This window comes from Pinus tabuliformis, chromosome 4_2 (genome assembly GCF_031772625.1).
Source record: "Pinus tabuliformis cultivar Carrire ecotype Pingquan chromosome 4_2, CPIR1, whole genome shotgun sequence".
NCBI classification, from domain to species: domain Eukaryota; kingdom Viridiplantae; phylum Streptophyta; class Pinopsida; order Pinales; family Pinaceae; genus Pinus; species Pinus tabuliformis.
In genome coordinates this window covers 1,000,626,977-1,000,699,065 of record NC_142304.1, presented here as the reverse complement: position 1 = coordinate 1,000,699,065, position 72,089 = coordinate 1,000,626,977, and positions in this window count along the sequence as shown.

The window sequence follows — 72,089 nt, the reverse complement described above, 5'->3', positions numbered from 1 at the left end:
CGTACCCCTTTAGGTATGTCATCTCTGATGGAGGGGGCAGCTTCCAGCACGGGTGAGACACCCGCAGTCACAGACATCGAGACACCCGCGGTCACAGACATTGAGACCCCGATCCCGTCTTCATCTCCCCTCCCTCCACGATATCAATCACTAAGGGATAGGTATGATGCTAGAACAACTTCTACCACTATATGGGATCCTACTCTCGCTGCCTCGATCGGCCCTTTTCTTTCGCAGCCTCTTTTCCCACCCCTCACGTCAGAACTCAACCCGCCCGTCACCTCAGTTCCCGCTCAACCTACTGTTTGTGTAGCACGTTCGACTCCGGTCGTCAGTGCTGTACCGATTCCCTCGTCTGAAGTTCCTCAAGCTAGTTCTTTTGTTGGAGGCATTCCAGGATCAGGACCATATGATGCTTATGGGGAACCTATAAAGGACCCAGAATACGATGGTCCTGTTTTCTTCTTCGATGCAAATGGTGAGTTCCTTGAGGAAATCTCAGGTCTCCCTCGTCGCCCTTTCAAAGAGAACGAGGAATCTTTGAATGTCATGTATGACCACACTACTAAGTACTTTGGAAACCGAGACCCTCCTCGGCAGCCCATAGGACCACCCAATCAGGACCCGTCATTCTACGTGCAGCCCCCTCAAGGGCAACCATTGTATGGCCCGCCTGACCCAGGACAATCTGGGCATCCACAAGGTCAACCTTACCAGGAACAACCTATGGACATGGGAGGTCCGCCATACCCATATCACAATCAACCTACTGGGCAGCCAGAGCAACCGTCTTTTCAAGACCAGCTTGGTTTCCAGCCAGGGTACCCCTCTGGACAAACTGGCTCAGTTTACCATCCTTCAAATCAACCAGCTGTCCAGCAAGGGTATCCCCATGGCCAGGGTGGACAACCCTATGTTCAACAGGGCCCACCTACCCCTCGAATCACAAATCCTTCTGGGCAAGGGGGGCAACCCTCTGCCCAGCCTATATACCAAAGAGGGCAGCCTGCCGTACAGCAAGCCCAACCCTCTTCCCAACCTGGTTACGGTGGGGGGCAAACGGGCCAACCGTCTATACAGCCGAATCAACCCGGGGTCTACCCTCATCGTCAACCTGGACAAGCTGGCCAGCCTCGGCGTCAACCAGCTATCCAACCAATTCGACCACCCGCTCCGCGAAGACAACCTTTGGTGGCACAAGGACAACCTGGTGTTCAGCAAGGCTATCCTGCTGGCCAACCAGGTCCATCTCGAATCCGACCAAGTCAACCTTCAGGACGTGTGGTCCAACCTCAACCGGTTCAAGGACAGTACTCTGGGCCTCAGACGCAAACAGGTTATCAACCTCCATATCAAACGCAGCCTGCCTACCAGGCCCCGTATGGGACCCAGCAGTCACATGGCTACCAACAACCCCAGGGGCAAAATCAGTATGCTCCTTACCAAAATTATCAGCAACCACAGGTCACTCCCTATCAAAATTATCAATATGGTCAACCTGGCGGGCAAGCTGCTAATTCATGGGGAGCTGGGGGGCAAACACAGGGATAGTCGTCCGCACACGGACAAAACTCCTACGGACAAAATTCCTATGCGGCCGGTCCTTTCGGGCCAGGTCCGTCTGGACAAAGTTCGTGGGGGCAACCCCAATCTGGGTGGAACCCTAATACTGCCTCGAATCCTCAGCCACAGATGTCCTTCAACCCGCAGCTACCATTTTTGGCTACGTTGGAACTACCCGATGTGTCCAAGTTAACAAACGATCCTATTTTGCATAACTCATATTGGCCACCGGTTCCGACCAAAATACCAGGTGACTGTCCCAAATTCGACGGCAAAGCCGGAGAGGATCCTCAAGCCCACGTAATGACATATCACCTTTGGTGTTCATCTAACTCATGGCTTGATGATTCTATCCGACTGCGCCTCTTCCAGAGGACCCTCACTGGTTCAGCCGCAAAATGGTACATCGAACTTAATCGCGGTATGTTTTCAGACTTTAACTCGTTGGCTATGGCTTTTCTTACTCATTTTCAGTTACCCATTCGGTACGAGACTGGGACCCATTTTCTCACGTCTCTGAAACAGGATACGGCAACGCACATCTCCGATCATATACATGAATGGAGAAGGCGCCGTCGTTTGATTAAATTTTGGATTCCCGATCAACTCCTGACCGACTGGTTTACCACGTCCTTTGTCCCTAAAATTGCCAAAGATATTGCAATGGGGGCGTGTGTAACTGAAGAGCAAGCGATTGCGCGAGCTCAATACCTCGACTTAGTATATTCTCAGTTGGGTACTTTGTATGACTATTTGCCAGATGCCCCGAGGCACGGACCAACCAAAGCTCCACCGAAACCGTCTGTTGATGGAGTTATTGGCTCCGTGAATTCATCAAGTAAGAAATCAACCGCAAACTCTGGGAAGCAGAAACAAAACGCCTCTAACGAGAATGCTTCTCAGAGCCCATCTATTCCTGGGAATACCTCCGAGGTGAATGCCGTTCAGTCCACCGCGGCAGACAAATCCTCGAAAGGCAAAAAGAAAGGAAAGGCCAAAGAAAAATCCGGACAACCTAAGCAGAATCCTCCTAAACCTCCCACCGAGGAAGGAGCCAAACGGAAGCCTAAGTATCCCTGCCTCATTTGTGAGGAGGATCACTACACCAAGGACTGCCCCAGGCGGTCCGAGGTTAGTCGGCTTTTAAAAGGTGCTTCAGGGTCCCCCGCCGTGCTTAAAGAGCCTTTCCCATCCCAGCAGACGCATCAGGTGGCAGACCCTTCTCAATCCTCTTCCTCGTTCGGTTCTCAAGTATTCATGGCAGGAACCATCCCTGTCCATATTACGACTCGAACGAAAGAATATCCATCTTCAGCCGGGAAGGAGCCGGAGGTCCCCTCCAGCGCTCCCTCGTCTAGTTCTGGCCCTCTTCACATTGAACGGCCCAGCACCGAGACAATCCCCCGACCCCCTCCCAAAGCTGTACTCAGGAAGTCATCTTATAACCCCAATGCTCATGCCGCTCAGCATTATAGCATTATCGAGGACTTAGCTCAGGCTCCGTCTGCTATGTCCGCATTAGAAGTCCTCCAGAGCTGCCCCTCCCAGAGGAAGTCCCTGCTATCAGCGATTGGTGGCATCGACCCGGCAGATTCGGATCTAATTTCTTTTGACCTCGAAGGTTTCACGCAGAGATTGCCTCATCAGGTGGCTTTCCTCATACAAGTTCTCATCAAAGGCAAGACGATTCACCGTACTGTCATTGATAAAGGAGCCTCAACCTGCATTATGTCGGTTGCTTGTTGGAAGGCTATTGGTTCGCCTGCTCTGAGCCAGTCCCCCACCACCCTAGAGGCGTTCGATGGAAGAGAATCTCGTCCACTTGGTATCCTCCCGCGTTTACCTATCTCTTTAGAAGGGAAAACTGTAGAAGTCGAGGTTGAAGTCGTTGACGCCAATCTCACTTACAACCTCCTTCTAGGACGAAGCTGGACTTATGCCATGCAAGCCGTGGCTTCCTCCTTATTCCGTGTCGTTCGTTTTCCCCATCAAGGAAAAATCGTCACGGTGGACCAGCTGTCCTTTTTTGCTTCCTCTTCTGAAGGGAATGTACCATTCGTGGAGCATACCTTCAAATCGCTCGAGAGTGTGGGTGCCGGATTATTTAAAGATCCCTCCCTGATGGGAGTCTTTCCCCTCCCACCTCCAAATCTCGCCTCCGTTAACATGATCACAACGCATTCTGATCCATGGGTTCTCCCTCCCGTGAATCAAGAAGACTCCTGGGGCGAGATGATGCCGTTGAGCCCAGCCGAGCTCAACTACATCGAAATAGTTGCCGCATCGGCTTCAACCTCCGAACCTGCTATTCCAGGCAGCGTTCCCGATTCACCTGAAACCTTCCCTTGGTTGGGAGAGAAGGCCACTTCGGACCCCCTAAAGGAATCATTCCCATCCGACGAGGCTATTATCGAGACTATGTCTCCCGAAGAGCTCCCTTGGTCAGATCACCACCATCGCTCTTCGTTTCTCCCTCCTCATTCGGAAATGGCCACGTGTCTCGGAAAGTTTGCTTCATGTCTCCCACATATCCCTCTCCAAACACCTATCCAGTTATATCAAGTGTCTTCGGAAGGGAACATGGGTAATATTACGCAGACTTTGGCTATCGACATCTCTGTCAAAACAGGGGTTGTCGAAAATATTCATATCGGAGTCACATGTACTCCTGAGGAAATTCAAATCTACAAAGATCTATTTCGTGAATTTCGTGATGTTTTCGCATGGTCTTACGAAGAAATGCCCGGCATTGACCCCAGTATTGTGGAGCACGAAATCCCTACCTATCCTGGGGCTAAGCCTGTTCGTCAGCGTTTACGCCCAGTGCACCCTCGAAAGGCTGCAGCCATCAAGGCCGAAGTTGAAAAGCTTTTTCGAGCTGGTTTCATTTATGCCATTCCCCTCACGGAATGGGTATCTAATATAGTCCCTGTCAATAAAAAACAGGGCACTATTCGGGTTTGTGTTGACTATCGCGATATCAATCGCGCCTGTCCAAAAGATAACTTTCCTACGCCTTTTATTGACCAGCTTATCGATGATTGCGCAGGAAGCGAAATTTATTCGTTTGTGGACGGCTTCTCTGGTTACAACCAGATCAACATAGCCCCCGCAGACCAGCACAAGACTGCTTTCATTTGTCCTTGGGGCACCTTCGCTTACAAGAAGCTACCTTTCGGTCTCAAAAATGCCGGCGCCACTTTCCAACGTGCGATGTCGTATGCTTTTCATGATATCCGACACATCGTACAACCTTACCTGGATGACCTACCCGCTCATTCAGCTAAACGTCAAGACCATCCATCTCATTTACGCGAAATCTTCCTTCGCTGTCGACACTACCGTATTCGACTCAATCCGCATAAGTGTGTCTTCTGCGTGGAATCTGGCCGACTACTCGGGTTTATCGTCTCCCGAGAGGGCATCCACTTGGATCCCCTTAAAGTCGAGGCCATTGTGAATCTTCCTCCCCCTGCCACTCTACAGCAATTACAAAGCTTGCAGGGAAAAGCCAATTTTCTCAGACGATTCATCCCAAATTATGCCGAGGTGGCCAAGGGTTTCACACGATTACTAAAGCGAGACACGCCCTTTCATTGGGACGCTATCGCTCAGCAATCTTTTGAGCGTCTTAAAGACCTTCTGGTCTCAGCTCCGCTCCTAAGACCTCCAAATTACCACCGTGACTACACCCTTTATCTGGCCGCTGCCGATACCACCATTGGCATGGTTTTAGTGCAAGACGACGACGATGGCTCGGAGCACGTTGTATACTATCTTAGTCGCAACCTCCTCGATACGGAGACTCGCTATGCATATGTCGAAAAGTTGGCATTGGCCGCTGTCTGTGCCGTCCAACGTTTCCGTCATTACATCCTGTTGCGCACAACGACCGTGATCTCTGACTGCAACCCCATGACCTATATTTTGTCACGTCAGTTGCTGGGGGGCAAATACTTGAAGTGGATCGTAATCCTCCAAGAGTTCGACTTGGAATTTACTGCCGCCAAGTCTAAGAAATCACTGGTCTTTGCTGAACTGCTCTGTTCCTTACCATCTCAGTCTGCACCATCTCATTCAGAGGAGCAAATTCCGGATGAAACGCTCTTTCTCATCAGCACCCTCGACCCATGGTACAGGGACATCATTGTATATTTACAAACGTCTTCGTTTCATCCCAATACATCAAAGGAAGCTCGACGACGGATACGTCATCAGGCTCAACCGTATCGCATTTTGGGCGACACCCTGTACCGCCTCGGCGTCGATTCTATTCTTCGCCGATGCTTAACTCTCGAGGAAGCTGAGCGAGTCATGAATGACTGCCACTCCGGCGCTTGTGGCGGCCACATGTCCGGATACGCTACCGCTCAAAAGATCCTCCGCGCTGGTTATTTCTGGCCTTCTATATTCAAGGATTGCATCCTTGCTGTACGCGCATGCCATGAATGCCAGGTTTACCACCGGAAGATGCGTGCACCTGTTGCACCACTGCACCCTGTCGTAACCGTAGGTCCATTTGCCAAATGGGGCATCGATTATACGTCCTGTAACCCTCGTTCGGCCGGGGGGCATGGGTACATTATCGTTGCCGTGGATTATTTCACCAAGTGGGTCGAAGCAATGCCTACATTAAACGAAGACGGTCACACAGCGGCGCAGTTTTTATTCAATCATATCATCACTTGCTTCGGAGTCCCTCAGGCTATTGTTACAGATCACGGAAAGCATTTCCGAAATCATATGATGACAGAGTTAACGACCCAGTTAGGCTTGCGTCAGGATAGTTCGTCACCGTACTATCCTCAATCTAACGGTCAAGTTGAAGCCGTGAACAAAGTTTTGATCACCATGCTTCAACGCACCGTCAATATACACAAGTCAAATTGGCATCTAATGCTTTTCCCAGCCTTGTGGGCCTACCGGACTTCTGTGAAGGATGCCACCGGTTTCACCCCGTTTCAACTGGTCTATGGACTGGAGGCTACCCTTCCCGTCGAATGTGAAATTCCTTCATTAAAATTAGCTGTCGAGTTGCTTCCCAACACCACTCCGGTGGAGGAACGGCTTCTTTACCTAGAACGGTTAGACGAGACTCGTCGTTTGGCCTCTCTGGCTATCGAAGCGCAGAAGAAGAGAGTCAAATCTCACTTCGATCAGAATATTCATCCTCGTTCCTTTGTTGAGGGAGATTTAGTACTGCTCTACGATCAAGCTAAGGATAAGCTGGGGGCAGGAAAACTCGAATCCATGTGGTTAGGTCCCTACATCGTGAAACGTGTTTTACAAAAGGGCGCATATGAGTTGATTGATTATGAAGGAAATCCTCTTGACAAGCCCCGAAATGGGCTGTTTTTGAAGAAGTACTATGCATAGCTGCTCACAATCACTTTGTATATACGTGTGTTTTTGAGTTTTTACTGCATGAGTTTCTTTTGCTTTGGTGTGAAGGCATGTTTTTGCCCCTTATTATGCTTTCTCTTTCCTGCGCAGATGTCTCGTACTCCTTATATTGGTTTCGCTGATGGCGCCTGCCGTAGTACTTGTAATTTGTCTTCGGCAGCGTGGGTGATCTACGATCCTCACGGGGAGTTGATAAACCTGCAGGGTGTATGCCTAGGTCGTACCACTAACAACGTTGCCGAGTACAGTGCTGTAATAGAATTACTTGCCGAAGCAGTTGACCTCGGCATCCGAGAGCTAGTGGTGAACCTGGACTCCCAGCTGGTCGTCCATCAACTCAACAGGCGATATTCCGTCAGAGACCAGCGCATATTAAGGTTGTACCTACGTGTAAGATTGTTAGAACGGAATTTCGATTACATTACTTATCAGCATTTTCCGAGACGATTAAATACGTTGACTGATGCATTGGCAAATCGTGTATTAGATAGACATTTGCGAAACGGATAAACATCATACAAGAAAGTATAGACAGCATAGTAAGACCATAAGCATATGTAAATAAGTCATCTCAAGCATAGTTTGCGCATGTGTGTTTTTAAGCTTGCATTAAACATATAAATCCATGAGTCGAGTGTCGTGCAAATTCATACATAAGATCACAAATTGTACTGAACAAACGCATAACACAAGATAACACATCATCACATGTAACAACGACTCATCCAAAAATCGGTATGTATATATATATATATCGTGTGGCGCACTGAGGCGCTCAAAAATAGAAGTACATGTCCCAAAGTCTCAATACATCTGAGTCATAATGTCTCAAAATAAACAGTGGAAATAAAACCTAAGTAACTAATCGGCTGGATGGTGCTCTCTGTAGTACACAGCCGCTCGTGCCACCCGCCTCAGAAGGCGGTGCACTCTGGGTTCCACACCCACTGTGTGGATCTGATGCTCCACAGGAACCTCCTCGACCCCCTGGAAGTCCGGCACCCCCTCCAGCAACCCCTCAAGGTTGCGAGCCACAATCTCTGGTGCGTTGGCCCCTGGAGGGGCTAAGGCCAAAGCTTCGGCTCCCGGGCCCTCTCTCCGTGCCGTGGCAGCCAGGCCGATCGGTCTAGTAGGCCCCACATCTGCATGACAAGACATTTATTAGGACATGTACATAAAAAATTAAAAACAATACAAAACTCAAAAGACAAAAAGTGTCATACCTGCATCATCCCACTGTTCACCCGGAGGCAGCACCAAGTCAGGATCATTGCGGAAATCCATCCCCGCATATGGCCAATCCTGTACGAAGATCTCCTGCTAGTCCAACCAGTCTCTGAAAAATGCCCCCCAGCTATGTGGTCGGCCGCCACCCCCACGTGGCATAATCCGAGCCCATCGTGAGGCCCTCGTCTCTCGAGGATCTCTGGGGGCATCCACAGCCATAGACTGCAGTCGCATGGCTGGTACTCGCTCCAGAATGAGCGGGACCAGGATCGATCCATACCCGAACTGCTTCGTCTCTCCGCGACGACAGTTGCTCAATTGCCTCTTCATGTTGTTGCACACTGCAGTGCACCAATCAAACACGGTAGGCTCGAGGCACTCGAGGGCTAGTAGGAGATGGGTCTTGGATGCCTCGTGGTTCGCCATGCTGCCCGCTGCCCGGGTCACCATGAACAGGATGGTGCGCAGCACTATGTCTCTCACTGTGGGGATCGAGCACTTCCCACTCCGCGTCTTCACCGCCCCTGGGCAAACCTGAGCCATCAAGTCATCCAGAGTGCCGCCGCTAGGGCGCTGCCCCTCCAGAATGGGCCTCGCGCCTCGGCGCGACAATCCAGTCAAGAAAAATATGTCCATGTGGTCAAACTCAATGTCATGACCACGGATGGTGAATTTTTGGTCCACCGGGTTCCATGCCCTGATCAGCAGCTCCAGCAGATCATGTTGGGCCCTCAGACGCGGCGTAAGGAAGAATTTCATGAATCCGCACGCCCGCATGGCGTTGCAGCAATTCACGTTTCCCCAAGCAGCCACATCCTCTACATCGTGAACTCTCTCTTGCCATTGAAAGGCCATGATGTCCTGCATGAACAATAAAAACCAATCAGAATCGTTTTCATGGAGAAATTTACGTTCATTTACAAAAAACAAAATTTTTCCGCGCCATCGCGGCTGTTTTAGAAACAGCCGCGATGACAATGGCGGCTCTGTGTAAAAAATGCGAGGTTAGCGCGGAAGAACACGCCTTTTCCGCGCTGAGCCGAAGTTGGTTACATTGGCTATTTTTCGGTCAGCGCGACCCCGTGGGCAATTTCCGCGCTGAACGAGGGCGCGCCCATGCAAATAAAAAATGCCCAATTGGGCCCATTCAACCGTTAAAAAACTCCTAAAATGAACCAGAATGCAGGGCAAAGGAATGAGAACCTACCTGGAAGAAGCGGATCTGAAATGGTCTCCGGATGGGCTGGAAATCGCTCCGTCAACTTTTTGGCTTCTCCACGTTCTTCGCACTCCAAATAGTAAAATGGTAAAAATGACTTATTACCCCCCCCTATTTATAGTAAAAACTCCTGAAATACCATATTTTTGGGTTTTTACCATTTTTAGCCATAAAACTAGCCTTGGTTCTGTTTTCAAGCATGTTTCAATGTGTTTTTTATGTGTATCGAATGGATTTATGCGGGTAGTGCCCTTGTGCAGGTACAGGTATCGCAGCTTGGTCATGACAGTCCACAATTCATGTGATTCCCAAAGTGTCGTCTCTAAGCTCTTTTCCAACGTTAAACAAGAGAAGATGGCCGAGCTCCCTTTCAGATCGTTAAAGGGAACGAAAGGCGGTCGTTTTTAAGCTCTTTTTCCGACCGTTGAACCAAAAAGATCGCCGGGTGTTTGTCGTTTCGCACTTGATATTGGCTCTAAAATGACGTGTCTTCGACCACTTTTTTACTTTTTCCGGTCGGGGACACTATTCATGAAAAGTACTCCTCGGTTGTAATGACCGGGCGGTTCTTTCGAGCACAGTTTTATACTTTTTCGGGCTCGAGAGACACAACTGTACGAAAAAGGACCCCCCTGGAGTCTCCTTTTCCGCATTCTTTTCAGACTCTCGAAACAAGAAAAGAAGCCGAGTTTTTCCTTTGTCAGGCTCGTTAAACACTCAATGACATCGGATATTGTCAACATGACGCCCATCAAGCATATGTTATCCCCATCAAGTTTGTCATCCAAAAATAATCGGGGTACCTGCCTGCAAAGGTGGGGAAAATGGAACTTTGATTACAGTCGTCTCGGCAGTACGTCACTCTTGAACATGGCACTCCGCTGTTTCGTGTCTGGGTGGGGTCATCTCATCTCGTTTTCACTAGCCTCCATGGGTTTGGGACATCCTATTTGACCTCTCATCTGTTCATTGCCGTCATCATCCTATCCGCTGCTCATTTGATGTCAAGTACTGCCAAATCCGTTACAGTGCCGTTATATGTTCAAGAGAAGTTGTCCTCTGCCCCAATGCAACCTCGTTCGCTATCTCGTCGCAAATCATTATATCTCTGTCTCGTGTCGATGATGTGGGAATCATCATGGCCCACCTTCGATCAAGGCCACTTCTCGTCGACTTCAACTCATTATCCGAGAAAGTGACTTAGAGACTCCTTCCAGGTACCTTGGAGCCTGCATGCCTCAATGGCAGGTTCCTCGTGTTCGACGCAAGGTTTGCATCATTGACCTACGATCGAATGATTCCGTGGGTGTTCGACACCAGCTCATTGATTCACACGCCACGGATTGTACCTATAGTACCTTGAGGGCCATTGTCATTATTGGTGGTACCTCTCGCGTCTGTTAACGGTTCTCATCATTGGCCGGTAATCAGACGATGTTCATGCATGTTCGACTCCAACCCCTGTATTCACATGTGTGGACTTGTACTCTGTTCGGGTCGAGATGGAGCGCGAGACCCTGGATCCTTGCTCACTGTGGTCCAGGTTGCGATTTTGTGGATGATCATCACATGACTCATTGATGGATGGCTGCGCCCATACCTGAGTCTTCATGGATGGCTGCGACCATACCTTGTCATTATTATGGTCTTTTTAGCTGGGTGGCTGCGTCCATACCATAGACCAGTCTCGCATGTCTGTTGGATGGCTGCGCCCATGCCTAGACTGCATGTATATGATTGTCGGAGATTTTCGGTACTTCCTGGTGGTGTTCCAGTTCGGCGTGTGTTGTAAAGCATTTCACCCCTCCCACTCTCTCGGTCTTCATGCTTTAGGGGGCATCTGTTACATAGTAATTTATCACTGCCTTCCTGTCAGTCACCCTGCTGTGTCCAGAAGTCACAATCACTAAGTGTTTGATCCCTGAACTGGCTTAAAAACCCATTTTTTCCAAAGTTTTGTGCATCAGCGCGTCTGTTCCTAAAATAACCGCGATGACCAGCGCCTCACAGTGTATTTCGTGCGCTGCCATTGCGGAAGAACATCACTTTTCCGCGATGACGCACAGCGCGGCTTTCCCGTGTTCTTCCGCGCTGACATGACTTGTTCAGTTATTGTTATGTGCTGACAGCGCGGCAGTCTCCATATAATCCGCGCTGATCCAGTTTGGGCGAATTTGTTCAAACAACCAGCCTTCCAGATCTCTCCAGGCTTGGTTGTTAGCTTTGTGAATATCGACTCCCTTCTATGGCATGTCTGTTCGACCCTTTGCAACTACTCCCCTTGAAGATAAGCTCATCCTTCCACCTTTTTAGAAGACTCCTTCTCCTATATAAACTTCCACCATTACCATGAGCAGCTAGTTAGAAACTAGTGGGAACTAGCTAGACTTAGCTTGGATCGTACAGAGCTTGTAGTGCTCAGATTGCTGCTATAGGTTTGGTGTGTTAGGAGTGGAAGTGATTGATTGCTTGGGGAAGTTTGTTTGTGACATTTGTGTGAGAGAGAGAGAGTTGTTTGTCTTGGGAGAACCATCCTCAAAGGTGAATGCTTGAGATACATGCTGACTGATCCCTCCTGAGAAGTTTATCGACGTCAGAACATTTGGTTGTACTCTTCTCTATTCCGATTAATAATAGATGACTGCTATTATTGTTCCATTCTCGTTTGTTTATGCAATGGATAAATGTGAATTATGTCTTTTCTGACTGACATAGAGTTACTTTTACTAGATTTCACGCTTGCGTTTGCCTTCTCTTCGTGTGTGCAGGTGTCCGTTCGCGGGAATCGCGGAGGACTGTGACCAGCTGAAGCGAAGGAGCGAAGGAGACATCTCTTCGTCCAACGACAGCGCAGGAATCCAAGTAGGTGCTCTTTACTTCTTGTTTAATTGTAACTAGGAACATGCGTGGCAGCATTGTGTGATTGTTGCTAGACCCCTATTGGGCTAGTAGGGATCGCCTCTATCCGTAGAGGGGATTTACCTCTCCAACAACTGCCATTGAAAGTAAACTAGGAAAATGGGCAGCAAACTATTGCAATTAATCAACAGAAATGAACAATAAAGTAAATGGGCAGCAAACTATAATTAAAGGAATCTAAACAACAAACTCTAATTAATGGAAATTAACAATAGCAAAGCCAAATTAATAGCAATCTTTACTTTAAGAATAAATCAAACAACACACGGAAATAGAACAACATTGATTAATGATGGAATATGAAACAACGCTAGAAAGTCAAATATAGATACACAATAACTTAACACACGACACACCTTAATAGTAATCTAATCTTGGTAATCCGATTATCAGTCTTAGTTATAAAGAATACGACTGTATTTTGGAATGGAACAACAATGTTCATAGATTTAGCAATCGCAAGGAAATATAGTCTCTAAGATGAATTCATTAATACCAATTAAAGAGTGTTACAACACGGATACACTGTAATTGAACAACAATACATTCTGTAAGGACCAGCAATGTTATATCAATGATTAAAAGAACATCAATGCGTTACCAAGTCAAGATGAATCAATATGGCATTCCTGTCATAGATAACGATATTACTCAATTGAACATAAATCAGATATCACAGAACCGTGATGTAAAATAATAGAACATACCAGATTACTAAATAAAGTTGATAATGAAAACCACGCATAAACCAAAGAGATAATATACAGTAGCAGCACAATCCACCAGAGGCTGGGCCCTTAGCCGCTAGCGGATGCTGCTGGGTTACTTCAGGATCAAAGATGGAATGGCAACCAGATTTATATTAAAATATCAAAGCAGAGTTACAGTGGATTACAACAAGAAATCTCTCCATCTCTCAACCATTATCCATTCTCTCTGCCATCCTCAATTCTGAATCTCTAATTCATCCTCAATTCCATCATTCGAATCCATCCCCTTCTCTGATCTTTGTTTTCATTTAAATAGAGAGAGATCAGAGAGAAGTTACAACAGAGATAATTACAACATGATTTCTATTACAAAATTAGATTGTTTCCAACCAATTGATCAACAAGAAGATATATTTCCATCCATCTTTCAACAAGAGCAAGGCGAATTTGGCTTTGTAGCTGAGATTTGGAAAATGGCCACACAACGAATCTGAGAAAATCGTGCTCAAAGAACCCTGCGTTTCTCTCAATACAAGCTGAATTTGGGCAAACCGTTCTTTTTTAAAGTTAATTTGGTCCGTTCTGGACAAAACTCATGTTCTAGATTTTCCAAATTCATCTTCATTTGCTCAGAATCTCAACTGCAAAACTGTCGCTTCTTATTCCAGCGCATTTCTGAGTTGGCACTTTTAATGATAAAATATTCAATCTGGAAATTATCTTGGAGGCTAAAAATGGTGAATAATGTTATAACCAATTTATTAAACTTTCATTGATAAAATCATGCATAATCATCAATTTATTAGAAATAAAGGAGAATAAATAATATTCATCTGTAAGAGCATAAATCATTATAAAATAGAATTATATGATAAATTATGATAAATGACGTGATGAAGAATGGTAGAAATGGGTGGAATAAGCATTCAAAAGTGACAATAATAATGGTATATTAACGACCCAACACATGGCGTGAATGCGAGCATGAAGAAGAGGACATGGTTTCCCTACATGATTTGGGTACGGTAACTGCATTGCATAACTGTGGCTTGCTTATGTTCTTCCACATTTCTAGCATGAGGCAACAAATGAATTTGTTGCAATATTTCCTTGATGCATGGGATCCTACCAACCAAGTGTTCCAGATAAGAGGCAAATCCATCCCCATGACTATTGAGGACATCTACTTTTTGACCAGTTTATTGAGGCATGGTGCCCCTGTCTCACTTTCAGGTTCTGCCCGTGGGGGTGAATCCATGAGGGATTATATTCGTCGATATTGTAGGGAAGGATTTCAGCCGAGCTGGGATGGTAAGATCAGCATCCGAGATGTCACCGACTGGCCTTTGAGGACTATTTTATTCACCTTTGCTAGATTTGCTGGCAACATGGCCCTTAACTTGGCCAACAAGTCTTACCCTTGGTATTCTAGATGTGAGGACCGATGAACTTCCTCTGAGATTACAGTGCCATACTACTAGCGTACCGAGCTGATGGACCAGGCTCTTACGCATGATTGCAAAGGCGGTGATTAGTTATCACGAGCACCATTAGATTAGAGTGCCCCCTTGCATTTTTAGTTTTTGGGTCATGTGACTGATTTTGTCCTGGACACAGAACACTATGTACAAACTCTAAACAGTTGTGTATATATTTTTTATTTTCAGAGCTTTATTTTGGTTAAGTTATACTATCCTAATGTAGTTTATTGATAAAATTATTTTCTTTTACAAATGTTGCAAATGTCTATCTAACACATAATTTGCTAATGAATCGGTTAATGTGTTTAAGTTTTTGGAAATATGTTGATATTGAATAGAATCAAACTGTCTTTCCAAAATCTTGACCCTTAGGAACATACGATAGATAGCTGGATTCCAAACGGAATAGATGCCTATAATATGTAGAATGACGGGCTGTGAGTCTAGCCTGACGACAAGTCGGCATATGTCATGTGCGATGGCATCAGAGAGGAGCTCTATCAACACGCTATATTCGGCGATGTTGTTCATCAATTAACCAATACACACCCCCCTGGAACTCACTAACTCACTGCTTGGATTAATGATGGCCCAAGTTGTAGAAGATAGGTTCCATGTACTACGACTTTCCCCGTTGGCATATCCAACAAATGATTCCAATGGGTTCGACATCTGCAACAAAATGCAAAAGTGGATTACCTAACCAAAATGATCACTCTTAAAGAAAACAAAAATGTAACAAAAGCATATGACAAGGTTACCATGCTGAGTCAAGCATAGTAACGCTTAAGGTACAACCCATTTCGGGGTTGCAACAGTGTAATCCCATCATAATCTACTAGTTGTAGGCTCCTTTTGCTAATACATGCTTAACAATATAGGGACCCATCCATAAAGGCTGGAACTTACCTGCTCCCAATTTTTTGGATTCCTAATCATAGAGCAAGACCAGGTCACCTTCTGAGAAAATGCGGGGTTTGACATTCTTGTCAAATTGCGCTTTGACTCATTTGTTATGTGCTTCGTTAGCCAAGGTGGTGCTACGACGAGTTTCATCCAATTGGATTAATTCTAAGAAACGAGCTTCTTCCTCTGAAGTTCCACGGGAGGAGGTCAACTGCGAGCTTGAGAGACGAAATCTCACACTGAACTGGTAAGATTGCTTCCAATCCATACACCAATTGAAAGGGTATAAACCTGATCATATTTCTCACCGATGTCCAGTATGCCCACAATGTTGAGGACGGGATTAGGTGCCAACTCCGTTTATGGACTCCAATCATCCTTTGCAGCATGCATTTTAGGACTTTGTTGATCGCTTCAACTTTTCATTCACTTGCGGATAATACGGAGTAGAGCTATCGTGGGACAGTCCTAATTTGGTGGCCAATTCAACCATCATGTGATTGCAGAAATGCGATCCATGATCTGTGACTATAGCTTGTGGAACGCCGAACTCGGTGACTACATGATTGAAAAATAAAAGAGCGGATGTTTCTCCGCTGTTGTTTAATGTAGGCAGCGCCTCGGCCCATTTCGTAAAATAGTCAACCGCGACTATGATACACCCATGCCCCTCGGCCGAGGTAGGGTTACATTACATGAAATCTATGCCCCATTTGGCGAATGGCCCAACAACAACTACTGGCTGCAGAGGTGCGGGTGGTATTCTGGTTTTGTGGTTGAAGATTTGACAAGCATGGCAATTTCTAACTACGGTTATGCAATCTTTGAACATTGTTGGCTAGAAGTATCTTGCTCGTAAAATATTTTGTGTCGTAGCATAACCATATTAGTGCCTCCCACATGCGCCTGAATGATAATCATTCAGGACATTTTTGGCCTCCTCATGGGTGAGCCACCTTCGCAGAACTGTATCGACACCACGAAAGTAAAGTGTATCACCGACGATCATGTAGTCTTTTGCTTAGTATCGAGTATGTCGTTGTTCCGAGTGAGAGGTATTAGACCTATATGTTTTGGTTTGGAGATAAATGATTATATCTCCATACCATGGATCGCTTGAAGATATCAGAAACAAAGATTCATCCACGATTGTTGCTTTGGATGTTGAATCGTTGGATGACGATGGGAAATCACATAGTAACTCTGCAAAAACTAGAGCTTTCTTTTATTTGGATTTTACAAATTCCAGATCAAACTCTTGCAAAATTTCTATCCATTTTGAATATTTTCCCCCAAGAAACTGTCACAACAAGATGTAAGTCATGGGGTTGCAATCTGACAAAATGGTATCTTTTCAAAAGAGGACATAGTGTCAGAATCTCTGTATTTCTTGAACAGCTGCGAGAGCTAGCTTTTCAACATATGAGTACTTGCTTTCTGTTTCGTTTAAGTTTCTACTTAAATAATAAATAGGATGTTCGATTCCATTGTCTTCTTGAACTAAATCCATTGCGATGGTCATATCCATTGTAGCCAGATACAGGTTAAGGTCTCTTTGATAATCAAGAGCATACATTAATGATGATTTTATTAGGGATTCCTTTAGAGCATGAAAGGAAGCTTGTGAGACCTGATCCCAGTTGAAGGTTACTTATTTTTTCAAGAGACACGTATAACGTTTAGCACGTTTGGCATAATTTTGAATGAACCTCCTCAGAAAGTTTGCTTTCCCTTGGAGTTTCTGAATCTGAAGAAAATTTGAAGGTGGAGGCAAATCGATGATTGCCTAAACCTTGCATGGGTCAAGACAAATTTCGTCCTTTGAAACTACAAAGCCAAGTAAATGACCAGAATCGATGCAAAACACACACTTGTGAGGATTGAGTCTTATTTTGTAGTGTCGGCAACGTAGAAATATTTATCTCAAATGCTACAGATGATCAATCCACTTTCGCGAGTGAGCCGAAAGATCGTCGAGGTATGGTTGAACAATGTTCTTGATGTCATGGAAGGCATAATTCATTGCCCTCTGAAAAGTTGCCCCTGCGTTCTTTAAACCAAAGGGTAGCTTACGGTACGTGAATGTGCCCCACAAACAGATAAATGCAGTATTTGACTGGTCCTATAGACGGATATTTATTTGATTATACTCGGAAAATCCATCCATAAACGAAAAGGTTTCGCATTCGGCGCATTCATCAATTATCTGGTCAATGAAGGGTGTAGGGTAGTTGTCCTTTCGACAAGATTGGTTTACATCCCTGTAATTGATGCACACTCTAATTGTTCCTTGCTTTTTCATGACAGGAACAATGTTTGATACCCCATCAGTTAGCGGAACTGGGTAAATGAAACCAGCATGGAGAATTTTTCAATTTCTGCTTTAATGGCAGCGGCTTTCTTTGGGGGCACCTGCCGAAGCCATTGTCTTATTGGTTTGACATCTGGATACATATTAATTTCGCGTTCAACTATGCTCGAGTCAATGCCTGGCATTTCTTGATATGACCATGCAAAGACATCTCTAAACTCGCGAAAGAGAGCATAATATATTTCCAGTCTTGAAGAAGAACAAGATTTGCCAACATGAATATTTTCTACAACATCTGGTTTTGTCGATATATTTATGGCGATAGTTTCTTCAATATTGGATAGATTTCACTCAGAATCCACCGTATTTATAGTACTTGATAGAAAATAAAAAATCGATGGATGATTAATGTCGTTGGAGTAATTTTCGTTGTAATCCGGAAGATGGGAACGGTGGTGGTAATCTTCCCATGGTGCACCCTGTATGTTCATTGACTGAACAATTCCTTCATCTATAGAATGTATATTCGACCAAGGATTTGAAGAGGTACCATGCTCCTTAGACCTATCTACCCAAATTCTTGACGAGCGTTCATTGGGATTTGCCTCCCATGACGAGAACATTGATTGCTACAATATTTCTATTGGGCTTGGAGGCAACACCTGATGACGATCCATGCTAATATCGTTTTTGGACATCTTCTGAGTGGAAGATACCATATTGTAGGTTCCCACTGTTTCCACTTCCGCCAGGTTGTTTGGAGGTGGTAGGGAAAAAGTACCCATCAATGTAGGGTCTTTTAGTAGGCCTACTCCGATATTTTGAAGCGACTGAGAGCTTCCGTGGATCATCAGAATGCTTCTCGTAACTTGCGAACTGTTGGGGAGGAATGTTTGTTGATCTACGATTGTAATTCCCCCTTTGAAGGGAAATACAATCTTTCTGAAGTATGTCGACACAACTGCAACCATAGCATAAATCCAGGGTCTTCCCAGTAGGATGTTGTAATCGAGGTTTCCATTGATAACTTCCACATCAATTTCTATTGTTTTGCTCCCTAGTTTGACTTGCAAGTTACTTAAAATCCCGTATGGAGTGTATCTTCGTCCCTCAAATGCTTTTAACGTCGTCGACGATCATGACAAGGGTTGTGAGCCTAAACTTTTCCAGCAGCTCATTGACATAATGCATGTAGATGCCCCCTCATCAATAATTTATCGATGAACAGTTTTGTTGAGGGCTTTCACTTGAATTAGGAAAGCGAGCTGAGCTGGTAACTGTGGGTCATATCCTTTATGATTAAGGGCCACAATATTGGAATCTACTGGGTCAATCCCACCTATTGCTAATAATAAAGCTTACTTTTGGGAGGGGCAATTTTGCAGTACCTCAAGTGTCGATGTAGAAGATGGCGATTGAGCTAGGTCCCCTACTATATTATAATTTTGTGTCGCTCTGGCATGAGGATCAAATGTGGATTTGTGTACAACTCCCTTTGGTGGCTTTATCATTAGCTCAGGAATGATGGGTGGCACAACTTCGGTCGAAGTTGTTGTCGAACTACTAGGTTGATCAGTAGCCTTGTTGTTTGACAGCTCTGGATTCCCGTAATCTTTATTCCTTGTCGATATCAAAGCATCATTTTGCTATTTTGAAATGGACGGAATAAGGACTTGGGATGGGGAAGCATTGTCACTAGCAACCAGATTGGTTCCTAGGTTTGGAAACAGATCAGTCAATACTGCTGAGGTTTTTGAATTCTTAAAGAATTTCTTAACTTCAGCTTTATAAGGACAATCTCTTGTCTAATGATCCTCATCGCATATGAGGCATGGCTAAGTGGGTTTCTTTTGCCCATAAGGGTTTGCAGAAGATTTTTCAGGAGACGATCATCCTATTTCTTCTTTTTGCTCTTCCCTTTCTTCTTACCCCCTGGTTACTTCGGTTCTTTTCCTTTGTTAGTCGACACGGCATTAACCTCCGAGGCTAGAATTTCTTCATTTGCATTTTGATCATAAATCTTATGGGATTTTTTAGATGTAGCCTTTGTCGATTTTGTACTCGTCGTACCTATCACGCCATCGCCAGTGTGAGAGTGTTTGTTTGATTTAGGAGGAGGAGGAACGAAAAACTCTGGTCTGGGAGCATCGAGGATTTTATCATAGAGCGTTCCAGACTGAGTATAGATCAAGTCTAGATATTGCGCACGAGCAATAACCTGCTCTTCAATGACAACCCCTCCCTTCGTCACATCTTCTGTAATAGAAGGTAATAATGACTTAATAAACTGTTCAGCTAGCAGCTGATCGGGAACATATGCTTTCACCATTCTACAATGACGTCGCCATTCATGAATATGATCGGATATGTGAGTGGCCGTCGTTTGCTTGAAATTGGTAAGAAGATCTGTTCCTGTTTCATACCTTATTGGTAATTGAAAATGGATTAAAAAGGTTGTGGCAAGGGCAATGAAGTTATCGAATGAAGCTCTAGGCAACTCGATATACCATTTTGTTGCCGGACGAGTTAACGTTTGCTAAAAAAGGTGAAGCTGAATCGAATCATCATTGAGAGTGTTGGACGAACACCGTAGATGAAAGGTCATCACATGATTCGACGGGTCTTCACTCGGATTTCCATTAAATTTAGGAATATCTGGTAGAAGTTTATGAGGAATCGTCGGCCACCAAGGGACATAAGCGATTGGATCATTCGTTAGCCTATTTAGATCTGGTAACTCTAGAGTTTCACGAAGGGCAACTGTTGATTCAGGTTCACTGAAGCGTACCGAGGATAAGATGCGATCACTTGTGTAGTGGGTCTTTGCATACCAACATAATGCATTTGATGCTGATAACTTTGATAAGGTGGTTGGGCATAACCAATTTGAGACCATTGGTTATAACCGTTTTGAATATATGGCTGCCCATTACCTACAAATTTTTGCTGCTCAGGTCCTTGGTAAGCTTCTTGGAATTGGGGTTGTTGATATTGCACCAGCCATGGTTGTGAAACCATTTTCTATTGTCAAATACTAGAAATTTGACCAAGATGAGGGGTAATAGTACCCGTTTGAGCTTGAGTCTCTCTAGTTAAGGAGCTACTAACTGTCGATTGCAGTTGTGTCACAGAGACAAGAGGCTGTTGTACAATGACCTGAGAAACTTGAGGTTGGCATATAATAGGCAATTCTTGTACTTGCGACACCGTCACAATAGCTGGTGTAGTGGAGATGTTCGACGCAGGGAGACTCGGTTGCATTGAGTATACATCTCTTGGTTGTTGAGGCAATACTGGCACCCAACCACTGGATGTGATTCCAATTTGACCTGAATTCGGTTGTGAACTCTCATATGGCGGCAATCCAGTGCTCAAGGGAATGATTGGCCTTTGGAGACTAGACTGCCAAAATTGATGTTGTGAAGGATCAATTTGTTGAGATTCAACATAAGAGATTCCAGATACTATTCTGGATGAACAAATTGGAACAGACCATACTATCGAAATAGTCCCTAGTTGGACTACTTCTAGCAGTTGAGAGCTAGTTGGGATAGATGGTATACCAACGAACATTGTCAAAGTGGTGGCAGGAGGTTCTGCTACCGTTGTATCAGACGAGACAGTCCTAGATGTTGATGGTTGTCCAGACATATCAAGTCTATCCAAAATACTTCCCAGTGCTTCTACAGGAACTCGCGATGAAGGGGTATTAACTTTTGGAGCAGAAGGATATTGGTGGATCTCAGTCCCAAAATGCGATGGAGTACTAGATGGAAGATCCTCCGTAATTGCTTCTATAGCAATCAATCCAGGTGGAAGAGGTAGACCGTTAGGTCCATAAAATATTTTTGGTGTCAAAGAAGGTATATATTCTGCAGCGACAGATGTTGGAGGGGTAACACCTTCTGAATCAACCCTAGATGGAGCTGGTTTAGGAATAGAAGTGTTTACTGTTACACTAGGATCAGTTCTAATGTCCTCTTGTAACTGTGGAACTTCTTCTGTAGAGGAAGGGATACCAAAAATGGTTGGAGTAACTAGAGTCTCAGAGGATGTTGAAACACAAGTTTCAAACAAACCAGGAGATTTTGACCCAGTTAAATGAGTTCGCTTGACCCGGAATGGTTTGGTTTCCGGAGTCAAAGATAGTTGACTCATAAAGTTCTGCGAACGACGAGGTTTTGATTGACTTTCTTCCACGATTGCGGATTTATTTGATCAAATAAAAATAAGAGGGGAAAATGTTATTCCATATTAAATGAATTTTATACGCTTTGACACAACTTGCTTTTTCAATTTTTAAGAGTCAAGAAAAAGCTAAATATGACTCTAGTCACCTTCGATTTTTAGTGAGCTTGAAGTGACAAGTGCTTAGATGGACCTTTTCCTTTAAGGAGTCTGAAAAGGAACGAAAGAGACTACTCTGGAAATCTAGATAGAGGGATTACCAAACCAATCGCAAAACTGTAGAATACTTTTTACGGTACGGCAATCAATCTTCCCGAATGTTGTGTACAGTGCATTGCGATCGATAGGGCGGCAGACACAACTTCCTAAGGATAAAGGATATAGCCTATTGTGGTCTCCCAATATATACTTGATGGTATGTGGGAGCACAAGTCCATACTGGCACTTATCGTCTCAAAGAGAAGGAATCACCCAACCTACGATGAAAGCAACAGTTACCAGGCTTTACGACGCCAGAATACGTGTCTAGCCTAGACTTCTAGATGTTGTGCGTTAGGTTCCAAAGCATTTTTATGTTCATTAAATTTATTTTATAGTTGATATTTCTTAAGAAATTTTCCTTTCAAGTTCACCACATGATGTAGATATACGATTCCTAAAATGCAATATAAGATGATAAACAGTCGTTTAATCTTATTTTTGCAATGAAAATCCTAGCTACTAAGGAAAGAGAAATGAAATTCTTTCAACATAGAGCAGAGAGCACACACTAGATGCACTGTCCTAAATCAAAATCAACAAGCAGTCTAAATGAAAATGCACGTGCATGTATTTGTTTTCCACTTTCTTAATGTGTGAATGACAAAACGAATGCTAACTACAAATCTGAATTATTTCTTCTTTCAAAGCGACAATACTAACGATTTTCTTTTCAAGAAAAAGACAGGAAGGCAAGACGACACTTTGTGATTTTGAATTGAAAATTGCTTTTGACACTTGAAATACTGCTAATTCGAATCAAATACAAGAGTAACAATGCAATCGACTATCAAGAATAGTAGGATTCTTTTCTTTGACTGAAAATGACACTTGCGACACTTCCAAATCAAAAGACGGCAATTTGATTAAGCTACTTCTTTGTAAAATAGAACTGTAAATGGTGCACAATACATAAAAAAATTCACAATTCTTTGTACAATAGAGGTTGGATGATGCAAAGAAGGGGCTTTCAATAGTGGTCTACTGATCACAGACAGCAAAACTCCTGAATAAAACTGAAGAGAGTGAAGAAAAAACCAAAATCTGGAGGCAGATCTAGTCTTGTCTAATCATCACACCTGTAACACAAGGAAACAAGGATGCATCCAACCTACTGCACACGGGAGGTGTGCTGCATCCAAATTTCCTAAAGGAGAGGGTGTGAAGGTCAAGGAACGAGACTTTAACTTGGTTTTTGGTCATAGTTTGTAGTTTAGTCTAGGGATTTAGGCCGAGAAAATGATAGTCAATAACTACAAAGTATAGGGCTGATCTAATGAGGATACTCAAGCTACCTCTAGGGCACTTAGGATGTTTGCAAGTCAATTGTTCAGTTCATAAACCAACCCAGAGATTGACTGAAGCAACATTGATCTACTTGGCACTTGCATAGAAAATGCAGTTCGAAGGCTAGCTGGCTTGACTTCAGGCTCTGTCTATGGTTTATGAATCAAACAAAAAGAGACAAGAAATAAAACTAATCACTCCCCAGTGGATTCGCCATTTTGTTATCGGGAAATCTAGTTTCTATTCAGAGCTGCTAGTCCTACTAAGACGGGTAGCTATCTTAGAAACAAATAGATTAAAGTCACTTGTTTTTCCTTTACGAGAGAGAGATGAGAAAGAAGCAGAGAGTACCAATCTCAGTCTTCCACTTGGTTCCTTGCTTGTTTCCTTTCCCCTTTGACAGAATCCCGCTACTGATTCCTTACTTGTCTAGCTACAAAGAGCACTTATAGATTCACAGCAGCATAATACCATCAAAGCATAGAGATCTTTCACTGTAAACAATATAGGGTCAGATATATATTGACCATACAAATGCATATAACAAACACAGTATTCAGCGATACATAAGAATATGGAGGAAAACTCAAATGGCTTTATTAGTAAAAGTCATAGAAGAGAGGATTACAACCACTTGGTCTGACCCAGTGCCATCCTCCCAGCTTGAAAGCCCTCTTCACCTTACACAAAGCAAGATCACCCAACAATGTCTTCAAAGAGAAACCAGCAACACCTCTTTGAAAATTACCCAATTCCAACCTTTGGATCTCTTGGATGAGGGATCCATTTATAGATATTTGTAGGGGGGTGAGTCAGCTTCTAGGATTTCTATTAGTGTCATCTCTCTGATAGTTCTTAGTTCCACATGGAGATTTTAGATCTCTTACTCATCCCTGGGCGAACTCAGAGAGGCAAGTGTCAAATGAGAAGTTTCTAGAAGATTCTCTGGGTTTCCACCTAGCAAACTTCTTGTTCCATTTGTTTGGTCTCACTCATCGTACCCTATAGAAGGTCTTTCCAGTATGCATTGCACCTTTTGCATGTGGCGGGTGAGATGCATCGCACCTTTTGCACTGGGCAGTCGGTATGGTCTTGCTTTGACCATTTCTGAGTAGCTTTTCATGGAGAACTTCTGGGAGATGATGTAATCAACTGACCTTGATTCTTTAGGGTATGAAACAACACTTTTAGGGACTTAGAAACCGTTGGATTATGGACATATGTGATTGGGGTTGCAGTGCCCAAATATGTCTATAACACTTTCTGATATAAAAAAATTTCATAGTAAATCTATCATTTTCTCCCACCATTCTGCCTCAGGAAATCACATTTTCAACATTCTTTTGTAAATCTTGTCTTCCTCTGTGTATTTTGCAAAATTGGGATTGGTGAGAAATAAATGTTTCACCTCATGTTCTAAGAAAAGTAGGTTTTCCAATGTATCATATAATACTTTGCCTGCTGGAAGCGATTTAATGCCTGAAGAGCTAGCTTGTTCCTTGGCCAATCTTCTGAGTCTATCACTATAGTCAAATTGGGTCATGATTTTGTGATTGATGACCATAGGATTGCGAAGACCTTTGTCCCTCAAAATTTGAAATTTAGCCATAAACCTGTTAATGGCTACCTACATGTATGGCACTTTTCCTCTAAGTTGAGCATGAGGTTTCTTTTGGAAAGAACCTTTCTAATCTCTAGGATGGCTTCAGTCATATCCTCTATGTTAAGCTCTTGGAGCTCATATCTGTTCTTGCTGTTCAGGAACTGGATGAGTTGATTTGCATCCTCAAGTTTATCTCCTAATTCTTCTCTTACTTTCTGGATAGCTTCAGTGGCTATCTTCACTAATTCTGTCTGCTCAAATATAACTTCGATTGTGTTGAAGCCCCGAAAATCAGGTCGAAAACAAGGGGGATACCCACCTGGTCCAGACCATGGTTGGCAGCTCCTTATTCGTTTGGTATAGTGGGTCCGACTGGGGATAATGGGACCAGTTTCCCAATCTATGAGTGTGTGTGTGTGTAGAATTCCTATTTAAGATGTTCTAATTCTAATTTTAATCTAATTCTATGCTATTGTAATCTAATAAACAACACATATAAATCTATACTAACCTGGGATGTAATTTTTCTATTATGCGATCTAAAGAGATTTCAAATAACAACTGGTAATAAAGATCATTCAGCGATTATAAGAAAGGAAATCAATAAATATGAACCACTTCGCATAAAAAGTTAGACGAAACAGTTGCGAAAAACATATCGCATAATGAGCTATTCATACATTAAGCATAAATAAATAGTTATCGCTTTACAAAAGTTCCAAATGATAACTCAGGCATTCATGCAATAATACATAAACAACTAAAAACTGTATATCACTTTAACATATAAGTATAAATGGTCAAGAGATAAAAGTACCATTTATGACTAGTCCTACTCATAAGCTTCAAGCAACAATGATTTATCTCTCCTTGCTCTAACATCCATTAAGAGTACAAAAGTGCACCATCAGTAGCAGATATCAAATGCAAACATCAACAAATCTTGATCCATTCATTCACCAAAACCTCCTCTGAGGGTGCAAAAGTGCATGTTCTGAGGACAACTTTTTGATAAATTTCTGGACCCTTCTCTAAATGCATGATAAGGGTTTAAATACTACTAACTAAATAACTTAATTACATAGATTCAGGATACGATTTAAATGACCACCCTTTTTCTAAGCAAAACTATTTCTAAAAATTAAATCTAATATCTAACTATTTCTGCACTTGCTCCTTAATATTGCAAGCATTCAGTATTTTGCCTGGGTAGATTCGGCTGACTGTCTTCCACTTTTGGTTGATCTAAGAAAACAAAAATGGTAAGAGCTGGCACCACCTTCTCGACAGGATCGATGATATACTCGAGAGTCATCCTCTGATTATGTGGATTTACTACGTATGCCCAGTAATAATCCAATTTCAACTTGGTTAACCCTTGAATTGATTCTGCCTTTTTCTCTAGCTTTCTGTTTCCATTTTGTTCTTTACCATTGCTTTCTTGCATTTTTCGGGCTTACAAATGACTAAGCAGTTAGAGGCTTTGCTTTTTGAGCAATTTTCTCAGCGATACGCGATTAGCGCTAGGTGCTAATTGCGCATCGGAAACTGCCTCTGTTCTTTGATTCGTGCTCTTCTGATGCGTTTTTCGCTTTTATCACCTTTTTCTTCACTGGGTATAAAGCTTCAAAATTTTCAAAAATAATGCTTTCGTGAGCTCTTGACCTTGAGTCATTAAACTGCCTGTTGATATCAGCATCATTCAATACTCATTCAACCATGGCTGTAAATGAAAGATCTGTAATGTATGGCTCAGCAGTGTTCTGTGAATCTATGGCTCTGTTGCATGTGGTATCTGTTTATGAGGGTGTCTTTTCTCTATCTTTGAACATTGGAGCGTTACCCTTTTTCCTCATAGCTTCCTGCACATCGCTTTGGGTAACTTCTATTTTTCGTTCCTGCAGTTCACAAGTGAGGAAAGAGTAATGACAATAAAAATCGATAAGAAAGCCTTAAACTCTACGGATGTACAAAAACATGCCACCTGATGTGAACTGACTCTTCGAAAAATGCAAAACCATCTTTTATTAACAACTGTCGTATAATTCATTAATTATCATTAAAGCGCGTATCTAGTTCTTGGTTTATGGAAAACTTTGCTTGAATATTGAGCCGGGAAAATTTGCGATGGAATGTTTTTGCGATCTCTATCACAGTATCGCATTTTGCTGTTATCGCATTTCGTTGTTTCATCGTGTTGTGCTATCACAAGATTTCTTGATCGCACTATCGCAAGGTCGTGGATCGCAGTATCGCAATATCGCGGGTTGTAGTATTGTTATAATCGTTATGTGTCTTTCCCGCAATTTTGTGATATGCGATATTGCATATCGCATATTGGAAATTTTTAAGGTTTTCCAATGTGAGTGTTTATTAATGCATGTAATGTGATTGGGTTCGCGTTGCAATCTCACAGTTTATCATTTTTACTCATAAGGAAATGTCCTATCCTTCTTTGCGCGATGCGATGTTTCTATAAGGAGTAAAATAGATGAGCCTTAATTGATTTTTTGAATTTTTACTAAGGGTCCCCACTTACCTAGTGTTATTGCTAATACTAAATAAGGAGGGAGGTTGTTGGTGGCCACAACAATTGGAGATTCACTTGGAAGAACCGGTTATCTCTTTTTTCTATTGAATTTTCTAAACTTCCAATACAGAAATTTTTTCAGAAAATTAAACTTTATTATGGAAAGATAAAGTACATTATGCTCTAACCTGTCAATGATATTTTGTTTCAAACATTTTCCACTTTAATTATTTGATTCCTCAGGCTAGTCCTTTTATTTACATCAGTCATTACTTGGTCTTGTAAAGATAAAACAAAGTCTCCTCTGTAAACCAATTTTAAATATGCTCATTTGTCATAGGTAGAGCCTCTGCTGGCAACAGGCGTTTATAGCCTCGACAGGGTTACATGTTACCCAGCAATGATCCTGTATCCTACTTAAGGCAGCCTACAACCTTCAGAGAAAAATCCATATCCACACTTATTGCTTTGATTTTCTTTTTTATTCTTAAAGAACAATGTCTTGGTTTGGTAGCCAAATTATGACACAGTCATTCACTTGATTTATAACTTTGCTGAACAAACTGGCTCGTGATGAGAGCCCTTTTCTTTTGATTGCAACAATATTGAGTCATTGCCCTGTTGTGGTGTACAGTATTGGCAAAGTCAGCAAGTTATAATATCTGTGATAATGATAAGCTGGCTCGTGATGAGACCTCTTATTCTTCAAGAGAAAGTGTATCCTTGGGTTGTTCCTCTGAAAGTTAAGATTTCCTTAGCAAGGAGGAAGTCATTGTTTCCTTAAGATAGCTCTAGACGACAATAATAAAGTTTTTGGAAACAGTTTTTCTACAGAGAATCTTTATTTTGTTATTGATACCTTTCATTGTACTGAGATAAAACAATTTCTTCACTAAAGGTTGTTTTCATCAAACTTTTTGAAGTTGAAACTAGTATCATATCTGAGCTAGAGTCTTTAACTGTATCTATCAATAACATAGATCAGTTTTCCAAAATATTTTCTATTTATACAAGCGAAAAGTTTAAAATCTAAAAGAGAATTGGTGTCTTTTTCGTAAATGCCTAATGTAACCACTCACAACTGGTTTTATTATGAAAAAGAAAGACAACTACTCTACAACAATAGAAGAATAATCTTCTATGAAAAATATTTCTTGAGAATTTGTCCATTAACAGGCAAAGGATCCCTCTTACCTACTAAATCTCGTAACACAAACGTTTATGGACCTATGACTTCTACAATTTGAAAAGGACCAAGCCACATTCTTTGAAATTTTGTATGTTTTCCCTTTTCTTCATGAACCTTGTCCCATTTTAAAACTAAATCTCCCATCTAAAAATCTTTTCTGGTCATTATGTTTGAATCAAAAGAGGATTTTACTAGTGCTTGATGATGAGCATGTGTTTTCCTAGCCTGTTCTCGTTGTTCTTCTAATTTAATTATTTCCATTCGTCTCAGCCATAAGGAGGAAGTGGGTACTTCATCAATGTATTGAACTAAAGACAAAGAGGGAATTGCTAAGTGAGTCGGAAGAACCACTTCTTTCCCATAAACTAAATTAAAGGGAGAAGTGTCGATAGAAGCCTTTTGCGTTATTCGGTCTGCCCATAAATCATATATCAAAGCCTTGTGCCAATTCTTATGATTTTGGTCAACTGTTCTTTTGATTATCCTGATTAAGTTTTTATTTGTGGACTCAGCTAACCCATTGCCTTGCGGGGAATAATTGGCTGAATATTTAAGTTTGAATCCTCTTTTAAGTGCGAATTCAATCATTGCATTTCCATAAAAGTATGATGCATTATCAAACATTAAAGTGGATGGAAATCCAAACCTGGTGATTATAAATTGATCTATGAACTCAATGATATTTTCAGAATTAGCCGTCTTGAGCGGAATTGCTTCTACCCACTTAGTAAAATAATCTGTTGCTATGAGGATGTATCTATGTTGCTTAGAAGAGTGAGGAACGATCTCACCTATTATGTCCAATCCCCACTGACTGAAAGGTTGCTCGATGTTTACCAGTTGTAGTGGCAAGGATGGCTTCTTTTGTCTTCCAACAATAGTTTGGCAGACTTGACATCTCCTCACGTAACTGTGCGAGTCTTTAAACGGTGTGGGCCAGTAATATCCTGCACGCAAGATTTTATGTGCAGTAGCATCTCCAACATAGTGTCCGCCTGCCGGCTGTTATAGCTCCAAATCTCACTCTTATGGTTTGTGATGCTGCACTCATGGCCTAGGGCAACCCCTCCTTCCAGACCTAGTCCAAAAATTAAAAAAAACAGTGTTTTATTCCCTATACGCGACATTGCCCTGAGTTAAACACGTGTACACGCGGGTCTGTCATACCCAACCCGCGTGTATCTATTAAAACACTTAAAAAAATAATAAATTCCTCTTTTTCAGACGGAGATCGCGGGTTTTACCTGTCGGATCACCTGTTAGTGCCCGTGGCCCAACTGTTCCCAACCAACTTCTAACTAAAAAACTACTTTGGAGAGAGTATAAAAAGACATCAAAGGGAAGGCCAAGGGGAGAGAGAGAAGAGAGCAAGATTATTATGCTGAGATTTTTCCCTTAGACCAGGTCTGAAGTCCTTGGTGCTTTCTGCACTTCCCCCATTTTGCATAGGAAACCCTTGTTTCCATGTGTATTGGTGATCATTCATCCTTGATATCATCATTGAGTAAGACTTGGAAGGAGCTCTTGTTGGAGGCTTGAGGCTGGAACGAATCCGGGAGGAAGCTTTGCTTGGAGCCTGCTGAAGGTGTTCAGGTGTTATCTTTTCGTTATATGTACTTTATTTGCCTTTATATATAAAGAAACACGTCTTTGTTCCCGAAACAATCTTTCTTTATGCTTATGAGATTCTTGTCTTGAATTCTTATGCAAGTGGTTAATTAAAGATTTTTATAACTAACTTTATATCATAAAGATGGTTTATACATAAGTATTTGTACATGTACTGTTGTGTTCTTTGATTTGTTTGTATTGCAGGTCAAAGGAAGAAGAAGGGAACTCCAAGAAGAGTTTGGACCCTAAAGGCCTTCTCGAACGTGTTAACACCCAGGTTGTTCCCTATGACTCCCAAGAGAATACGACCGGGGTAACCACTAACCAATCTTTGGATTACAGTGCCTAGCCACACTATAATCAGAGAGGGCTCTCTCTTTATAATTTGTCTCTGTTTTTTGGAGATTTTAGGCTAGCTATGAAATGATGGTGTTTAGTTTTGTGCTTTGGTTGAGGGATATCTTTTCTGTACTTGAAGTGTGCAATCTGCAGATAAGTTTATTCCATTGGGCAATGGAGTCTGTGGCTATAAGTGTTTAGAAACCTTGAGGTGATTTACTGAAATTACAGGGCCAATTAAATATTTCATATAACAAAGTTAGATTATGAAGGTGATATGTAACCAACCAGTGAAAAGATTTTAAGAATTTTCCACTAAAGCTGGGATGTGGGGAAGAGATAGATGCCTCAGGAGAAAACTTGAATTCCTGAAAATATTTATCACAGTGAGAGATATAGCTTGAAAGTGTAGCAATTAAGAATTACACCTTATTTACTCTATCTGGAAGAAAACATTTATAACAGCTTAGATTTAGTTCAGGGTAATCTGCGATTAAATCCTGGAATTATTCTTTTACTTTGCCATTAAGTGTAAAATTCAGAAACATGAAAGAACATGAAAGACTAGAAAATAGATAACAAAGAGGTTAAAAGAAGACTTATTGTGCTATGAAACATGCAGGAATCCTGTAACATTCAGCCAGCCACCACAGTGCATCAAGAAACACAGAGCTTTGGAAATTCCATCCACCTTTTGTATTATTTTTCTGAGAGTTGTACAGCAACAGAAGTATAGAAATGAAATCAAAAACAACCCCTCGCAAACTCATGCGAAGGGGACTTTTTAGAAATGTTTATACAAAATATCTCAGGCATTGAGTCATCTGAGAGAGAAATATCTTCAGTACTTCATACAGAAAAGTAGAAAAGAAGTTATTACAGCTTTGAATGCAACATAACTGCTTTTTAAGTCTGTCAGAGGATATTTTGACCTTTGGAGGTCACTGAGTCAGTTGGAATGCTTTGCTTTAATGCTGGAAAATGTGTCTTTATGTTTGCTGCGCTATATTTTCTCGGCCCTGCCACCTCTGACTGTGCTTGCTGCTGTGTTGACCGAATAGCGTTGCTGAGTTGGCTCAGCCATTCATTTTTCCTCTGTATGCTTATCTACCAAAATTTTCCCTGTGTATGATTACTTGTAAATTTGAAAAAACATAACATTACAGGTTCTGGCTTGATAATATTAGTTGTGTCAATCTATTCCAGACTTCCTGTGTGGGCAATTGGTGCTTCACAATTGCCTCTATGGTTTCATCTGCTTCTGTATATTTATAGAAATTTGGAGGCACATCAAACAGATGATTGATCTCGTTCATAATGAAAAACAGGTTTTCCACCCTATTATATAGAGTATGCCCTGATGCTGGCCCTGATTCTGCTGAAGTGCTGGGCTGTGCTGCAATTTGACTTGCAGCAAAGGCATTGACCATTTTAGCATAATTTTCATGGGTGAGCAGTCTTCCCACACTGCTTAGTATGCTGGGGAGGCCTCTGTTTTGTAATACCTGAAACCTGTCCATGAACTTGTTGATTTCGGTCTGCATGTCTTGGGTTCTCCTTTCTAATGTTCCAACCAGGTTTCTTAATGTCAGGACCCTTTTAACCATTGAGATTGTCTCAGTCCTGTGAGCAATTCCCATGGTGGTCAGTTGAGAGCTTGTCCTGTTATTTAATATGTTGATCATCCTATTGGCAGCATCAGGCATGTTACCAAGGCTTTCTCTTGCTCTGTGTATCTCCCTATTTTCCTTTGTAATGAGTGTTGATTGTTCATCAATGGTCTCAATGAACTGCCACTGATCAGTAATGGGCTGGCCAATATTGGCCCACAGGACTGTTTTGAGCTCTGCTGTCACCTTATCTAGTGTGAGCTCTTTCTCAAGCTCAGTTATTCTCTTTTTGAGAGCTCTTATATCTTTTTCCTTCTCAGCCACATTCTGTTTGCTCTTGTCATATCTTTCATTTACTTTAGCCAAAGATTTTTTGGCTTGATTAAGCTCTAACATTTGAGCTTCCAGGACTTGAATTTCATTTTGAAGCTTCTGCATATCCAGACTATGAGTCTGCTCTGTTGTTGGTGCAGCTGTCGATTTAGTTGGTGTTGTAGGTTCTATTTGCTGAGGAGGAGGAGCAGTAGTTGGAGCAGCTTCCTCAAGGTTGATTACTTCAGGAGGAGGCTTGGAGGTTTGCCCTTCTTCTCTTTGTTTCAAGGCTGCCTGTAGTGCTGCTTTTGCAGCCTCCGATTCTCCCAGCTTTTCTTGAGTTTGGATTAGCTGCTTGTACAGAGATATCAACAAGGTTGTGGCCTCTTGATCATGTCTTTGCTGGGCAACATCATCTGTTTGAGGGTGAATTGTGGCTGGGAGTTTGATCTTTCTCCTCAAGGCTGCCATGTCTGCATCCCTCAATTTTAATATCTCTTGTATGCCCTTGATATCTTTGGGATCATGCCCAATCTCTATGATGATGTCCTCTAAGGACCTTATTCTGTTGTCCTTTGCCTGGGATGATGCTCTCTGCAACTCTAGCTGAGAGGCTGTATTGTTAAGGCTATTTTGTAGCCTGTAGTTATCCAATGTTTGGTCTGCCAAGGAAGCATAGACCATCTCACCCGTTTGCTTATGCAGTTCTATCTTGTCCATTGGGTGGATATCCTTGGCAAGGACTTCCAGGTTAGTCCTCAAGTAGTCATAGGCAGATTGGGGCTGCACTGCTGTTGGCATAAAATGACTCATGATCATTTTGCCTTCCTGCACATCATATGCAGACATGAGTCTTTGTTGATTGGTGGGAGTCATGTTTAACAGATGGTTATACAGCTGTATCTTGATGGGATCATTTCTCCTCTTAATGTCGATGAACTGCTGTTTAATGTTGAGTCCACCTTCCCTTTGCTGATTTGAGGAACTCACTTCTCCTCCCATTGCTCTATTCTGTTCCTGTTGAAAGGAACTTGTTGATGCTTCCCTGCTGGGTGGGACCATACCAAAAGACTGTCCTATTGGCATTTCTTCCTCTGAGAAGGGATTGATTCTCTGTCTTTTCTCCCTATGAGTTGCTGATGTTGTAAGGGGAGTCTTGTTAGGACTCCACTATGTACCATTTTTGCTATATATTTTGACATCACTTTACTCTTAAAACCATGAACCTCAATGTCTTTATCATTCACTTTATCCCAAGGTATATAGAAACCTCTTCTTTATTATATGGTTAATCTGTCTTACATTTAATTCCATAATACTCTTATATTTCATCAATTATTGAAGTGCATTGTTGCTAACACAAGTCAAAGATCGCAGATAATTTATACGCCTTGTTGGGAACGAGCGGCCGTTGCTGAAACAGCTGACTTCGTTGCTGAAACAGCCGACTCCGTTGCTGAAACAGCTGGTCCTGTTGCTGAAACAGCTGGTCCCGATGCTGAAACAGCTAACTCAGTTGCTGAAACAGCCGTCAAGCACACAAATCCCGTTATGCGTAATTTGCGATTCTGGAAGAACTTTTTGTGGATAATAGCAGCAGCCCGAAGATACGGTTACCTGGATTATCTTGAAGATAGCACTTCTGTTGTCTCGGTTGTAACAGTATCTCTTTTTAAGAAAGAATAGAATAGTCTTATTTTGAACAGAATCGAGATATTCGCTCTTGTGTAAATTGTAAATGATGTCTCCTCTTTAAAAAGAGGAGACATCATCATTAGAGGGGATCGAACGGTAATTCATAGAACAACATTGTGTGAGACAGGAGCTAGTCTCCTTTTTGTAATGTATCAGTTTCTTGACAGATGAATAAAGACTTGTTTTGAGCGTTCCAGTTTAAATCTTTCTTTTGGGGAATCTTGTGAGAAGGAAAGGGCCCGCCTTCCTCACAAGATCCACCCATTTTGTTTCTGTAGTTGTTTATTTCTTTATGTATTTGTATTTTCTTTAATTATGTTGCTGAAACACTAGTTACATGGTTTGCGATACTCTGTTTCTTAGCGCTACATGTATTGAATGCACGAGTGGATGATGAGAGCATGTGCTGAAGATCCCTGCACGAAGGGATAGGGTCTTGCTCCCATTGATTGCTTTCTTTTACCTGCAGTGTGATTAGAAACAAGAGGACAAGTGCTGAAGGTTCCTGTTCCTGGGAATAGGGTCTTGACCTCTTGAGGCTACTTCTTTTACAGTGTGATTAGTGCCAGGCAGCAGGTGCTGAAGTTCCCATCAGGGAATAGGGTCCTGTTCCTGCTATGGCTGAATGATTTCTTTCCTTATAGATTTATTTTCCTTTGCTGTAACAGAGAAATCGTTTCTGCTATAATCTAATTGACTTCGGCTTTAATTAAGTAGAGTGTGAATTGACAGATTAATGAATTTAACAGAGGTGTGTCTTTCTTTTACTACAACATTGATCTTGCTTTTGAAATTGAGCATATCCAGTGCGCTATTACCTTTGGAATAAAAGACCTTCTCGGGTTGACAATTTATGTGGAGCTCGAATTGTGAAAACAATTAGAGCGGCCAACATTTTGGTGCCGTTGCCGGGGAAGGTAATTATAGATTTCAACAAGCATTCACTTGTTTTCTTTTAATGTGTAGATTGCATGAGAGGACGAGGAAACCAGAAGAAAAATAACCGCGCAGGTGGCAAAGGCTGGGGAGGACGAAAAATGTTTATTGACGAGATTGTATCAAAGGCTGAATCATCACAAAGGTTAAGTTTTTGGAAATCAAAATTTCAGCGTTCCCCTCAGTCAGATTATAGAACAGAGGAAGTTGTGGGTCCTAAAAATACAGAAGAACCAGCATTCAGCGCTGAAGAGTCAGAAGGAAGTATTAGCAGATCAGTAGAACACATTGAGGAAATAGTAGAAAGTGCTGGACGACCGGTAGAAAACATTGAAGAACCAATAGAGGATTCTGACGATCGAGAAAGCGCAGTAGGAGGGCCAACAATGGAAGATAATAATGATGCATTCCTCTTTGGAGGAGGACGTGCAGGTCCTGAAGAAGAAAGAAGGGATGAAAACTCCCTTTCTACCTTGGGATTTCCCATCAGTGATCTTCCTGCAGGAACAATGAAAAATATCCCATTGTTTGCCCTACCTAACTTTCATGGTTTATCTACTGAGGATCCTGACGAATTTCTTTTTGAATTTGATATTTTATGCAGAAGTTATGATTATGTTACTAATGCTCAAAAGTTGAAACTGTTTCCAGCCACCTTAAAAGGAAATGCCTTGAGATGGTTCATGAGCCTTGGAAGTCAGGTAATCACAACATGGGAGCAAATGAAACAAAAATTTCTGCTTAAATATCAGGACTACTGCCGGACGAGAGAGAAGAAGGATGAACTATTCAATATGGCACAAAAATCGGATGAAAGCCTGGAGGACTACATCGAAAGATTGCAATACAACATACAGAGATCCGATCATCCAGATATAAGTAAGGAAATTCGTAAAACAATATTACTTAGAGGTTTAAGGGATGATTGTTTAAATATGTTAAATATGCTTGCTAAGGGAGATATATCTAAGGAATCGTATGATGAGATTTGTGAACTTGCTAAAAGGTGTTCTAGGGGAGCTGCAAGAAACAGAATAAGAGATTCCACCTATTCAAGGGTACAGAAATCAGCCAATGGAGGAGCGACAAGAGCAGAAATAGGTAATTTACTTGAAGAATTTAAAACCGAAATGCTAAGTTCTTTTGCTTCGCAGATTGACACTTTGCAGGTTAAGAAGAAGCAGGCTGAAGCAGAAGCAACTCTGGCTGTCTATTGCCCGAAATGTAGAGACAAACATCCACTAAGGGAGTGTCCAAGAGATAAAGTACCAGTTTTCACCCTTTGTGAGAAAGATCATGAGACAGAACAATGTCCATCTCTACCAGGAATAAAAGCAGCGATGCAGCCAACGGAAGAAGAAGCTGAAGCAGTCTACCTGCTAACTCAAAGAAGAAAATGGCAACCTAAAGGACAAGGTACGAACTCTGGTATGCCATTTAATCGTTGGAACAATTATTCTGCTTTTGGCCAAACAAGCTACCCCCCCTTCAACCAAATGCAATATCCACTTTTCAATCAAATGAATTTCCCACCCATGCAAATGCAAAACCCTCCCTTTGTTGACCCTTCAATGTGGACTCCTTGGCCTCCACAGCAACCACCTCCTTTCAATCCTTGGAACCCAAGTTGGAATAGTCAATCACTCCCATACCCAAATCAAATGCCTCAATTCCAACAATCACTCTCTCTGCCATCAAATGCCCCACCAAACAACCAAATGAGACCCCAACTACCTGTGCAACCAAATCCTAACCCCAATAATAAAGCTGTGCAAGTCATTGATATTCAGAATCAGTCTATATTTTCTACTATGCAATGTAATGATATTCACTTGAGATCTGGAAGAGTAGTAGAGCCTATCATAGATGACATAACTGATTCAGATAAAAATGAAACCGAGAAACAAAAAGAAGCTCAACCACCTCCTAACAAAAATGTTGAATTAACAGAACCTCCATTTCCCGAGCGTTTGGTTTTAACCAAAGCAGCTGAAACACCTGCTTTCAATTTTATGGGGGAATTGCAAAATTTGTATATTAAAATTCCACTTTTACAAGCATTAAGAGATGTACCAATTTATGCCAAAACATTAAGGGATATTTGTGTTAAGAAACCTGGTAGGAAAACCAAGGATCCCCTTACAGTACATGTGATGGGAGACTTGTCTGCATTAATGTCCGGAAAAACCCCTCCTGTAAAATATGGTGATCCTGGCCATCCTACTGTCACAGTTCAGATTGGTAAAGCAGTGATTCCCCGAGTTTTGGTAGACTTAGGTGCAGCAATTAATATAATGACTCTGGAAACTTCACAACTGTTACAGCTGAATAACACAATCAGAGATACACCCACCATTTTAGAGTTAGCTGACCGTTCCACAATTAAGCCAGAAGGGGTTGTTGAAGACCTGCTCATTTCAGTTGAATCCTGGAAATATCCAGCTGATTTTGTTGTATTGCAAACTAAAACAAAGCTGGGGGGACATCCCTTAATTCTAGGAAGGCCATGGTTGGCCACAGCTGATGCATTTATTAGTTGCAGATCTGGTTCAATGACAATTTCTAATGGTTATGAAACAAAACAATTAACTCTTTATCCTCACGCTACGCCAGTAGTTAATAATGAAGATTCTATATGGATGGATTATGATGATGATGCTGTTCAGCCGATTCTAACTATAGGACAAGCTTTAACTCTTAAAGACAATACAGAGGATGAAATAATCAATAATTTTATTTGTGAACCTTCTTCTGTTATTGCTGAAACACACAATCAATTAACTGCAATTTTTGAAACTGATGTACAAGAAAAGATTGAACCTGAAGATTCATCTCAAACTTTAACCACGACCCCATCTAAGAGCATGGCAGTTGAAATTGAACCCGGTAAGACATTAAACATAAATCCTGATCTAACAGATGCTGAAACACAGCAACTAATGAAGTTATTACACGAATATAAGGAGGCATTTGCCTGGGATTACACGGACATGAAAGGTATTTCTTCTGAATTATGCACTCACAGAATTTACATTAAAGAAGGATGCCGACCTGTTTGTCAACCCCAAAGACGAATGAATCCTAATTTACGAGAAATTGTTAAAGAAGAACTTCAAAAGTTGCTTAACGCAGGATCTATATACCCCATATCTGACAGTGAATGGGTTTCCCCGTTAGTAATTGTTCCTAAGAAAAACGGGAAATGGAGGGTATGTGTTGACTATAGGGCTTTAAACAAAGCTACCCAAAAGGATCACTTTCCCTTACCTTTCATTGATCAGGTGTTGGACAGTCTTGCAGGGAAGAAATTCTTTTCTTTTCTAGATGGATTCAGTGGGTATAATCAGATAAAAATTGCACCCCAGGATCAAGACAAGACCACTTTCACCAGCCCTTGGGGAACTTTCGCCTATAGAGTTCTCCCATTTGGATTATGCAATGCACCAGCAACCTTTCAAAGAGCTGTTATAGGAATTTTTTCCGATATGCTGAATGATTGTATGGAAATATTTATGGATGATTTTACTCCCTATGGTGTGTCTTTTGAAGAGGCATTACAAAACCTTGAGAAAGTACTTAAAAGATGCATTCAAGCTCACCTTTCCTTAAGTACCGAAAAATGCCACATGATGATGAGTGAGGGAATAGTGCTTGGACATTTTATTTCATCTCTGGGTATTCAGGTAGATCCATCTAAAATATTAGTCATTCAGAATCTTTCTGTTCCTAAAACTCAAACAGATGTGAGAAGTTTTCTAGGACATGCTGGTTATTATAGGAGATTTATTAAAGATTTCTCTAAAATAGCTTCTCCATTGTTTGTATTGCTTATGAAAAATGCTGAATTCAAGTGGACTAATTCTTGTCAAAAAGCTTTTGAAGAACTGAAGCATCAGCTGTCTACTACTCCTATCTTGAAGGGGCCTGACTGGAATCTTCCGTTTCACATATCCTCTGATGCTTCAGACATTGCTATTGGAGCAGTCTTGGGACAAGAAGAAAATCATCTTCCTTATGCTATATACTTTATCAGTAAGAATATGACCTCTGCTGAGCTTAACTATACAGTTACCGAGAAAGAGTTCCTTGCAGTAATCTATGCCATTAATAAATTCAAACACTATATTACTGGTTATCCTACGTTTGTGCACACTGATCATTCAACTATTAAATACTTAATGAACAAATCTGTCACAAATGCTAGAGTTACCAGATGGCTATTACTATTGCAGGAATTTGATATTACAATTGTAGATCGGCCTGGTAAGGAAAATGTGGTGGCTGATTTTCTTTCACGGTTAAAAACTGACAATGACATTCCAGTAGATGATAGTTTTCCTGACGAATATTTGTTTGCAGTTTCTGCTCATTCTCCATGGTATGCAGATATTGCTAATTACTTGGTTGCAGGAAAGCTACCAGCACACCTGTCATATAGAGAAAAGAGAAGAATTGTTCAACAAAGTGCCAGGTACAGCTGGATAAGCGGATGTCTCTTCTATACTGGGCTTGATCAGGAGATCCGAAGATGCATTAGAGAAGATGAAGTGTATGACATATTGAAAGCTTGTCATGATGGCCCTTGTGGAGGCCATTTTGCTGATAAAAGAATAGCGCATAAAATTCTGAGGATGGGTTACTATTGGCCCTCATTATTCAGGGATGCAAAGAAGTATGTAAGGGCTTGTGACAGCTGCCAGAGAATGGGTCAACCCAATCATAGAGACCAAATGCCATTAAACCCCCAGGTAGTTTCTGAACCATTTGAAAGATGGGCCTTGGACGTCATAGGACCCATTAACCCTCCATCCAATCAAAGGACCTATATATTAGTCTGCACAGACTATATGACTAAGTGGGTGGAGGCCAAAGCACTTATTAGAGCCAATAAAGAGGTTGTTCTAGCCTTCTTGTTTGAAGACATTTTCACTAGATTTGGAATTCCCAGAGAGCTAGTTACTGATGGAGGACCTCCATTCAATTCTCACGGTTTTAAATCTACCCTTCACAAATATCATATTCAACATAGAATGACTACACCATACCACCCCCAGGCCAATGGGCAGGTGGAAAGCACAAACAAAGTTTCAGAGGCCATTCTAACTAAAAAAGTGAAGGACAACCGAAAGGACTGGTCCCAAAGGCTCCCTGAGGCATTATGGGCTTACAGGACTACTTGGAGAAACACTACAGGTTTTTCTCCCTATGAATTGGTTTATGGTAAAAATGCTATTTTTCCTGTGGAATTTGAAATTAAAACTTTAAAGACTGCCTTAGCTGTTAATCTTGATTTGAATGATGTGCAGACAGCTAGATTGTAGCAGCTTTTGGAGTTGGATGAAAAGAGATTGGATGCCATTCACCAAACAAACATGATTCAGCAACAAAGGATGAAGTGGCATGACAAAATTATCAAACACAAGCAGTTCCAAAAAGGTAATTGGGCCTTGCTGTATGACTCTCGGTTTGAAAATTTTCAGGGAAAGCTACGTACACGTTGGCTTGGACCATATGAAGTAGATGATGTCTTTCCAAACGGAACGGTAAGACTTGTAACAATTGATGATGCTAAAACACCTCTACTAGTCAATGGCCATAGGCTCCGTTTATATGAGCGCCCTGTTTCTAAAGAGGATTTCAAGACTGCTTGCATGACTGATATTCATTATCTTTTTCTAGGGGAGTCTTCTGCTCCTCACAGCACTTAATTTTCTGCACTATATTTTTAGTATTAGACTAGATTTAGCACTAATAATCCCTGTCAAGGATTGGCATATTACAATTGAATTTTGCAGATTCTGGAAAAGCAATAAGGAGGACAGATTCATCATGAGAAGATCTGAAGCTTTAAATCAAGAAGCTTCTTCCCATCATTTTACCCCCTTTTCCTAAAGCAATATTCCCCCATACCCACATTATTTCTATCACTCCTACCATTCCTGAAATATCCTCCTTCAGTCAGTATCTCCCACCCCTTACTGCTGAAATAATCCCTTACCATTCACAGACCTAAGTCAGTCATCCCAATTCTCTGATTTTTTTTCCCGTTGCTGAAACACCTGTTTCAGCAACGTAACACCAGCTTTTCCCGTTGTTGATCCACCCGTTGCTGAAACACCTGTTTCAGCAATGTATTATCGATTTCCCCCGATTGCTGAAACACCTGTTTCAGCAAGGTATCGTTCATTCTTCAGTTGCTTAAACAACAGTCTCAGCAATTGGGTATCATCAAAGCAGTATCCCTCCTTGCTCTTACAGAAGCTTTCTGGTTCTTCACGATACTTTTGATGAAAATTATTTGGCATATACCAGACTCAATCACACCTTCGTTCTAACAATCCACAGACCCTTCTATGATCATTAAAGCTATTGCAACCGACACTTCGAATTATTAATCAAAGGTAAAGTATAAGGTATATGGTTTTAATGTAATTCGGTTAAATCATATTAAAAGAGAGGATTTCATTTCATAATGATTGCATATCTTTCCACGTCCAATCATTATTACACCATACGTAGGGGGGGGGAATTCCGAAAATGGAATAATTATTTCGCATGAACCAACCTGCCGCCGGTTATCATATCCATTTTTGCCATCATTTAGACTACGCAGCCTTTGTTGCAACAACTAGTCCGATCAGGGTCTGAGAATACTGTATTGTGCCTCTGCGGAAAACTCAAAGCTTCAGCCATGGGAGGGACGGCCATTAGAAATGGGCCCGGCTCCATAAGTCTTCTTCAGTTCTTTCCTGAAGTGTATCAGATCTTCCAACAAGCGGGGTGGACAGCATATTTTGAAAGGTTGGGAGAATTTAACGCAGAAGAAGTATTAGAGTTTGCACAAAACCTTGAAGACAATTTCTCAGTGGTCCGAGGGGTTCGCATTTCAGTGACAGAGGATGACATATTTCAGGTATCAGGGTTTCCAGCTGAGGGCATTCGCTGGTTTAGCAGGAAGCAGGTCGTTCTTAACGCGCAGCAAGAATTCCTGCGCCCGGACAAGCAAGTGGAACCCAGAGGCCGCGGGGTCAGTCTGCACTCACTTCCTCAACCATGGCCATCAGTAGTAGAATTCGTCAAACACTACCTAACATGTGAGGGGCGTTATCAGGTAGTGTACAATCATGACTTTGTTCTGCTAAATCATTTGAGGAATGGAAGACTCATCAATATCCCTTATTATCTGCTTGGTTGTATTAAAAACATGTCGTATTATTGTAAACGAGCCAAATCTCCAATGTCATCCCTTACCCATCACCGCTTATGCCAGCTGCTAATACAGAGGGGTTTTGCTCAGCAAAATCCCCCTCTGCAGGCCCTACTTGAAGTCCCTCTGCAGGCCCTACCTGGAGTCCCTCTGCAAGTCCCACCAGAAATTCCCCAATTACCCGAAGTCCCTTTGCAAACCCCACCTGAAATTCCCCAGCCGGCCGAAATTCCTCAGCAAGAGAAAACGTCCCAACCGTCTGAAAATCCTCATGACATTCCAGAGATTCCTCATGAAGAACAACAGGAGGAAACCCCGCATTCCCCAGTCAACCCAACCCCGAGCTCGCCTCGGTTAGCAGAGCTAACACCTTCTACTATTCCTGTCCCTAGTGATGACTCTCTAACACCCCCTTCTTCACCTGTTAAGAAAAAGAGGAAAACCCCAGCAGTCACAAGCTCCAGACCACGGACAAGGTCTACATCCCAAATTCTTACCCCTCCGGAAAACCCTGTCCCCAAGAAAAAGCCCTCCCTTTCGAAAAAGAGGAAAGGCAGTGGTTTTACTGCCTTCCTATCAAAAAGAAAGAGGACAAAGACTGTTGAGACAAAATCCACTTCCATTTTCCCTAACCCTGCCACTATTCTATTAAAACCCTTATCCCCATCCCAAACTTCCCAACCTGTCTCGTCCGAAGGCACTGTCACACAAAAACCAGTGCCTCGGGATAATATGACATTGTTTGTGGGTCAAGAAGTGACTGCTCCACAAGAACCAGTCACTTGCCCAGTGACTGAAACACAAGAACCAGTCACTTGCCCAGTGACTGAAACACAAGAACCAGTCACTGAGGCACAAGAATACACCAAGCAGGATAATAGTGGGAAATGCCCAGTGACTGCTCCACAAGAACCAGTCACTGAGGCACAGGAATACAACAAGCAGGATGATAATGGGAAATGCCCAGTGACTGAAATACCAGAACCGGAGACTGAGACACAGGAATCCATTCCTAACCCGGTGGATGAAACACAAGAACCACCCACTGTGGTACCAGAACTAGAGACTGAGACACAGGAATCCATTCCTAACCCAGTGGATGAAACACAAGAACCACCCACTGTGGTACCAGAACTAGTCACTGAGGCACAAGAGTCCATGTCTGGCCCGGTGGATGAAACACAAGGACTACCCAGTGTAGTATCAGATCTAGTCGCTGAGGAACAAGAATTCATTCCTGATGAAACACAAGGACTACCCAGTGTAGTATCAGATCTAGTCGCTGAGGAACAAGAATTCATTCTTGATGAAACACAAGGACTACCCAGTGTAGTATCAGATCTAGTCGCCGAGGAACAAGAATTCATTCCTGATGAAACACAAGGACTACCCAGTGTAGTATCAGATCTAGTCACTGAGGAACAAGAATTCATTCCTGATGAAACACAAGGACTACCCAGTGTGGTATCAGATCTAGTCACTGGAGAACAAGAATCCATTCCTGGCACGGTGGATAAAACACAGGAACCACCCATTGTGGTGCAGCAACCAGCTACCACTGTGCATCGACAAAACATTCCAACAGAAACAATCAGCATACAAAGTCCACACACTATGACATCTCTACTGCAGGAAAATGAGTTCCTGAAGTCTGAATTGGAAGCTTACAGAGCTGAATTAGCCATGGCTCGAGAGGCTTTTGAAAAAGAACTCAATCTCCATACATTAGCACACGTAGCCTCAATGCAAAACAGGGAGCCATGTATGGAATATATGTGCAAGGAGTGTGGCACCATTTATCAGAATGCAGGCTATAAAGTAGTTGAAATTCCACTCCCTGAAACAATTATGACAGAGGGAATACAAGAGGAATGCCCTATGGTGCAAGAAGAAGAAGAAATCAAACCAGAAATATCTCATCCTTTGTGGACTGATGCAGCTATCTTGACAGAAGAAACACTGCCCCAGCACACTACTACTGATGCAGCTATTCCGACAGAAGAAACACTGCCCCAGCACACTACTACTGATGCAGCTATTCCGACAGAAGAAACACTGCCCCAGCACACTACTACTGATGCAGCTATCCCGACAGAAGAAACAATGCCCCAACGCATTACCTCTGAGGCAGCCATACAGACAGAGGAAATAGTGTCCCAACCCACTACTTCTGTTAAACAGACACAGACTCGGCCATGGGACCCATTGGAACAACTGAACAGATGGAAAAAGAAACATGCTGAAGAACAGAATATAGTATTACAACAGCATAAGTTGCAATGGCAGAGCTATGTATATACTAACTGGGATAGCTGGGAACAAATACTGCAAGAGCACAGGGAATATAAGAAGGAAGCCAGACAGTCTAAGGAACGGATAGCCTTGATGTTTTCATTGGTGCGGAAGTTGATGGTTACACGTAAACCCTCTGTAAATTACTCTCTCTTTCTTACTGAACGACTAGTTTATTTTCAAATAAAATCAATAGCATATGGCAGACCACATGAATTACTGACTTCAGAGAAATTTGTTGAGACCTTTAAGGAGGCCCCTGAAAGTGACCAGCATCTGCTGTGCGAACTCTACCTTCATAATGAGGCCATTCCTGAAGAAAGGAGAGTTAATCTTACTCCAATTGCAGGTGATATACAAATTAGGGCATTTGCTTCATTTTTGTCTAATCAGCTCACTTGGCAGACTGCGTTCAATGCAAGCAGTCATAATGAGGAGAATAAACTCCTGTGGATTAGACTAGAGCCTGTAAGCCCAGCCATGTTTATAGCACAGTATTATGAATTCTTGCAGAAGCCGGGAATGAACGAGCACATAGAGCAATTACAGGCTTCAATCCTTTTTAAGTGTCAAGAGCATATTAGAATGAAGGGTCCTGCTGCATTGAAGGCCAATGATATCTTTTGGCAGCAGTCAAGTAAGGAAAGACAGGATTATCATCCTTTTAACCCACTCAATCTTCAAGCTGCATTGTCCAGGGTCCCTAAGTATATTGATTGCATTCAACATTGTGGAGTCAATTGGATTGGGTATCATTTCCGTTTTCCAATCTTATGGCTGCCTTCAGAAAAATATCAAAGTCATTATCAGCTGACTGACAGAGAGGAAGCCTCGGCATGGCAACAGTTGCAGACCAACAGCGGGTTCAGAGCTCCTACAGACGCCACCTTCTCCAGCTACTGCTTGAGTAATTTGCATTGCCAGTCCCAGTACTCAGACTCTGATTCAGACGAGGGGTTGCCTGAGGACATGCAACATTTTTAGCTGGGGGGGATGTTAGGACTCCACTATGTACCATTTTTGCTATATATTTTGACATCACTTTACTCTTAAAACCATGAACCTCAATGTCTTTATCATTCACTTTATCCCAAGGTATATAGAAACCTCTTCTTTATTATATGGTTAATCTGTCTTACATTTAATTCCATAATACTCTTATATTTTATCAATTATTGAAGTGCATTGTTGCTAACACAAGTCAAAGATCGCAGATAAGTTATACGCCTTGTTGGGAACGAGCGGCCGTTGCTGAAACAGTTGACTTCGTTGCTGAAACAGCCGACTCCGTTGCTGAAACAGCTGGTCCCGTTGCTGAAACAGCTGGTCCCGATGCTGAAACAGCTAACTCAGTTGCTGAAACAGCCATCAAGCACGCAAATCCCGTTATGCGTAATTTGCGATTCTGGAAGAACTTTTTGTGGATAATAGCAGCAGCCCGAAGATACGGTTACCTGGATTATCTTGAAGATAGCACTTATGTTGTCTCGGTTGTAACAGTATCTCTTTTTAAGAAAGAACAGAATAGTCTTATTTTGAACAGAATCGAGATATTCGCTCTTGTGTAAATTGTAAATGATGTCTCCTCTTTAAAAAGAGGAGACATCATCATTAGAGGGGATCGAACGGTAATTCATAGAACAGCATTGTGTGAGACAGGAGCTAGTCTCCTTTTTGTAATGTATCAGTTTCTTGACAGATGAATAAAGACTTGTTTTGAGCGTTCCAGTTTAAATCTTTCTTCTGGGGAATCTTGTGAGAAGGAAAGGGCCCGCCTTCCTCACAAGATCCACCCCTTTTGTTTCTGTAGTTGTTTATTTCTTTATGTATTTGTATTTTCTTTAATTCTATTGCTGAAACACTAGTTACATGGTTTGTGATACTCTGTTTCTTAGCACTACATGTATTGAATGCACGAGTGGATGATGAGAGCATGTGCTGAAGATCCCTGCACGAAGGGATAGGGTCTTGCTCCCATTGATTGCTTTCTTTTACCTGTAGTGTGATTAGAAACAAGAGGACAAGTGCTGAAGGTTCCTGTTCCTGGGAATAGGGTCTTGACCTCTTGAGGCTACTTCTTTTACAGTGTGATTAGTGCCAGGCAGCAGGTGCTGAAGTTCCCATCAGGGAATAGGGTCCTGTTCCTGCTATGGCTGAATGATTTCTTTCCTTATATATTTATTTTCCTTTGCTGTAACAGAGAAATCGTTTCTGCTATAATCTAATTGACTTCGGCTTTAATTAAGTAGAGTGTGAATTGATAGATTAATGAATTTAACAGAGGTGTGTCTTTCTTTTACTACAACATTGATCTTGCTTTTGAAATTGAGCATATCCAGTGCGCTATTACCTTTGGAATAAAAGACCTTCTCGGGTTGACAATTTATGTGGAGCTCGAATTGTGAAAACAATTAGAGCGGCCAACAAGTCTCTCTGTCCCTTTTCCTGCTTGTATCCTCCTTTTGTGGAGTTTGGAGGATTGATGCCTCAGCTGAAGTTTCTTGCCTTGGAGGTACAGTTTGTTCAGTGGATTTAGGGGCTTCCACTGTTTTCTCTTGCTGGACAGGCTGTTCCTGCCTTTGTTCTTCCTATTGTTGCTGTTCTTCTTGCTGCTGCACTTCTCCCTGCTGCTCCATCTCTTCTTGTTGCTGCACTAGTGTTTCCATTTGCTCTTCAATCATAGGAGGTGGCTGTTACACCTGCTTTTCTTTGCCTTTGCTGGATGTTTGTGGAGTATTGATGGCAGCTTGCTGATGTGTTGTTGAGGATGAGGCAGCTGCTCCAAGTTGTCTTTTATATGAGAGGGGGACCTGTCCACAAGTTTCTAAGTCAACTTCTTTTTGAATATTTCTAGCCTCTCTTTCTAGCAGCTCTTCACTAGTAATTTCCTCTTCTAGGGTGCCCTCTTTCCAGCTCAATGCATTGGCATACTACTCAATCTCAGGCAGCCTCATATGTGAATAGGTACCCAATTTGTATCTTATCCTCCTGAGGGAAAAAAAATGATTGGGGTCATAGGGTATCCACTCAAAACTAGTTTGCAGTTTGAGGGCCTCTAGGATACTATTTGCCTCTTTCCATCCCTCCTCTTTTTTGTTATATAGGAAAGGGCCCAGCTGGCTCCTTACCTTCAACTGCGCCTTCTTGTTCTTACCTTGGAAGTGGAGGTAGTCGGCATTCCCAAATTGCCTGAAGTATTCTAGGGCAAAACGTCTCATAGGGACATACCTTGGCAGCCTATAAGGCTTCAACTCACAGCCATATACTCTAATGACTGTGTGGTCTTGGTAAAAGTACCAATTACCAATGCTGTAGGTTTTGTTTAGATGGAGAATTCTCCTCATGTCATCAGTTAACCTTGGAGGAGAAACACCATACAATAATGTCATAGTTGGATGAATGAATAAGTCTATGAACTCACAGTATGTGTATGGTGATATAGAGGTGCAATGAAAAACAGAGGTCCAAAAGACAACTGACCTTGGATTCCCCTGGGCATTAACTTGCTTCAGGGGGATGAGGAAGCTGCCTGGTTGATAAAACAAGAATAGATGGTAAATGTACGAAGTGTATCTGAACAGTCTTTCCCTTTGCAGATTCATTAGCTGGTCATGGATCCTATCTGCAATATATGTGGCATAGTCATAATGTACAGCTGGAGGCTTTCTAGGAGAGAATATAGACAACATTGCCATTATACTATCATCCACATCCTCCACTCCCTTGAACCCTAGGACATAGCTGATCAAATCCACTAGCATTCTGCCCAATTCATTTAAGTATGCATATCCAATAGGAGGAGTTCTGATGGCTTCAGAGCCTGGTTGTATAAACAGCTGGTTGATTTTGATGATCTGGTCATTTGACAACTTAGTCCCCTTCTTTATCAAGTTCTGCATGTAGAGGGGGGTCAATGGTTTTGTAGTGTGGAAATGCATCATCTCATTTATTCTCTCTGGGGTGATATGGAACAGAATTGAGCCTGTGGGGCTGAGGACAGCTCTTTGGCATGGATCATAGCACTCCTGGCATCTGTGGATCAATTCTGGCATAGGATTTACCTGGGGGAGGTTGTAGATGGGCAAGTTTGAGTCCCAAATCCCTAGGATATCAGCTCCACTAAGGTGCTGGGCTTTCAACTCATTTAGCAACTGAATATTATATTTAGAGCCTATTGGAAACCAATCTAACATTTGATAATCCATATCTCCCAGAGCTTTCCATTCTAACTCCCTGTGAGGGGTATTGAGAGGCTTGATGTTCAGTGCAATTGGAGTTTCCATGGTCTATTAAGCTTCTGACTTGCAGGTGAACTGGTTGAAGTAAGCCGAACAACATAGAGGTGATTCCTTACAATGAAAGTGTGAATTTCAGGGACCAGAGGGTGAATTGAGCACACAGCAATTGAAATATTGTTTAACAGATTGATAAAGACAAATAGCAGGGCTGACCAGAACTTTTCTATGGTGAATTTAGCCAGCAAAGGTTTCTAGCTCACGATTGCGCGAGCTACCTGTGAATTCAGGTTGTTTCAGTCGAATGCAGGTTTCGTAAACTGTTCGTTGTCTTGCCAGAGGGAAATAGGTGCAGGTTACTGGATACTGGATGGTGAATTCAGTGTTTTAACACTCCCTTAACAGTTTGTTTGAAGAAATTTGGATAAAAACCAGGTGCAGAGAATAATTTCGAAAAATACCTTGCGGATTGTCACTGATAGTTGCAAATGCAGGTACGGCAGAGGCGCCCGTGGTTTCAGAGTTGAACGGTGCAGGTTGGCGCTGGTATGGTCGTCAAATTCATGCAACAACAACAATAGTCTCTTTCGGCAGAAGTAGAAAAAACATGAAATTTTGGCTTAAAATAGATTTTTGGCAATATTGGCGCGTTTTTGGGATGACATCAGCATGATGTCATCGGGTGGGGTCGGAGTCGGATGACGTCAGCATGATGTCACCGGGTGATGTGGCAGGTCCTGGTTGGTCCATGGATATGCTGAAGTGGCAGACATATCAGCGAAGGGATGGACGAATGAGGTGATGCGACGGCGGGGTGGCGGTGACGTGGCTCTGACGTGGGCGTGACAGAGGACCAGCAAACCGGGCGGTAAGTGCAATAGTGGTTACGGTTTTCTCGGACCGCTTACGATACGACCCCGGTTTTGTCAGAGGCCGCTCCGAGAGACTTGAGAAGGTGACGCGTGGCCGAGGACTGACGTAACCCTTCGTCATTTTCTCGGGCGCTAACTGTCGGGCGTGGGGGCCGCTCCGATATCAACGAGGGCCGTCGGATCACATGGGTCCGATCCGACGGTTGACGGAAGGGTGATGTGATCGAACAATACGGAGGGGGGGCGGGTTTAATTTATTATTTGTTTTGAAAGCTGCGCCTGGAGGAAAACCTTAGGATATGGGCTTTTGTAAAGTTTCTCAATGTATTTTGGAAAATCAACCATATGCGCCGAAACTTTGGATAAGCGGCAAAAGGTGGGTTTTTTGGGTTTTTTCACAATTTCAAAGGGGTTTATGGGTAGGATGGAGTTTTTATAAGGTTTTTCTTTACAAACGGAGGTTTAATGGGTGGAATGACTTTAAAGAAGGGAGAGGGGTAAGATTTAGGTTCATCAAAGTGACCAGATGCCAATTTGATCCCTGACAGAGGATTTATTGGCTATAATGCCAAGGGGAGGGATATTTATACAAAATTTTGGGTTTATACACCATGGTGTTAATACTAGTAGGGGAAGGGTAACATAGGGGAATTACATAGTAGAGTTAGAGTTAATATGGGGGAAAATGTGAATGAGGGGGAAAATCACTATGTTTATTTGAGACTTACTTAGTTTAGGGAGTAGATAAAAATGAAAAGAGTTTTAGACAAGAAATGTGGCTTCTAAAAGATTAAGAACCACCATGAAACCCTAATCTCTTCCATGAATCTCAGCTGATGAGGGAGTGTTAGTAATGAAATGGAAAGGGGAAGAAGGGAGGTTAGACATGCTTCTTTCTTGCTGCAACTTGATGAAGAATGACACCTTCTCAATTCATTGATTTTGCTTTGGTAAACAAAGTTAGCACACATTCAACTCATAAGAAATGACCTTTCTGCAACCCCAACTGCCTACCCATCTATTTGCCTAGCATTTTTTATTTCTTCTTGGAGGGTGCACTTGGACTTGCAGACCCTTACTTGCCTTTTCTTTTCTTTGGCTTTTCTTTTGTTTTTCTATCTACTTCTACCCTTATTTCTTCCAAGGTCCCAGATTAAGCTGTTGGGAGCCTTTTTTCTCTACCTAAACTACTTGTCTGCCAAGATTAAACAGTTTGGACAGACTTCTTCTCTATTCTACAACTGAAAATTTAAAACATGACATGATCTAGATTAGACTGTTGGACCATCCATAAAAATTTGAGTCCATACCCAGCTATAAGCACAGATTGGATTCTCTTGGAAATATGTGATCTTTGAATCATCAAAGCAGAGCATATTTGGACCTTTTCAGTGCCAATCATGAAATATGAAACCTATTGGTATAGGTAGCTAACAGTGGATCCACATGGGGATGGTGTTTCATTTGAAAGACCAAGAACAGCAGGTCAGAGTGCCTTGCTCCTTAACTGCTCTTGCCAACCTTGAAGTTTGATGCTTTAAAAATGCCAAAATTGTGTGCTTCTCTTCTTGGTAGACTTCTGGTTGTATTCACCTTTCGCTGGCAGTTTAGGAAAACTTTGAGAAATTGCATTTCTACATGTTGACAGAAAATAATATATACATCTGGATATGTACAAGGAAAAACTCAGGGTGCACTTATGGGTGATATTCAAAATAGTGCTTCAGCATCCTGCCATTCACAGGACCTTCATCCAAATCAGTTTCATTGAGACTCTTAAGGAAATAAGTGTTGTTTCCTTGTACTGCTTGGACAGCAAATGGTCCTCTCCAAAGGGAATCAAATTTTCCATGTTTTCCCTTATCCTCTCATCTTGAATCCCACTTGAGGACTTTGTCACCAATGTTGAAATCTTCTGCCTTAGTTCTTCTATCAAAGGCCTTCTTTAATTTTTCTTGTAGAACTTGAACTCTGCTGAAAACTTGGTCTCTAGTTTGTCGTAAACATATGATTTGATTGATTCTTCTTTGCATATCATTTGGTTCAGCTTGGCTTTCTTGAAGAAGTTTCATAACAGGCACTCCTAGTGATGAAGGAAATTTGGCCTCTAATCCATAAACCAACTCATATGGGCTGGTCCCAATTGATCTTTTGGTTGTTAGTCTATCTGCCCATAGGGCATTCACAAGCTTCTTATGCCAATTCTTTTTGTTCTCTTCTAGTACTTTCTTTATGATGTTTACCAGACTTTTATTTGATGACTCAGCAAGGCCATTACCTTGGGGATAGTATGCAGTAGAATGGCCCAAGGTGATGTGAAATTTATGGCAGAAGTTCACCATTTTCTTGGATCTGAAAGCAGCAGCATTGTCTGTTATTATTTTGTTAGGACAGCCAAATCTAGCCAATATGTTGTTCTCCAAGAACTGAATGATAGTGGAATCGTTTGCTTGTCTGCATGGAATAGCTTCAATCCACTTGGTGAAGTAGTCTGTGGCTGTCAAGATCCATCTATGTTGGCCTGAGGATGAGGGCTGAATTTCCCCAATGAAATCCAAGCCCCATTGTTGAAAAGGTCTCTCTGTTGCAATAGGCCTTAAGGGAAGTGGCAGCAACTGTCTCTTTCCCTCAAACACTTGACATTTATGACATGAGGTGGTGAATTTCTTGACATCAGAGAACATGGTGGGCCAGTAGTACCCAGCCCTTAGTATTTTATCCACAGTGGACTTCCAGTACAAGTGTCCACCACAGTCACCTGCATGAAATTCCTTTATGATATTGTCAGTTTCATTCTCAATTAGGCAGTTTAGCAATATTCCTTCATGGTTTTTCCATAACAAATTTCCATCCATAACACAAAATTTAGAAGCTTTCATTTTCAAAAACCTACATTTAGTTCTGGACAATCCTGGGGGAGCACAGAGGTTTTGCAATACATAACATATATCAGAGTACCAAGGGGATTGTTCAAAGGCTACATTGATCTTTAGAGTCGCCAGCTCCGGTTCACTGTCCAGCTGGTTAATGTCTAAGGCTTGGAAATTTTCTTCCGTCATTAATTTGGCCAAGCCTTGCCATTTTATTAGTTTTGTAGGTTTTATCTCAATGTCAAATTCCAAGATGTTGGCAATCCACTTTCCTCTTCTGCCCTCTAAATTTTCTTGGGTGAGAATGTCTTTGACAATAGGACTTGGCACATATGCTATAACATGGGAATAAAGGATATAAATCCTAAAGTCTTTAATGGCTTTGACCAAAGCATAAGCTTGCTTTTCCATGATTTGATACTTTAAAGGTGCATCTCTAAGAGCTTTGCTAAAGAAAGCAATTGGCTTCTCATTTCCTTGGTCATCTTTTTGCAATAAAACAGCAGCAATGGTATGCTGGGAGGCAAAAGAGAAAATGATAAAGTCCCCGTCAAATTGAGGATTGGCAAGACTGGGGTTTGGGTAAGGGCCAGTTTTATACCTTCAAAGGCCTGATTGGCTTCAACAGTCCATTTGACTTTTGAATCTTTCTTTAGCATGTTATTTAATAATCTGATTAGTTCTGCTAAGTTTGGGATAAACCTTCTTAAGAAATTGATTTTTCCCAAGAATCCTTGCAACTCTTTGACATTTCTTGGGTGGGGCATTTGTAGGATAGCCTGTATCCTATCTGGGTCAATTCTAATGCCATCTTTAGAAATGATGTGGCCCAACAGCTTACCTTCCTCTAAACCAAACAGGGATTTCTTGGGATTTAAGGAAATTCCATATTTTCTGCATTTTAGGAAGATCTGTCTCAAATGTTTTATATGTTCTTGGTCTGATTTTGAGAAAGGTGTAAGGTCATCTAGGTAAATGACTAAAAAGTCATGAATCTCTTTGGAAAAAGCAATATCCATTGCTCTTTGAAAAGTTGCCCCTGCATTTTTCAATCCAAAAGGCATCTTTACATATTTGAAAGTTCCCCATGGGGTAGTGAATGCTGTTTTGTCTTGATCATCAGGGTGTACCAGGATTTGATTGAAGCCTGAAAATCCATCCAGTAATGAGATCCTTGAGGCCCCTACCACTCTTTGGAGAATGTGATCCATCTTGGGTAAGGGATAGTTGTCTTTGAGGGATACTTGGTTCAGATTCCTTAAGTCCACACACAGCCTAATTTCACCAGTCTTCTTTCTTGTAGGGACTAAGTTGGAGATCCATTCAGAGAATCTGATTGGTGCTATGATGCCTGCCTTGAACATTTTTTGTACCTCTTGTTCCATTGCTGGGAGAAGCATAGGATTGATTCTCCTCAATTTTTGTTTAAAGGGCTTCTGATCAGGTTTGAGAGGGATTGTATGCTGGATAACAGAGGTGTCATAGTACTTTAGGTCCTCATAACTCCATGCAAAGACATCCTGGAACTCTTTAAAGAGTTCAATGTATTTAGGCTTTTGGTCAGGAGGTAAAGAAGCAGACAATTTAATTATTTTGGGTTTTTCAATTGTACCTATGTTGCATTCTTCAATGGCTGCATTTAAGGGCTGCATTTTTGGTTTTCTGGGGATATCATTTGAATCAAAGATGTCCTCTAGTGGGGTTAGGCCTGCTGGTAGAAAATTTTCTTTCAGCTTTATGATTTCAGTTTCAGCATTGGCCACTTCCTCACCATTGATTGATTGAATTTGCTGAATGTTGTCTTTGTTGAAAATAGTTGGATTTAGCATTTGTTTTGCTGTTCTAGGTGATATTGGGTGAGTAATCTGTTGAAACTATATTTGTGATGGACTTTCTCCATCAAGTATTTGTGACTGACTTGCTGTATCAAGTATTTGTGATTGACTTGCTGTATCAGTGTCAATATTTAATCCTGCAAATTCTTTCTGCAGGGTTAAAAAATGGTTTATTTGCTTGTCATCCTCAAATACTTTCCAATCATTAACATTGTTTGGAATGGAGGGTTTGTGTTTTACCTCAGCTGTAAAAAAATGATGAGGCTTAAAAGGCAGCTTGCAGGTACTTGCAAAGGTGGCTAAACTATGAGCATGTAGATTGTGGGTTCTAGGAATTTTAGTGATTTGGAATTCAGAGAAAGAGTTTAGTACCTCAGCAACAGCAGACCTATAAGTCCTTAGTCTTTTTTCATTGGTGACAAAATTTCCCTTCAATTGTTGGATAACTAAATCTGAATCACCCATGATTGAAACCCTGGCAGCTTGTAAGAACTTTACTAACTTGAGGACTAGTAAAAGAGCTTCATATTCTACCATGTTATTAGTACATCTGAAGCTCAATCTATAGGCTCTGCCCTCTGCATGACTATTTTCTTTATTGTGTACCCAAACTCCAGCTCCTGCCCCTAACTTGTTGACTAAGCCATCAAATTCAAGGAACCATAGAATATCCTGTTGGGAAGGAGATTTAATGATCTGTTCATGGGCTGGCAATGTGAGTAGAAGTTGTGGTTTTTCATCTAGCTTGTCTTCCAGGACAGTTTCATCATTTGATTGGGTATGCTTGATATTTAGAACAGCAGCAGTATCTAGTGTTTGAATGACTGTTGTTTCATGGGTGGTAATTCTTTCATTTGAGTCTTCCTCCTGTATGAGTATCTTGGTTTCAACCTCACCTTTTGAGGGAGTTGTGGTGTCATTGAAGAGAATGTATGAGTCTATGTCTGAATGGACAGCATATATGGGAAAGTTTTGAGGCTTTTCTTCACTGCTGACCATGTATTTCATGAGTGTTTCTCTGTACAGTCTTTTTGGTTGCCCAAAAACAGAGATGGTGGCATAGGACATGTCTAATTGCAGGGAACCTTGGAGTTTAGCTCCCCAAGATCTTGATAACAGCATCCCATACTTAGGTGGAATATCAGCAACTACCACATCCATTAGGATTGTCTTGTTTGGGTATTGAACCAGAGACACACATAAATATTTTATGAGACCTAGACACTTGACTTGGCTGGAGTCAAAGGAAAACAGGTCCTTGTATGGTCTTGTTATGTCTAGATTCAATCTCTCCATGACTGCTTTTCGCATAAGATTGTGAGAGGCACCTGAGTCAAACATTGCATTATGTAATATTTTATCATGAATATGTAAACTGACATAGAAAGGTAATACCCCTATGACTACCATTTTTCCATCCACTTCTGGGCCAAACAGTAGTTCTGGGGTGTCATCCAGGACATTGACATCATCTTTGTTGCTAGTGAGTTGAAGGGACTTCTTGATCTGTAGTTTATAGATGTCATGCTTAGCTAGTTCTGAAAGCAGGATTGCTACTTTTAGTTTGCCAATTTTAGTTTCTAGGTCAAAAGGTTTTTCAGATTGGGTCTTGGGGTTATGGATAACAGTCCTTTCCTTGTTCATTAAATCTTCTTCTTGATTTTTATCTTGACTTTGGGACTTGCCTCTTTTACTCCCCTCTTGGGGAGTAACCTTTAAACTAGGTTGAGAAGGTGGAGTGGCCATAGGGTGTTGTTTTAAGGACAGTGGTTCAGTGATCTCTTCAATAATCACTTCTTCTGCAGGTGAATTTATTTTGTCATTAGGCTCTGTGACTATGACTCTTTCAAGCTGCTGATTATCCTTTATCTTTTCAGGCTGGTTTACATTTACAGTTCTGCTCCTCAGCTTGTATTGTTTATGGACTTCATAGACAGCAGTATCATAGCCTTGTTTGAAGTCAAAGGATTCACCTAATTTAGTTTGGAACAGTTTGATTTCATCATCCTCATGATCTTCTTGTGTTAAGAAAACTTGACTTTCACCATCTAGACCCATTAAATTAATCTCAGGATCTTCATTGGGCTCTATTGATGTGGAAGTTTCTACATAATTTTCTTGGAAAGGGGGTCTTATGTCTTGGTCAGCACTGGTCTTGCCAACATTTGGGTTTTGAGTTCTCCTAAAATTTGGATTCCTAGGAGGGTTGTTTTGTGGTGGTTCCCATGATGATTTTCTTTCAACCGATTCCACTCTATCACCCAATCTTTTCATTCCAGTGAGAATTGCATCTAGCTTTTGATCAAAGGCAGAGGGTTCCTCTTTGAAAGCAGTCCTCTTTTCCAACCTTGCCCTGTTCCTTTTCGAAATTAGGTTGGCTTCCACTGTGACAGCAACCCTTTGGGCCTCTGCAAGGGAATCAGGATCTCTTTCCTTCAACTGATAGGCCATGTCAGGGTCAAAACCATCAGGGAATTTTTACAAGGCTAAATCAGGAGGAGGTCTTAAATTTTGTGGAATCGCGTTATATACATTGTTAAATCTTGCACAATACTCCAAAAAAGTCTCTTGGGGACCTCTTTTGATAGTGTCATATTCCCCAAGTATGTGCAGAGGATCTTTCTTCTTCTCCCATCTACTAGTAAAGGCTTGATACAGTTCATCAGGAGTTGTAATGGAATTTGCATTCAGGGATCTAAACCAAGTTCTTACATCCCCAGTTAGGCTTTGAACAAACATCCTCATTCTGACACTGTCATCATCTATTTCATAGGTCTCAAAATGGTCTTGCATCCTTTTAGCATGCTGGACAGCTGTCAAAGGGCCGTTGGAGTCAAAATATGAGATTTTGGTTTGGTAATCTTGGGGTAGAGCTGCAGCATTAGCTGGTATCTGCAAGGGTGCATATCTGTTAGCCATATTTACAGGGTTTAGAGGATTAACAGGGGCAGCTGGGATAATAGGAACAGTGGGTACCACAGGGGTGACAAGTAGGGGTGAACCTAGAGTGTTGGTCAAGGGGATATGTGCAGTGGATGAAGATGTGAGAGGAGGACTTTGAGATGTGGATGGTGAACTAGGGGAATTAGGGGTAGACCGGAAGAGGACCTTGCATGGGGTAGAGATAAGGCTGGGATGATCTGAATCTGAGGTTAAATCAGCAGGCTGCTCCTACCTTTGCTGCCTCCTAATGTTTCTAGGGATAGTATTTGGATTATCAACAATGATGGGTGGATTAGGGTCAGGATTTGCCCTAGTATGCCGTGGATTTTTCTTGGGAGCCAGCTTCTAACTGTTTTTGGATTTTATAGGAAGTTTTTATATTTGCAAGGACTGGACAAAGATTTTGGAATGGCTATATATATTTCAAAGCTGAGATGAAGATTCACTGAAAGAGCTCTTCCCTAAAACTGTCAATGTTACACATAAACAGTTTTGAAGGCCTCCTGACTGATTTTCAGGCTTGATTTGCAGCTTTGAGAGATGTATAGAAATTGGAAAATCCTAAGTATCCACAGTGGAGTCGCCAATTATGTTAACACCCAGGTTGTTCCCTACGACTCCCAAGGGAATACAGTCCGGGTAACCACTAACCAATCTTTGGATTACAGTGCCTAGCCACACTATAATCAGAGAGGGCTCTCTCTTTATAATTTGTCTCTGTTTTGTGGAGATTTTAGGCTAGCAATGAAATGATGGTGTTTAGTTTTGTGCTTTGGTTGAGGGATATCTTTTCTGTACATGAAGTGTGAAATCTGCAGATAAGTTTATTTCATTGGGCAATGGAGTCTATGGCTATAAGTGTTTAGAAACCTTGAGGTGATTTACTGAAATTACAGGGCCAATTAAATATTTCATATAAAAAAGTTAGATTATGAAGGTGATATGTAACCAACCAGTGAAAAGCTTTTAAGAATTTTCCACTAAAGATGGGGTGTGGGGAAGAGATAGATGCCTCAGGAGAAAACTTGAATTCCTGAAAATATTTATCACAGTGAGAGATATAGCTTGAAAGTGTAGCAATTAAGAATTACTCCTTATTTACTCTATCTGGAAGAAAACATTTATAACAGCTTAGATTGAGTTCAGGGTAATCTGCGATTAAATCCTGGAATTATTCTTTTACTTTGCCATTAAGTGTAAAATTCAGAAACATGAAAGAACATGAAAGACTAGAAAACAGATAACAGAGAGATTAAAAGAAGACTTATTGTGCTATGAAACATGCAGGAATCCTGTAACATTCAGCCAGCCACCACAGTGCATCAAGAAACACAGAGCTTTGGAAATTCCATCCACCTTTTGTATTATTTTTCTGAGAGTTGTACAGCAACAGAAGTATAGAAATGAAATCAACAACAACCCCTTGCAAACTCATGCGAATGGGACTTTATAGAAATGTTTATACAAAATATCTCAGGCATTGAGTCATCTGAGAGAGAAATATCTTCATTACTTCGTACAGAAAAGTAGAAAAGAAGTTATTACAGCTTTGAATGCAACATAACTGCTTTTTAAGTCTGTCAGAGGATATTTTTACCTTTGGAGGTCATTGAGTCGGTTGGAACGCTTTGCTTTAATGCTGGAAAATGTGTCTTTATGTTTGTTGCGCTGTATTTTCTCGGCCCTGCCACCTCTGACTGTGCTTGCTGCTGTGGTGACCGAACAGCGTTGCTGAGTTGGCTCAGCCTTTCATTTTTCCTCTGTATGCCTATCTACCAAAATTTTCCCTGTGTATGATTACTTGTAAATTTGAAAAAACATAACATTACAGGTTCTGGCTTGATAATATTAGCTGTGTCAATCTATTCCAGACTTCCTGTGTGGGCAATTGGTGCTTCACAATTGCCTCTATGGTTTCATCTGCTTCTGTATATTTATCGAAATTTGGAGGCACATCGAACAGATGATTGATCTCGTTCATAATGAAAAACAGGTTTTCCACCCTATTATATAGAGTCTGCCCTGATGCTGGCCCTGATTCTGCTGAAGTGTTGGGCTGTGCTGCAATTTGACTTGCAGCAAAGGCATTGACCCTTTTAGCATAATTTTCACGGGTGAGCAGTCTTCCCACACTGCTTAGTATGCTGGGGAGGCCTCTGTTTTGTAATACCTGAAACCTGTCCATGAACTTGTTGATTTCGGTCTGCATGTCTTGGGTTCTCCTTTCTAATGTTCCAACCAGGTTTCTTAATGTCAGGACCCTTTTAACCATTGAGATTGTCTCAATCCTGTGAGCAATTCCCATGGTGGTCAATTGAGAGCTTGTCCTGTTATTTAATATGTTGATCATCCTATTGGCAGCATCAGGCATGTTACCAAGGCTTGCTCTTGCTCTGTGTATCTCCCTATTTGCCTTTGTAATGAGTGCTGATTGTTCATCGATGGTCTCAATGAACTGCCACTGATCAGTAATGGACTGGCCAATATTGGCCCACAGGACTATTTTGAGCTCTGATGTCACCTTATCTAGTGTGAGCTCTTTCTCAAGCTCAGTTATTCTCTTTTTGAGAGCTCTTATATCTCTTTCCTTCTCAGCCACATTCTGTTTGCTCTTGCCATATCTTTCATTTACTTTAGCCAAAGATTCTTTGGCTTGATTAAGCTCTAACATTTGAGCTTCCAGGACTTGAATTTCATTTTGAAGCTTCTGCATATCCAGACTATGAGTCTTCTCTGTTGTTGGTGCAGCTGTCGATGTGGTTGGTGCTGTAGGTTCTGTTTGCTGAGGAGGAGGAGTAGTAGTTGGAGCAGCTTCCTCAAGGTTGATTACTTCAGGAGGAGGCTTGGAGGTTTGCCCTTCTTCTCTTTGTTTCAAGGCTGCCTGTAGTGCTGCTTTTGCAGCCTCCGATTCTCCCAGCTTTTCCTGAGTTTGGATTAGCTGCTTGTACAAAGATATCAACAAGGTTGTGGCCTCTTGATCATGTCTTTCCTGGGCAACATCATCTGTTTGAGGGTGAATTGTGGCTGGGAGTTTGATCTTTCTCCTCAAGGCTGCCATGTCTGCATCCCTCAATTTTAATATCTCTTGTATGCCCTTGATATCTTTGGGATCATGCCCAATCTCTATGATGATGTCCTCTAAGGACCTTATTCTGTTGTCCTTTGCCTGGGATGATGCTCTCTCCAACTCTAGCTGAGAGGCTGTATTGTTAAGGCTATTTTGTAGCCTGTAGTTATCCAATGTTTGGTCTGCCAATGAAGCATAGACCATCTCACCCGTTTGCTTATGCAGTTCTATCTTGTCCATTGGGTGGATATCCTTGGCAAGGACTTCCAGGTTAGTCCTCAAGTAGTCAAAGGCAGATTGGGGCTGCACTGCTGTTGGCATAAAATGACTCATGATCATTTTGCCTTCCTGCACATCATATGCAGACATGAGTCTTTGTTGATTGGTCGGAGCCATGTTTAACAGATGGTTATACAGCTGTATCTTGATGGGCTCATTTCGCCTCTTAATGTCGATGAACTGCTGTTTAATGCTGAGTCCACCTTCCCTTTGCTGATTTGAGGAACTCACTTCTCCTCCCATTGCTCTATCTTGTTCCTATTGAAAGGAACTTGCTGATGCTTCCCTGCCAGGTGGGACCATACCAAAAGACTGTCCTATTGGCATTTCTTCCTCTGAGAAGGGATTGATTCTCTGTCTTTTCTCCCCATGAGTTGCTGATGTTGTAAGGGGAGTCTCTCTGTCCCTTTTCCTGCTTGTATCCTCCTTTTGTGGAGTTTGGAGGATTGATGCCTCAGCTGAAGTTTCTTGCCTTGGAGGTACAGTTTGTTCAGTGGATTTAGGGGCTTCCACTGTTTGCTCTTGCTGGACAGGTTGTTCCTGCCTTTGTTCTTCCTGTTGTTGCTATTCTTCTTGCTGCTACACTTCTCCCTGCTGCTCCATCTCTTCTTGTTGTTGCACTAGTGTTTCCATTTGCTCTTCAGTCACAGGAGGTGGCTGTTCCAGCTGCTTTTCTTTGCCTTTGCTGGATGTCTGTGGAGTATTGATGGCAGCTTGCTGATGTGTTGTTGAGGATGAGGCAGCTGCTCCAAGTTGTCTTTTATATGAGAGGGGGACCTGTCCACAAGTTTCTAAGTCAGCTTTTTTTTGAATATTTCTAGCCTCTCTTTCTAGCAGCTCTTCACTAGTAATTTCCTCTTCTACGGTGCCTTCTTTCCAGCTCAATGCATTGGCATACTGCTCAATCTCAGGCAGCCTCATATGTGAATAGGTACCCAATTTGTATCTTATCCTCCTGAGGGAAAAAAAATGATTGGGGTCATAGGGTATCCACTCAAAACTAGTTTGCAGTTTGAGGGCCTCTAGGATACTATTTGCCTCTTTTCATCCCTCCTCTATTTTGTTATATAGGAAAGGGCCCAGTTGGCTCCTTACCTTCAACTGCGCCTTCTTTTTCTTACTTTGGAAGTGGAGGTAGTCGGCATTCCCAAATTGCTTGAAGTATTCTAGGGCAAAAAGTCTCATAGGGACATACCTTGGCAGCCTATAAGGCTTCAACTCACCGCCATATACTCTAATGACTGTGTGGTCTTGGTAAAAGTACCAATTACCAATGCTGTAGGTTTTGTTTAGATGGAGAATTCTCCTCATGTCATCAGTTAACCTTGGAGGAGAAACACCATACAATAATGTCATAGCTGGATGAATGAATAAGTCTATGAACTCATAGTATGTGTATGGTGATACAGAGGTGCAATGAAAAACAGAGGTCCAAAAGACAACTGACCTTGGATTCCCCTGGGCATTAACTTGCTTCAGGGGGAGGAGGAAGCTGCGTGGTTGATAAAACAAGAATAGATGGTAAATGTACGAAGTGTATCTGAACAGTCTTTCCCTTTGCAGATTCATTAGCTGGTCATGGATCCTATCTGTAATATATGTGTCATAGTCATAATGTACAGCTGGAGGCTTTCCAGGAGAGATTATAGACAACATTTCCATTATACTATCATCCACATCCTCCACTCCCTTGAACCCTAGGACATAGCTGATCAAATCCACTAGCATTCTGCCCAATTCATTTAAGTATGCATATCCAATAGGAGGAGTTCTGATGGCTTCAGAGCCTGGTTGTATAAACAGCTGGTTGATTTTGATGATCTGGTCATTTGACAACTTAGTCCCCTTCTTTATCAAGTTCTGCATGTAGAGGGGGGTCAATGGTTTTGTAGTGTGGAAATGCAGCATCTCATTTATGCTCTCTGGGGTGATATGGAACAGAATTGAGCCTGTGGGGCTGAGGACAGCTCTTTGGCATGGATCATAGCACTCCTGGCATCTGTGGATCAATTCTGGCATAGGATTTACCTGGGGGAGGTTATAGATGGGCAAGTTTGAGTCCCAAATCCCTAGGATATCAGCTCGACTAAGGTGCTGGGCTTTCAACTCATTTAGCAACTGAATATTATATTTAGAGCCTATTGGAAACCAATCTAACATTAGATAATCCATATCTCCCAGAGCTTTCCATTCTAACTCCCTGTGAGGGGTATTGAGAGGCTTGATGTTCAGTGCAATTGGAGTTTCCATGGTCTATTAAGCTTCTGACTTGCAGGTGAACTGGTTGAAGCCGAACAACACAGAGGTGATTCCTTACAATGAAAGTGTGAATTTCAGGGACCAGAGGGTGAATTGAGCACACAACAATTGAAATACTATTTAACAGATTGGTAAAGACAAATAGCAGGGCTGACCAGAACTTTTCTATGGTGAATTTAGCCAGCAGAGGTTTCTAGCTCACGGTTGCGCGAGCTACCTGTGAATTCAGGCTGTTTCTGTCGAATGCAGGTTTCGTAAACTGTTCGTTGTCTTGCTAGAGGGAAATAGGTGCAGGTTACTGGATACTGGACGGTGAATTCAGTGTTTTAACACTCCCTTAACAGTTTGTTCGAAGAAATTTGGATAAAAACCAGGTGCGGAGAATAATTTCGAAAAATACCTTGCGGATTGTCACTGATAGTTGCAAATGCAGGTACGGCGGAGGCACCTGTGGTTTCAGAGTTGAACGGTGCAGGTTGGCACTGGTATGGTCGTCAAATTCATGCAGCAACAACAACAGTCTCTTTCGGCAGAAGTATAAAAAACACGAAATTTTGGCTTAAAATAGATTTTTGGCAATATTGGCGCGTTTTTGGGATGATGTCAGCATGACGTCATCGGGTGGGGTCGGAGTCGGATGACGTCAGCATGACGTCACCGGGTGATGTGGCAGGTCCTGGATGGTCCATGGATATGCTGAAGTGGCGGACACATCAGCGAAGGGACGGACGAATGAGGTGATGCGACGGCGGGGTGGCGGCGACGTGGCTCTGACGTGGGCGTGACAGGGGACCAGCAAACCGGGCGGTAAGTGCAATAGTGGTTACGGTTTTCTCGGACCGCTTACGATACGGCCCCGGTTTTGTCAGAGGCCGCTCCGAGAGACTTGAGAAGGTGACGCATGGCCGAGGACTGACGTAACCCTTCGTCATTTTCTCAGGCGCTAACTGTCGGGCGTGGGGGCCGCTCTGATATCAACGAGGGCCGTCAGATCACATGAGTCCGATCCGACGGTTGATGGAAGGGTGATGTGATCGAACAATACGGAGGGGGGGCGGGTTTAGTTTATTATTTGTTTTGAAAGCTGCGCCTAGCGGAAAACCTTAGGATATGGGTTTTTGTAAAGTTTCTCAATGTATTTTGGAAAATCAACCATATGCGCCGAAACTTTGGATAAGCGACAAAAGGTGGGTTTTTTGGGTTTCTTCACAATTTCAAAGGGGTTTATGGGTAGGATGGAGTTTTTATAACGTTTTTCTTTACAAACGGAGGTTTAATGGGTGGAATGACTTTAAAGAAGGGAGAGGGGTAAGGTTTAGGTTCATCAAAGTGACTAGATGCCAATTTGATCCCTAACAGAGGATTTATTGGCTATAATGCCAAGGGGAGGGATATTTATACAAAATTTGGGGTTTATACACGATGGTGTTAATACTAGTAGGGGAAGGGTAACATAGGGGAATTACATAGTAGAGTTAGAGTTAATATGGGGGAAAATGTGAATGAGGGGGGAAATCACTAAGTTTATTTGAGACTTACTTAGTTTAGGGAGTAGATAAAAATGAAAAGAGTTTTAGACAAGAAATGTGGCTTCTAAAAGATTAAGAACCACCATGAAACCCTAATCTCTTCCATGAATCTCAGCTGATGAGGGAGTGTTAGTAATGAAATGGAAAGGGGAAGAAGGGAGGTTAGACATGCTTCTTGCTTGCTGCAACTTGATGAAGAATGACACCTTCTCAATTCATTGATTTTGCTTTGGTAAACAAAGTTAGCACACATGCAACTCATAAGAAATGACCTTTCTGCAACCCCAACTGCCTACCCATCTATTTGCCTAGCATTTTTTTTTCTTCTTGGAGGGTGCACTTGGACTTGCAGACCCTTACTTTCCTTTTCTTTTCTTTGGCTTTTCTTTTGTTTTTCTATCTACTTATACCCTTATTTCTTCCAAGGTCCCAGATTAAGCTGTTGGGAGCCTTTTTTCTCTACCTAAACTACTTGTCTGCCAAGATTAAACAGTTTGGACAAACTTCTTCTCTATTCTACAACTGAAAATTTAAAACATGACATGATCCAGATTAGACTGTTGGACCATCCATCAAAATTTGAGTCCATACCCAGCTATAAGCACAGATTGGATTCTCTTGGAAATATGTGATCTTTGAATCATCAAAGCAGAGCATATTTGGACCTTTTCAGTGCCAATCATGAAATATGAAACCTATTGGTATAGGTAGCTAACAGAACGTAGGACCTTAGGTACGTACCCTAAACATTAGAATTTGCTTAAAAGTAAAAATGATGGTTGTGTGTGTGTGTTTCTTTGAATAAGCAATTTTCAGTCTGGTAGAGTCTTAGCCCAAAGGACCCTAGGGGTACTTTCCCTTCAACCAGAATTGGCGACTCCACTGGGGACAACACTCTTGTTGTTCCTAGTTTGGGTAGTCTTCAAGACAATCAAGACTCAGCCCCTCTGTTTGCTGGCTCTGACTCTCTGATCTGTTCTTCAACTCCAAGATTTTCCAGTTTTTTCAGTCTGTATTTTTTATTTTTCTTGTAAAACTTCAGATACGCTCTTTGTTTGGATTACAGAAGCGTATATACGCAAGTTGTACTAAGTGAACCCACGTATACGCGAGTTTTCTCAGTTACAGTCGCGTGTACACACATTCTGCACACCACTGCAGGCGCGTATATTATATAATTTTCAAGATTTGTAAATTTTCTTTTTGCTGAATGTTTGTCTGGTAGTTTGGGTCAGTTTTAAGCAGTTATTTTCCAGTAACAGTTCTCTGTTTAACAGGGGGCATCTTGTTCTGAACTCTTTCTAGTTATAAGGAGTATTAGTCTTGTTTTCGTTGATTGCAAGCGTCATTGATTTTTGACACACAAGATTTTTGTTTAAGAATCTTGATTGCTCTGTTTCGGCAGAGTAGGAAGATTGGGTTCAATCTTTGTGTCCATTTTTGCTTTCATGACACTTTTTGTTTGCTTAACGAAATCATTTTTGTGACCACTTGCTCCTTAGTTTCGAGAAAGTTGTTTGTTACCATTTTCTTGAAACTTGTCTTTTGATCTTTTGGACTTTCATTGCTGCTTTTGATTGTCAAGAGTGATTTCGAACACATTTATTTTTGTTGGGTTTTCATCATTTCAAAGGTGTGAATTCGCAAAAGTGTTCGGTTGCCTTTTCTTCAATCATTAGTGTCAGTATTTTTGAGAGCATTCCTTGAAAAAGACTTCTTTGTTGATTGAAAGAAAATCTTTTGAAAGTTTTGAGTTTCGCTTTCTTAAACTTGCTTTTCATTTGATTTCCTTTTTTGCGAAGTGAAAGTGCTTTGTGTTTATCTTCGAACTTGTTTTTATTGTTTGGACGAAATGATTGGTAACACATCATCTTCTATCTAAGCATCTTAGTGGCAAGACAAATTTGATAAGAAAGCAACTTTCCTTCTTTGTTTTTAGAATAGTCTTTAAATCTTGCATTCACATATAGTTCTTGCATTAGCATAGCTTTGCATCCTCTTTTAGGCATACATAGCTTTGTTAGTTTTTGTGAGTGTGGAGTCTGAAAAGAAAAAGAAAATTTGTTTATATTGAAGTACCTCTGAACCTCATAGAAATTGCCCTTCATCGAAAAACGAAAAAGTGCATGTGCATGTAGTTAGGATAGTTTCTTTTTGCGTCCTAAAAACACCACAAGTTTCACTTCCGTTACCTTGTGACGTAAAGAACAGCCTAATAAAATCAAGTGCTAAATTAAAATCCACTAGAACTTTTTATTTTAGTCAGTTACACCAACAAGTTTAGGATTTTTAGGGTCTTGGATTAGGCGAGTGGAGAGTTAACTCTCCAAGGCCACATGAAACGTCAAACATAAGAGTCTGATTAACGAGAGTAAATCCAATAGCGTTAGGAAGACCAGGAAAGCTCCGGATCTGGGAGTTAAGCACGAGGGTCTGTGAAGACAGGGAAGAGAGATACCCCCTCTCCTACTTGTCCGAACTTACCTCACGACTGTTCCGCCTGGCTTCTGCGACGAGTTGGTACCCATAGTTGCCTCTCCTAGGGATCTACACAGGTGGCTACGGAGGGGAATCCCGTGGCACCTGAGGTCGACGTTGTATTACTCTCGACAGTACTACTGGAGGGAACCCTTGCGAAGCTTGGGGGCTTGCACCGGCGCAGGTTGTTGCTAGGAGGTCAGCGTAACTTCCTCTGTTACCTTCGCTAATAGGACTGGGCCGTCATTATCCTAGACTATCTTCGGAAGGCCCCTAACTCCACTTTCTTGTATTTTGGTGTCCGGTCCTCATCACCAGGAGCAGAAATACTTGGAAGTTGTTTGACTGGCTGTATCTTTAGGGACTTTATAGTGAGTGCTCTTTGCTCCTTGTATATAGTTGGATTTAGGTATTTTTGTCTAGTCACATTTGGACTTTGTGGTCTGAGTGACTGGCTTACCACTCTACCGATCTTGAAAGGCTTTTGGTCGTTCTTTCAGAAATTGTGGAGTTGCCTCCTCAAGGGCAAAGGTTTTGATTGCTTATCCATATTCCTTGAAGAGTTATTTCTATATTCCCGCAAGGGAAAGGGTCTTTGGATCAGTTAGATATGGCTAATATTCCTGTGGAAACCAACCAAGGTACCCTTCCAAAAGGGGATCCTTGTGCTTTTCCTTTCTTTGGAAACGTTGGTACTCCCTTGATGGCCACTTTGAATATTCCTGGGTTGAATGTTGGACTACCCGTTTGGTTGTGGTCCACTCCGAATATTCCGAATGCTCTTGAAGCTTCTCAGTTGAATGCTTTATTTCAAGGGCATCACATGGGTGCTAATTGTTCATCTTCTTTCAAAGAGAAATCTAGGATTCCTTCATCTCCTCCTTCTTGCAACAAGAAATCTAAAAAAAGGAGAAAAAGGAAGTCAAAGAAGAAGAATAAGTCTATCCTTTCATCTTCAATCTCTGCGAGTCATGTTGGAGATGAGTCTTCAGCTGCTGCAAGTCATGCTGGGGGCACAAGTCTAGTCACTGCAAGTCACACTAGCACTTCATCTTCAACCTCTGCGAGTCATGTTGGAGATGAGTCTTCAGCCACTGCAAGTCATGCTGGGGGCACAAGTCTAGTCACTGCAAGTCACACTAGCACTTCATCTTCAACCTCTGCGAGTCATGTTGGAGATGAGTCTTCAGCCGCTGCAAGTCATGCTGGGGGCATGAGTCTAGTCAATGCGAGTCATACTAGCAAAGAGTCACTGACCTCTGCAAGTCATGTTTAGGACTCTCCGCAAACCACTGCTAGTCATGTTGGCGGAATGGAGGTTGATAAGAAACCTGGACGTAGAAGTTTTAAACCTAAGTTCCCTTGTAAGATATGCAAGGGAGACCATCTTACTCATTTATGCCTTGGTATTCCAGAGATTCAAAGGATATGGTCCGAGTCTAAAAGTACTTCTGCTCCTAGATCTGATATGGTTTCTCAACAATCCCATCAACCATTGGTTGATAATGTGGTAGAGCTAGTGCAATCGCTGGCCGATTACACTCCTTTTTTGGGGGGTGAAGTTCCTAACAAAAGAGTCTGTTTGATCTCTAGTACAGAGTCTTCTAGTATAGGGGGCATTCCGGTTAATTCGAATGTTCCCCCTCCAAGTTCTAAGAGTGTTTCCTTTAATTGGGATAGTCTTGTTGAGCCTCGTCTTCCTTCCGCTGCACCTTTCCAAATAAAGGTCAGAGTTAACTCCACAAATGTCTATCGATGTATGGTGGATGAAGGATCCTCTACAAGTATTATATCCTCTTTGACTTGGAAAGCTTTGGGTTCCCCAAAGTTGTTGACAACTCAGAGTCAGTTGTTAGCCTATGATAAAAGGCCTAGTGAATCTATGGGGGTTCTTCCTCAATTACCTATCACTTTAGGTGGGAAGACTGTCTTAATCGATATGATGGTGGTTGATAGCCCTTTAGAATTTAATATGCTACTTGGGCATGATTATGTCTATGCTATGAATGCTGTGGTGTCTTCACTCTTTCGAGTATTGTGCTTTCCTCATAATGGGAATATTGTCACTATTGATCAGCTTGCATCTGATAATCACCACCCTAATTCAACTTTACTGCAGAATGCCCCTTGGTTTGTTCCAAGTGTTCAAGTAGACTCTACCCCGCCACGGGTCAATTATGTGGCATTGAATCCTCAATGTTCAATTGCTTCTAAGAAGGATCCTTTGACTTATTATTCTCCTTCTTGGGACTTCGTCCCGGCAGTTGATCGAGAGATTCTTCCTACAGGGACATGGGACCCTTTAATTCCCTCTTTTGATCCTTGTAGTTCTCATGATTTCTTAGAACTTGTTTTGCCTTCACAGGAGGAACTCTTTGAAGCCATGAGTTATGACTACCAAAGGAGCCCTTGGCCTGAGCCCTGCAAGGGGTTTGTTCAGCAGAACTATTATGCGTAAGCTGCAAGGCTGCGTTGTTCCCTGTACCATATTGTATATATGAGGTACGCATTTTCAAGTTTTGTATCCTATAACGCAAAGATTTTATATGAAGTTCATATGTGGGATGTATTAACTTCGTGTCTAGTGTTCCTATTTATGTTTACAGAACTTGGAAGATTTCTCCTTTGGAAGTTTATGGTTGGTCTGTTCTGACAGGTATTGGTTCTCGAAACTGGCATATAGGTTAGGTTTTTCCCGCCTGCATTGTGCACTTATCAGTTTCCTTTCCCATTTTTCCTTAGGATTGACCCCACCAAGTTATGGTGGGGAACCTTCTCATTGCTTAGAAGTATCATGACTTGTGTGGTAGAGCCTACCTTATCATGGGTGCCCTAGTTAGTACCTTATTGTCGCTTGGAACTCATGCAGATTTTTGTCCTTAGGCTCGGGAGTCCTCTGTAGTCCCGCCATGACTTATGCGTTGAAGACTCATTCCTCTTTGCTTCTTCGCTTTGTTCTGGCCTTATACCCTAGAGGCTCCTATGTGTGTTGAGTTGTACTTCTGCATTGCATGTTGACCATTTGCACCTTTTGGCCTATAGCCGGCTTCACTTGGACTCGTGTTTAAGCCAACTTTTGACCATGACGTCTGCAAAATCAACCTTGCATACCCTTGACTTCTACAGCTTGACATACACAGATCCGTGGAAGGAACTTACCTCTGAGTGTCACTGACCAGTTTTTCACCTCCCTGCATTGAGCATAGGAACGTTCCTTTCCCAGGAACTAGATCATCTGTTTCACCAACACTCGTTCTTTCCACTGTACCATATCATTCTTTTATTCTTTTTCCGGCTTATCAGAAAAAGACAAAAAAAATTAAATATTCCAAAAAGAGCGGGAACAGGGACATTATTTCCATTTATTGTTGGCAGCTAGAGTCAGTCGTGTCGCCCTTGAACAAATCACTCAAAACAAAGTCTCCTCCGCATGGGTGGGATTTAGTTTGACTTAGGTACGCCATAACCTTGTTATCGAGTCAGTTCTCCCCTGATTGGTTATCTCTTCCAATCATATGGAGGGTTCGTTCATGCCTCCTACATGGCGAACTTATACAGAGTCATCATATGCTGCCACATAGTCACATTGAGTCATGCTTTTGTTCAAGGGAAGTTAGCCTGAGTCGGCCTTTCTGTGGTGTCTCTTGACTCATTTTTCAGTCGGCCATCCCTGGTTGTCAGTGTCATGTCTATCATCACATCAGTTATATTGGTCCTTTACTCGTGCTGGTTTGAGAAGGTCCCCATCGACTTCTTGCTGGCGGGTCTTGTCCTTATCGACGATGACACCTTGCTCTGAGGACAGGCCTAGAGCCGCACCCTGGCCCTATTTTCATTATTGATAGGTCACCTTGTGCTCAGCATCGATCAGTATCATGGGTCATTGACTGAGTGGTTTCCCTTGTGTTCGACATCAGCATACATTATCACACATTGGGATTCGTGCAGTACCTTGGTTTCCATTTGACCCTATTGGTGGATACCTCGCCTCTGTGTCGGCTTTCATTATTGGTTGGTTCAGAGGGTTTCTGCCGTGCGCTAGCCACATCTTGTGTACGTCGAAAACGTACTTCGGTTGGGTTACTACATCTTTTTCGTCCGATTCCTTCCACATTATTGGCCTACGGGTTACACTCGCGCTAGATTGATGGAGGATGCCTTAATGCCTTCCTTCTAGCGGATCTTTCCCTATCGACTCCGACTCATTGCTCTGGGGCAAAGGTCTAGAGTCCATTTGGCAGTACCTTGGGGTTTGCAGTCATTAGTGGCAGATTCCTCGCTATCGACAGTGGGAAACCATCATTGTCTCCTGATTGATAGATTCTTACAGGTGTTCGACTTCAGCTCATCTATTCACACTTGTCAGATTGTACTGGGTACCTTGACGCTCATTATCATTATCGGTGAGTAGTCTCGCGTTTGTTAACGGTATACATCAATGACCGGTAATCAAACGATTTCTCACATGGTCGACTTCAGATCATTTATTCCCATGGTGTAGAAATGTACCACGGCGGTCGGTGAAGACCTCAGGTTGTATCAACATTCATTGGTTCACTTGACAGTTGCTCCTGTTGCTGCTAGTTGATACCACTCCACCTTATATGTTGCAGTCAGTCATGGCGACATTCTATATGTTGGCACCTGAGTTTGCAGTGTAGTACCATCCTATTCCATCATGTTCAGTTGGTACCTTTTTGGGATCAGTCTTTGATATCAGTGATCCGTTGCATCTTTCAGCATCATTGACAGTCTTATATGTGATATTCAGACATGTACTTACTCATTATGATTAGATGATCCATTATGTATTTTCCAGTCATTTATACTTGTATACTTAGTGGATCCGCTTGTACTTGATATGCGGACATGCTTTACTTTTCCTGAGCATGGGTATGCCCACCTCAGACAGTGTTTCTTTCTGAT